At 46.9% G+C, this 72089-nt stretch overlaps 1 protein-coding gene across 3 annotated transcripts; it reads right to left on the reverse strand.

The window, feature by feature from the left end:
* Window positions 1-22272: 22272 nt before the first annotated feature.
* On the reverse strand, window positions 22273-55034 carry EPCIP (exosomal polycystin 1 interacting protein). 3 transcript variants are annotated; one of them, XM_063956453.1, is made up of 3 exons: window positions 54663-55034; window positions 53236-53290; window positions 22273-24634 (listed from the first exon to the last, which is right to left on the reverse strand). In XM_063956453.1, exon 3 carries the CDS (start codon window positions 24563-24565, stop codon window positions 23903-23905), a length of 663 nt encoding a protein of 220 aa, XP_063812523.1. In that variant the 5' UTR covers window positions 24566-24634; window positions 53236-53290; window positions 54663-55034; the 3' UTR covers window positions 22273-23902. The 3 variants fall into 3 exon arrangements, with proteins under 3 accessions (XP_063812523.1, XP_063812524.1, XP_063812525.1); XM_063956454.1 differs by lacking the exon at window positions 53236-53290; XM_063956455.1 differs by lacking the exons at window positions 53236-53290; window positions 54663-55034 and adding an exon at window positions 38385-38540.
* Window positions 55035-72089: the final 17055 nt, after the last annotated feature.

Below are 72089 nucleotides of genomic sequence, written 5' to 3' on the forward strand. Positions count from 1 at the left end.
TCCCTGTCACAATTACATGTGTTATATGCAGGGTGTAGCTACCATAGGTGCAGCTGCTTTGGGACCCACAGATGAGAGGGGCCATGGTGAGGGGCTGGTGCTGTGACTGCCTACCAGTGTAATGCCTCACTTACTGGTGTGATCTCCACCTCCTGTGACACGATCCTACTGCTGGTGCTGTGACTGCCTACCAGTACAATGCCTCACCTACTGGTATGATCTCCACCTCCTGTGACACGGTCCTCCTGTTGGTGCTATGACTGCCTACCAGTACAATGCCTCACCTACTGGTGTGATCTCCACCTCCTGTGACAGGATCCTCCTGCTGGTGCTGTGACTGCCTACCAGTACAATGCCTCACCTACTGTTGTGATCTCCACCTCCTGTGACAAGATCCTCCTGCTGGTGCTGTGACTGCCTACCAGTACAATGCCTCACCTACTGTTGTGATCTCCACCTCCTGTGACACGATCCTCCTGCTGGTGCTGTGACTGCCTACCAGTGCAATACCTCACCTACTGGTGTGATCTCCACCTCCTGTGACACGATCCTACTGCTGGTGCTGTGACTGCCTACCATGCTGCATTAGTCTTGCTTACTACCACTGTGGGTAATGCTAACAGTTTGCTTTAGCCCAATTTGTGTTGGGCCCCGCTTATTGCTGACTTACTCCAACCTACATGAGGCCACTTTTCATATATTTCCAGGGCCACTTTACTTTCCCAATCCACCCCTGTCTGGCATGGAAGAAATGTGAATGATAAATCAATGTAAATGTACCAGGAGGTATTGACAAGCCTTTATAACATTATCTTATACTGTGAATTTCTTACCCTGTTTCCAAGACAATTAATTAATTTAACTTGTTAATTAAGTGAAAGGAAGATATTATATTTTCCGGGAGATGTATCAAGGCGTGGAGAGAGATAAAGTTGAGTATTTGCCCAAATCAAATGAAGCTTCTAACTACAGGTATCATTTCATGTACTGTACTAGATAAGTGAGAGAACGTGATTGGGTGCTTTGGACATCTATACTTTATCTCTCTCCAAGGCTTGAAACATCTCCCCAAGACTGCTGTATATAAAATATATGTCTGGCTGCTATACAGCAGGGCAGGAGCACCGGCAGGACAGTACAGTAACAGTCATATCAGTAATAATTTGCTGACCCTGTGAAATTAGCATGCAATAAAGAATGGAGCCTCAGTCAATAAATACATAAAACAGTTTTTAGTTTATGTTAAAATATAAAAAGTTTATTAAGTGGAATATTTAATAAATAATATTTGCAAGACATCTCCAAAAACAGTCGGTTTTGGGGGCTGCCCACAAATATTAACCAGCCCCTGAATGTATGTATTGGGGACTGCAATGGATATTTGAGATATCTATTGCGTTCCTCCTATTTTGAACACAAAAGCAGCCACCAAAAGTTTCTACGGCAGATGGTAAACTGTGACACACACCAAACTCCAGAATGCAAAGCATTTCTGAGCTTGGCCCGGCAGCTAATGCCATTTCTAAATGGCTTCCCCCTGCATTACTGTCTGCTCTCACATACGCAGTCTGACGATTGCACATGTGAACTAGCGCAGCCGGGGTCTAAACCCAGAAGTAAAGTGATCGCATTAGCAATTATTTTACTTCTTATACATTGCAGGGACGGGCATGAGATTGGTACTCATTATGGCATAAAAGCTACACCTCTGGACTCACAAAGAGTCATCCTTCAGCACTCAGGAGAGGAAAACCCCCTTGGGGGGAAACCTCTGGGGAACCATGGCCTCAGGATCGCCCTTCCCTCTGGGCATTAAGAGGTGTACTAATAGAGGGGTCAGTATGCTATCCCAGCGCATGGGATCCCGGTGGTTGTCATACCGATGCCGGGATCCCAGTACAGAAAAGATCGACAGGGGTGAGTAAGGGGTGTTCTCCCCTCTCCCCACCCACCTAACCCTGCCTGTCCGCAGTCTAACCCTAATCTCCCCCTTTGTGCCTAACCCTCCCGCGGAGGTGCCTAATCCTAAACTCCATCCCTGCTGCCTAAACTTAACCCTCCCTTCCCCGCAGCCTAACCACTACCAGGGGTGCCTTACCCACCCTACCCACAGCCTAACCCTAACTTCCCCCACCCACAGCCTAACCCTATCCTCCCCCCACCCGCAGCCTAATCCTAACCCCCCTGCCTGATACCTAAACCTAACCCCCACCTGATGCCTAAACCTAACTCTCCCTTCCCAGCAGTCTAACCACCCCCGGGGGTGCCTAACCCTAACCAACCCTACCCGCTGCCTAACCCTAACCTCCCCCCACCCACAGCCTAAACCTAACCCCCCCACCTGACGTCTAAACCTAATCTCCCCACCTGATGCCTAAACCTAACCCTATCCTCGCCCACAGCCTAACCACCCCCAGGGGTCCCTAACCCACCCTACCCACAGCCTAACCCTATCCTCCCCCCACCCACAGCCTAACCCTAACCCCTCCGCCTGATGCCTAACCCTCTCCCCACCCCCCTAACCCTGCCTGTCTGCAGTCTATCCCTAACCTCCCCCCTTTGTGCCTAACCCTCCCATGGAGATGCCTAATCCTAACCTCCGTCCCTGCTGCCTAAACCTAACCCTCCCTTCCCCGCAGCATAACCACTCCCAGGGGTGCCTAACCCACCCTACCCACAGCCTAACCCTAACTCCCCCCCGCAGCCTAACCCTATCCTCCCCCACCCGCAGCCTAATCCTAACCCCCACCTGATGCCTAAACCTAACCCCCAACTGATGCCTAAACCTAACCCTCCCTTCCCCGCAGCCTAACCACCCCCGGGGGTGCCTAACCCTAACCAACCCTACCCGCTGCCTAACCCTAACCTCCCCACACCCACAGCCTAAACCTAACCCCCCCGCCTCACGCCTAAACCTAATCTCCCCACCTGATGCCTAAACCTAACCCTATCCTCCCCCACAGCCTAACCACCCCCAGGGGTCCCTAACCCACCCTACCCACAGCCTAACCCTATCCTCCCCCCACCCACAGCCTAACCCTAACCCCTCCGCCTGATGCCTAACCCTCTCCCCACCCCCCTAACCCTGCCTGTCTGCAGTCTATCCCTAACCTCCCCCCTTTGTGCCTAACCCTCCCATGGAGATGCCTAATCCTAACCTCCGTCCCTGCTGCCTAAACCTAACCCTCCCTTCCCCGCAGCCTAACCACTCCCAGGGGTGCCTAACCCACCCTACCCACAGCCTAACCCTAACTCCCCCACCCCCCGCAGCCTAACCCTATCCTCCCCCACCCGCAGCCTAATCCTAACCCCCACCTGATGCCTAAACCTAACCCCCACCTGATGCCTAAACCTAACCCTTCCTTCCCTGCAGACTAACCATCCCCGGGGGTGCCTAACCCTAACCAACCCTACCCGCTGCCTAACCCTAACCTCCCCCCACCCACAGCCTAACCCTAACCTCCCCCCTTTGTGCCTAACCCTCCCACGGAGATGCCTAATCCTAACCTCCGTCCCTGCTGCCTAAACCTAACCCTCCCTCTCCCGCAGCCTAACCACTCCCCCTCTGTCCCTGCTGCCTAAACCTAACCCTCCCTCCCTCACAGCCTAACCACTTGCAGGGGTGCCTAACCCTAACCCACCCTACCTGCAGCCTAACGCTAACCTCCCCCCACACGCAGCCTAAACCTAAACCAGCGCCTGACACCTAAACCTAACCCCCGCCTGATGCCTAAACCTAACCATCCCTCCCCCACAGCCCAACCACCCCCAGGGGTGCCTAACCCTAACCCACCCTACCCGTGGCCTAACCCTAACCTCCCCCCAGCCACAGCCTAAATTTAACCCCCCGCCTGACGCCTAAACCTAATCCTGCCACCTAAACCTAACCCTCCATCCCCCGCAGCCTAACCACCCCCGGGGGTGCCTAACACTAAGCTCCCCCCACCCGCAGCCTAAACTTAACCCCTCGCCTAATGTCTAAACCTAACCCTCCCACCTGATGCCTAAACCTAACCCTCCCTCCCACGCAGCCTAACCTCCCCCATGGGTGCCTAACCCACCCTATCCATAGCCTGACCCTAATCTCCCCCCACCTGCGGCCTAACCCTAACCCCTGCCTGACGCCTAAACCTAACCCCCCCCGCCTGACGCACACACCTAACCCTCCCTCCCACGCAGCCTAACCCCCTGCCTGACGCCTAAACCTAACCCCCCCCGCCTGACGCACAAACCTAACCCTCCCTCCCACGCAGCCTAACCTCCCCCATGGGTGCCTAACCCACCCTATCCTCAGCCTACCCTCAACCTCCCCCCACCTGCAGCCTAACCCTAACCCCCCCGCCTGACACGCAAACCTAACCCTCCCTCCTACGCAGACTAACCCCCCCTTCCCCCCATGCCTGATGCCTAAACCTAGCCCCCGTTGACCAGCCATAAACCTATGATCGTGGGGATATGGGCGTCGGTATCCTTGCCCATTCGCAGTTCCAACGTCGGGATTCTGAAGACTGTCGGGATCCCAGTGTCAGTATTCTGACTGCCGTAAACCCGACAGCTGGCATCTTTACCGCATCTCCTAATAGGTAATCCATATATCCCAACATTTGGAGCATGTGTCCGCAGCTCTCCTCCCAGGGCAGCTATTCAGGGATCACCCACTGCATGTAGACGAAGAGGAAGAGATGAAAAATCATTGTTAGTGGAAGAACAAGCAGAGAGATGAACTGCAGACAGTGGTGTGGTTGTGTAGAGAGAAGAATCTCTCTATGTAACTAATGAGGACATGGAAAATGCCTAAAATAAGGACAATTATCCCAAAGGGCCCATTGTTATTATACAATACACACATTGGGGGATAAGTTCTCTCTTATAGTAATTAGTGAGGACCTTCAGAAAAGAAATTTGACCAGTAAATAATAAAAGCTAGAAATTGCTAACATTTAGGGGTCAATCCAATTAGGTACGAGTTACCATTGCTGCAACGTTTCAACAGCATCCAAACTCACACCCTTCGTGGCCAGATTCAGCCTATGGGGCTACCGGAAAGTGCGGCTGTTGTAAGACAAACTCGCACCTAATTAAACTGACCCCATAGTTGTTAAATGTGATAAAATAGTAAAATATAATGGTGTAATTGTGGCCTGATTCAGTTGTGGTTGTTGAAGCAATCGCTGCTGCAATCTTCCTGTTCACAATTGCATCGTGAGTCTGGGCAGTCGTAGGCTGAGCAAGTCTCCTAGACACAGGGGGCTCTCCAGCAGCAGCACAGGTCCCAATGGGTAATTTATGCACGCACATGGAATGGGGTTTGAACGGACCTGACACGTCTGTATACAGTTATCCACCCCCGTTACCACCTCAAACGCTGACTTCCTGTCAATCATTTTGCGATGGGATCCTCTATGTGAGCTTGATTTCATTTCATGCGCAGGGCAGCTTACACGCAGGCACAGTGATAAAGCATTGAGCCACTTGGTGCAACAGCAGCTCTGCATCCGCATCTGAATCAGGTCCCCTGAGCGGTTAGGAGAAGGACTCTAGGGAAAGGACTATGTCACCTTTATTATATGTAAAGATAGAGAAACAGTCACTTGTTACAGCTCCAATTCACATCATTTATACCATTCTGTACCATTTCATCATTTGGTTATTCTATGGGGGAGATGTATTAAGCCCCACAGAGTGATAAAGTGGAGAGAGGTAAAGTACCAGCCAATCAGCTCCTAACTGCCATGTTACAGGCTGTGTTTGAGAAATGACAACTAGGAGCTGATTGGTTGTTAGTTTATCTCTCTCCACTTTATCACTCTCCCAGGCTTTGTACACCTGCCCCCAGTTCATTGATATACTGTAAATATCAGCCATTTCACTATCTCCCCCGATCTGTATTGTTCTGCCCCCGATCTGTATGTTCTGTATCATGCTCTCCCCACCCTTCCTGTTTTTCTGTATGTCCTTCCTCTATATGTCCTATAGAGTACGCCCCAATTTCTGTGTTTTTGTATTGTGCCCCCACACCATCTGTATGTGCTATACCAAGTTGCCCCTTCTGCATGTTTTGTATTGTCCGCTCTCCCCCACCATAGACCCTATGTTTTGTACTGTGCTCTCAATACCCCCACCACATAATTATACAAGTATAGTAACTTACCTCCTGTATGCTATTCTCCAGTCACTAATTCCTCTGTGACCCCTCCCGTCGTCTTCAACTGACACTTTGCAGATCTCTTTGCCGGTCACCCGACACTCTGCAAATCTCTTTGCCAGAACTTTGCCAAATGATGATCTAAATAACCAGAATTTCATGGTCAGACATACTATGGGGTATATTTACTAAGGTCCCGATTTTGACCGAGATGCTGTTTTTTCTTCAAAGTGTCATCTCGGTAATTTACTAAGCAAAAATCACGGCAGTGATGAGGGCATTCGTAATATTTTGGAAGTCCTAGGAAAAAATCACGAATCAATACACCATCGGTCAAATACGCCTGCAATTTGGTAGAAATCGGGAATTTACTAAAAAGTGCAAAACACAAACACTGCCGACAATAGCCAAACACTGCCGTGCTAAAATACAAATCGTGAAAAAGTGCTAAAAAAAAACAGACCTGCTTTTTTATCCCGTGTTTGTATAGGCATGCACGGATCCATGAGATCCGTGCATGTTTTTCAGTGGGAAGGGGGGGGAAATGTTATAAATTTTCCAAAAAAAAAAAATTGCGTGGGGTCCCCCCTCCTAAGGCAAAACAGCCTCGGGCTCTTTGAGCCGATCCTGGTTGCAGAAATATGGGGAAAAAATGGACAGGGGTTCCCCCATATTTAAGCAACCAGCATCGGGCTCTGCGCCTGGTCCTGGTTCCAAAAATACGGGGGACAAAAAGAGTAGGGGTCCCCCGTATTTTTTAAACCAGCATCGGGCTCCACTAGCTGGACAGATAATGCCACAGCCGGGGGTCACTTTTATACAGTGCCTTGCGGCCGTGGCATCAAATATCCAACTAGTCACCCCTGGCCGGGGTACCCTGGGGGAGTGGGGACCCCTTCAATCAAGGGGTCCCCCCCCAGCCACCCAAGGGCCAGGGGTGAAGCCCGAGGCTGTCCCCCCCATCCAATGGGCTGCGGATGGGGGGCTGATAGCCTTTGTTCAAAGTGAATGATATTGTTTTTAGTAGCAGTACTACAAGGCCCAGCAAGCCTCCCCCGCAAGCTGGTACTTGGAGAACCACAAGTACCAGCATGCGGCGGAAAAATGGGCCCGCTGGTACCTGTAGTACTACTACTAAAAAAATACCCCAATAAAGACAACACACACACACCTTGAAAGTATAACTTTAATACATCCATCCACACCTCCATATACACATACTTACCTTATGTTCCCACGCAGGTCGGTCCTCTTCTCCAGTAGAATCCATGGTGTACCTGTAGAAAAAATTATACTCACATAATCCAGTGTTTTAGGCTCCTCGGTAAATCCTTTTGTAATCCACGTACTTGTAAAAATAAAAAAACGGATACCCGACCTCGCACTGAAAGGGGACCCATGTTTTCACATCGGTCCCCTTTCCCCGAATGCCTGGAACCCCCTCTGACTTAAGTCCAAGAAGGTTCCATCAGCCAATCAGGGAGCGCCACGTTGTGGCACCCTCCTGATCGGCTGTGTGCTCCTGTACTGTATGACAGGCGGCACACGGCAGTGTTACAATGTAGCGCCTATGCGCTCCATTGTAACCAATGGTGGGAACTTTCAGGTCAGCGGTTGACAGAAAGTGACCTCACCGCTGACCTGACAGTTCCCACCATTGGTTACAATGGAGCGCATAGGCGCTACATTGTAACACTGCCGTGTGCCGCCTGTCAGACAGTACAGGAGCACACAGCCGATCAGGAGGGTGCCACAACGTGGCGCTCCCTGATTGGCTGATGGAACCTTCTTGGACTTAAGTCAGAGGGGGTTCCAGGCATTCGGGGAAAGGGGACCCATGTGAAAACATGGGTCCCCTTTCAGTTCGTGGTCGGGTATCCGTTTTTTTATTTTTACAAGTACCTGGATTACAAAAGGATTTACAGAGGAGCCTAAAACACTGGATTATGTGAGTATAATTTTTTCTACAGGTACACCATGGATTCTACTGGAGAAGAGGACCGACCTGCGTGGGAACATAAGGTAAGTATGTGTATATGGAGGTGTGGATGGATGTATTAAAGTTATACTTTCAAGGTGTGTGTGTGTTGTCTTTATTGGGGTATTTTTTTAGTAGTAGTACTACAGGTACCAGCGGGCCCATTTTTCCGCCGCATGCTGGTACTTGTGGTTCTCCAAGTACCAGCTTGCGGGGGAGGCTTGCTGGGCCTTGTAGTACTGCTACTAAAAACAATATCATTCACTTTGAACAAAGGCTATCAGCCCCCCATCCGCAGCCCATTGGATGGGGGGGACAGCCTCGGGCTTCACCCCTGGCCCTTGGGTGGCTGGGGGGGGGACCCCTTGATTGAAGGGGTCCCCACTCCCCCAGGGTACCCCGGCCAGGGGTGACTAGTTGGATATTTGATGCCACGGCCGCAAGGCACTGTATAAAAGTGACCCCCGGCTGTGGCATTATCTGTCCAGCTAGTGGAGCCCGGTGCTGGTTTCAAAAATACGGGGGACCCCTACTCTTTTTGTCCCCTGTATTTTTGGAACCAGGACCAGGCGCAGAGCCCGATGCTGGTTGCTTAAATATGGGGGAACCCCTGTCCATTTTCCCCCCATATTTCTGCAACCAGGATCGGCTCAAAGAGCCCGAGGCTGGTTTGCCTTAGGAGGGGGGACCCCACGCAATTTTTTTTTTACATTTAAACTTTTTTTTTTACAAGGTGCACAATGAAGCCCAGCACGGATCTCTCAGATCCGGCCGAGATTCATTGTATTAAAGTCGGCAGTGTTTTACAAGTCACTCACGTAAAACACTGCCAAAAAAAAAAACGAATGACATCGACATTGGAAAACCCGAAAATGCAGAATACGGCAGCTTAGTAAATTAGTCGTAATCAATTTAAAAAGTTGCATATTTACACTTTCGATGTCATTCGTGATTGAACTTTGACCTCAAACGGGAAAATACGATTCTTAGTAAATTTACCCCTATGTGTATAATTATATACTACTATATTTTGTTACGTACTTTCATTTTTATTCATTTGCAATTTATCTATTTTATTGACTTTTTATCCAAACCCAAGATCCTTTCTCATAGAGACCCAAGTTATCTGCTCCAGGTTTTATTTTCCCTAGTGCTAGGATCATGTTAGTATCATACACTGGGCCTAATTCTGACCTGATCGCAGCAGCAAATTTGTTCTCTAATGGACAAAACCATGGGGGTCATTCCGAGTTGTTCGCTCGGTAAAAATCTTCGCATCGCAGCGATTTTCCGCTTAATGCGCATGCGCAATGTCCGCACTGCGACTGCGCCAAGTAAATTTGCTATGCAGTTAGGATTTTTACTCACGGCTTTTTCATCGTTCTAGCGATCGTAATGTGATTGACAGGAAATGGGTGTTACTGGGCGGAAACAGGCCGTTTTATGGGCGTGTGGGAAAAAACGCTACCGTTTCCGGAAAAAACGCAGGAGTGGCCGGAGAAACGGGGGAGTGTCTGGGCGAATGCTGGGTGTGTTTGTGACGTCAAACCAGGAACGACAAGCACTGAAATGATCGCAGATGCCGAGTAAGTCTGGAGCTACTCAGAAACTGCTACGAGGTGTGTAATCGCAATATTGCGAATACATCGTTCGCAATTTTAAGATGCTAAGATTCACTCCCAGTAGGCGGTGGCTTAGCATGAGCAAATCTGCTAAAATCCGCTTGCGAGCGAACAACTCGGAATGACCCCCCATGTGCACTGCAGGTGGGGCAGATGTAACATGTGCAGAGAGAGTATGGTAACTTACCTCCTGCATGTTATACTCCAGTCGTTGCTACCTCTGCGACCCCTCCCGTCATCTTCAACTGACACTTTGCAGATCTCTTTGCCGGTCACCCGACACTCTGCAAATCTCTTTGCCAGATGATCTAAAAAACACAAAAGACTATCATTAAGCATAGTACTAGTTTAAGTACAATAGAATGTCCATGAGTCAACCAGTTTCTCAATTTTCCTTAGACCAAACAAGATACTTTCAAAGTTATCAATATCCCATTTATCTATTTTATTAACTTCTTCATCTCAAAGCCACGATCCTGCCTCATAGAGACCCAGGTTATCTGCATCCCCTGTATGTGTGCTTATCCTCCATACTGCCCTCTTTATTCCTGTAACGCTACATTTTTATTCCTAATTATGTCGTTCCTTCCTGCGCTTCTCCTATTTATGTGTCCTTGCACCTGTATTCCCTGTTCTGTCTATCTTGTCTTGCCTTTCAGCTGACTATACTGCTCTCTGTCTTCCTTACCCCCCTCCATTATACCCTGCTATGTAGGACTCACCTCCTACCTGTCTTCCTGCATGGTAACTGGAAACGTCAGCAGCTGTAGATAGAATGTTACAGGAAGAAGCATTGTGATGTCACGGGCTAGTGATGTCACAAGCTAGGTGTGATGTCACAGTAACCAGCAGCAAAGCTACAGAGTTACAGCTATCTTACATATGCATTTTCTACATCAATTACAACTGGATATACATGAGATTCTAGTTGAAAAAAATGAGACTAGTGTAGAAAATGAAGTATAAGGCAATGTTGTACAGAGTGCCTCAATATATAGGTAAAGGGAAAACATAAGTGACAGGAATTTCTAGACTAAACCACCGCGTATATTTTATAAGGAAATAAAGCTGTTTATCTAAGAGGCAGAATTAATCATTTTCCATTATGTATGTGTGTGTGCGTGTGTGTGTGTGTGTGTGTGTGTGTGTGTGTGTGTGTGTGTGTGTTTGTGTGTGTGTATATATATATATATATATATATATATATTTACATATACGTATATACAGTATATACGTATATATATTATATATATAGAGAGAGAGAGAGAGAGAGAGAGAGAGAGAGAGAGCTATACTAACTATACTATCCCATTAAACCAGAAAACTTACGAATTATACAGTTTCTGTGGCTGGCTGACCTCAAGTCTGCATTTCACCTGGTTTAATCAGCCACAGAACCTGTGTAACCCATGAGCGTATAAAGAGGAGAAGAAATAAGAGTTGTCTTTTTTGTGGCGCACTAGAAATGTATTATTCAATACCAGCGTATATAAAACTGTAAGGCAGGCCCGCAAGGTGACATTCACAGGGAATAGGTAATGACATCCACTCGACTTGTTCACACCCGCTGGACGTGTTGAAAAGAGGTTGAGTGGACAGTGAGCAATGAGCATGGCTGTGCCCTGTGGCACCACGTGGCACCATTGTACCGACAGCCAGACTGCTGAGAACGGAACCTGGAGGGTACATAACTTTTTTGTTTTCATTTCATCTCATCTCATGACACTCCACCCAAAGCTTTTCTTCTGGTTATCCTATCAGCTAGGACAACAATGAAGGTGACTCCATAACATTTCTTCCATTGTATTTCCATGTCACAGAATGTTACAGGTCACCATCCTAATCATCTCTCCTTCACTTCACAGTAATGTCATTGTTACTGATACATTATTTGGATCAAGCATCAAAAGGGAACTTAGGTATAAAGCCCAGTACTCACGGGCCGATCAAGGAGAGATGCGTGCTGAGCGAACCGCTCAGCACACATCTCTCCTGCCGCTCAGCACAGCGCGATCTGTGCTGAGCGTGCGGGGGGAGACGGGGGGGCGCTCATTTCACCCAGCAGGTGAAGTGAGCGACCCGCTAGATTGGCCTGCATGCAGGCCAATCTAGCAGCGGCGATAGCGATGTGCGGGGCCGCGCATCGCTATCGCCGAGGGGGCTACACACGGAGCGATCCTGCCGATATTCTAAGCAATCTAGTCAGATTGCTTAGAATATCGCTCCGTGAGTACCCCCCTTAAGAGTCTGGCCGGCATATCACTTATTGCATGACGACCTTGTGCCTGCGCTGTACTGTATGTAGACGGAGCATTTGGTTTTGCTAATGACTTACATAGACTCCATAAGAGGGCATGCCGACATAGCATATTGTTGAATGTTAACATGTATGATCTTAAACTCCATCTATAAATGTTCTGTTGTGAGACTTCCAATATGCTCAGAATATTGCTACTGTCACAGATGATTTAGTATATACTAGCTGGAGTACCCGCGTTGCCCCGGATTTTAAGAATGTCTGTTTACAAAAATAAATGTAAATATTAAACACACAGTATAAATAACATTGTAGATAGCTGAATACCCGTGCTTTGGTACGGGATGAGGATGGTAAATTAGAATGATAGTTGTTTGTTAATTTACGTTGATTGGAGATCTAGTATAGGCATATCTTGTTCCCTTGATGCACTTTGTGTAGTGGCCGCACCCCTTTTTGGTCCCCCAATGGACCCTGCTCTCCCACTATACAACTCTCAGTCTGTGGCTTCCTGCTGCCTCCATTCCCCTCCTCACCTCATGTCACTGGCCCTATCACATGCAGCCCTGTCATCACTGAGATATCATGCATGTCCTGATATACTCTGTGCTGCTGTCCCACCCCTAGGGGTGCTAGTGGTGTGTTACCCTCACAGTGTTTGTTCCCAGAGTGTAAGTCATGTGTGTAGAAAGTTTGGTGTAAATTGCTCCAGGCATTCCAGAGTTATGCTGACTGCTGAAAAACTCTGTGCTGCTGCCTCACCCCTGGGGGTGCTAGGGGTGTCTTACGCCCACAGTGTTTGTTCCCAGCATGCAAGTCATATGTGAACCAAGTTTGTTGTAAATTGGTCCAGGCATTCGGGGGTAATGCTGTCTCCTGACATACTCTGTGCTGCTGTCCCACACCTAGGGGTGCTAGGGGTGTCTAACCCCCACAGAGTTTGTTTGCAGATTGTAAGTCAGATGTGTACCAAGTTTGGTGTAAATTGCTCCAGGTCTTCCACAGTTATACCCCTTTTCCACTATCTAGCACGGGTCGCAGCCGGGGGCCTGACACGGCTGCAACCCGTGCTAGAGCATTCTTCTACACTGCGCTCACCAACCTGGCATAGCGCCGCCCTTCCATAGACTGTGAACGGGAGCCGTGTCGCATCGACACGGCTTCCGTTTACACTACACAGCTTACCGGGTTGAACACGTTTCCACTAGAAAAAAACACGTGTAAATGCACGCCCCAGCGCATTTACCCATGTTTTTAGAGCTAGTGGAAAAGGGGTATCTTGCTGTCTGCTGACATACTCTGTGCTGCTGTCCCACCCCTAGGGGTGATAGGGGTGTCTGACCCCCACAGTGTTTGCATACCTCCCAACTTTTCATCTGTAATAAGAGGGACACACGCGCGGTGAAGCTCACGAAAAGGGGCGTGGCCTAAGAAAAGGGGTCGTGGCTTCGCGGAGGACCCGCGATCGCGAGCCACGCCCCCATTTTCGTCACTTCGGGGGCATGCCCAGCGCTCCATGAGCCGCTGGCTTGCCCCCTCTCCCTCTGACTCCATGCGCACAGCGTCTATTAACCGCTGCTCTGCTAAGCAGGGCAGCGAGAGACAGAGCCTCCCAACTGCCCCCCACCGCGGGACACTGCGGGCCACGGGTGGGACAGTGGGACAGTCCCCAAAAAACGTGAATGTCCCGCGAAAATCAGGACAGTTGGGAGGTATGGTGTTTGTTCCCACAGTGAAAGTCATATGTGTACCAAGTTTGGTGTAAATTGCTGCAGGCATTCCAGAGTTATGCTATCTGCTGAAATACTCAGTGCTGCTGCCTCACCCCTAGGGGTGTCTTCCTCCCACAGTGTTTATTCCCAGATTGTAAGGCATATGTGTACCAAGTTTTGAGTACATTGGTCCAGCAATTCCGGATTTATGCTGTCTCCTGATATACTCTGTGCTGCTGTCTGCCCCCCTAGGGGTGTTAGGGATTTCTAATTGTTTTAGTTGCCTCCACCGTGTTTTAATACGCTCGTATGTAAATTTTCACGATGGTCGCTTGTAAACTGTGGATTTGTATAGAAAGACAGAATGACGGATTTTCGCTTTTATATAGTAGATACACTTAGAGTTACTTTGATATGTGACTGTCATACTTGACAACATTTTATAACAAGTTCCAGGGATGCTTGGTGGCTGAGCCCAGTGCACGGTGGAATGTCATGTGCAGATCTGTCTAGGAGCACCTTGGTGCACTACAACTCCCATCGTGTCATGTTTACTGGACTTCATTATAATGTGATGATTTGTTTTTAATTCATGTTAATTACTCATGTTCCATACATTTTCATTTATACCACGTAATGTGCACATAACACAGTGTTTATAGGGCCTAATTCAGACCTGATCGATCGTTGGCGTTTTTTGCAGCGCTGCCATCAGGTCAGAACTGCGCATGCGTATGGGCGATCGCAAGGAGATTGACAGGAAGAAGGCATTTGTGGGTGGCAACTGACCGTTTTCTGGGGGTGGTTCGAAAAACGCAGGTGTTCCCAAGTGTTTGCAGGGCAGGTGTCTGACATGAATTCCGGTCCCGGACAGGTTGAAGTGATTGCAGCAGCTGAGTATGTCCTGGGCTACTCAGAAACTGCACAAAATCTTTTGTACCGCTCGGCTGCACATGCGATCACACACTTGCACATCTAAAATACACTCCCTGGTGGGCGGCGACTATCTGATCGCAGTGCTGCAAAAAACAGCTAGCGAGTGATCAGGTCTGAATTGGCCCCATAGATCCTCCAGAAACCCCATGGGGCTGTTTTACTGGTCCATGTCAGGTTTGGCCATCCAAGTGTGAGGTCAAATTGATGAATAATCCTGGCCGCAGCTCCAGAGGCGGGATGGGCCTGCGTGTGGCCAGCTGTACAGTGGAGACATCGGATAACAGCCCATGTCCTCTCATGCTTTACAGTGTTTAGTTGCAGAATTGGTGGTGGTGGGTGTTTGGTCGGCTAAAGCACTGGGGCTCCTTACAAATACTGGAGTCTATTTACTAAGCCTTGGAGAGAGATATAGTGGACGGAGATAAGTACCAGCCAATCAGCTGCTAACTGTCATATTATAGGCTGGGTTTGAAAAATGACAGGAGCTGATTGGCTGGTACTTTATCTCCATCCACTTTATCTCTCTCCAAGGCTTAGTACATAGACCCCATTGTATGCAGTGGATGTGGGGGTGATGAAATGGTTAAAAAATAGATACTTTTTTGCTGGTGAGCTACAGGGCCCAGATATCACACACTTACCAAGTTCTTGGCTGCCAGTTGGGAGGGGTATGACGCAACCATGTGGGCAGTGCAGGGGCATGACAGCAGAATCGCATCATCAAGGCACAGTATATAAAGCCACGATTACATCATTGTAATGCGGGGGAAGGGGCCATGATGATGGGATTCAGCAGGAAGAGCGTCATCAGCTCGCCTGGACTGGTCACTTCACATGGCAAGTGGGCATCAGCGTGCGGAACTGAGGCAGTACTGAAGATATGCCTACACCTTGGTGCCTGCTATCCTGGAGTCTCCAAGACATTGGAAAGTACCATATGCTCTATCATGCGTTGGGATCGTGTGAACCGATGGTTGGGATCCCAGCGGTCAGCATCCTGATGCCGGGATCCTGGCCGCCAGATTCCCGGTGGGGGTACGAGTGCAACAGTGCCCCATGCGGGCTCGCCAAGGGCGTAGCTACCATAGGTGCAGGCAGTGCAGCTGCTATGGGACCCAGAACTGAGAGGGCCACCTTCCCTGTCACAGTTACATGTGTTATATACAGGGTGTAGCTACCATAGGTGCAGGGAGTGCAGCTGCTATGGGCCCAGAGCTGAGAGGGGCCACCTTCCCTGTCACAGTTACATGTGCTATATATATACAAGGGTGTAGCTATCATAGGTGCAGGGAGTGCAGATGCTATGGGGCCCAGAGCTGAGAGGGGCCACCTTTCCTTTCACAGTTACGTGTGTTATATACAGGGTGTAGCTACCATAGGTGCAGGGAGTGCAGCTGCTATGGGCCCAGAGTTGAGAGGGGCCACCTTCCCTGTCACAGTTACATGTGCTATATATATACAAGGGTGTAGCTATCATAGGTGCAGGGAGTGCAGATGCTATGGGGCCCAGAGCTGAGAGGGGCCACCTTCCCTGTCACAGTTACATGTGTTATATACAGGGCGTAGCTACCATAGGTGCAGGGAGTGCAGATGCTATGGGGCCCAGAGCTGAGAGGAGCCACCTTCCCTGTCACAGTTACATGTGTTATATACAAGGGCGTAGCTACCATAGGTGCAGGGAGTGCAACTGCTATGGGGCCAGAGCTGAGAGGGGCCACCTTCCCTGTCACAGTTACATGTGTTATATACAAGGGTGTAGCTACAATAGGTGCAGGGAGTGCAACTGCTATGGGGCCAGAGCTGAGAGGAGCCACCTTCCCTGTCACAGTTACTTGTGTTATATACAAGGGCGTAGCTACCATAGGTGCAGGGAGTGCAACACTGCTATGTAGTGTGAATAAGATTATGCTACTGTGTGGTGTAAATTGAAATGTGGGTACTGTTGTGTGGTCACAACCCTTCCTTGTGAGTTCACACCCCTTTTTTGTGGTGTGCGCTATCCCTTTGCAAAGTATGGGAGGGCAAAAATGTATAGTTTGCAGGAGGACGCCGAACACCCTAGCACCGGCCCTGCATGCAGCCCACCAAGAACCTTTGCAATCTGGTGGACAACTATGCAATAGATAGCACCTATCCTTGTGTATACATGCCTATTTCCCCATAGATTGTAAGCTTGTGAGCAGGGCCTTCCTACCAGGGACATGCAGTCAGGGGAGGCAGGGGAGGCAGTGCCTCCCCTGTCATTAATGAGTAAAATAATACAAAGAAGATACTTATGACACATAAGTATCTTCTTTATTATTTTACTCATGATTAAATCAGTTTGGCAGTTTGGGAAGCACCGATCGTGGTGCCTCCCGTACCGATTGATAAAAGATATGGGAGCGGGGGGCGGGTGCGGGTGGGGCCTAACAATGGGCAGGAAAAGCCCATTGAAATTGTATGGGAAAGCGGCACCATTAGAGGTGCCGCTTTCCTACAGGGACGTGCTTTCAACCTATGAAAGCACGTCCCCTGTCAGTGAGGCCACAGTGATTGGCCAGCGGATCCGTCACTGGATCCGCTGTCAATCACTGTGTGGGCCTCGGTGGCGGCGGAGGTGCGGGCGGCGGAGGTGCGGGATGTGGCGGGCCGGGCGGCGGTGATGCGGGAGACGGTAGCGGCGGCGGGACGCGGCATTACCTACAGTTCAGCAGAGTTTGGCAGCGGAAGCGGTACCCATTTCAAAAATGGCGCCTCAGCGTCATTTTTGAAATTCAAGATGGCCGCCGCGAGCCAATCATGGCTCGCCGCGTCATCGCCCCGCCCCCTCCGCTGACTTATATAAGTCAGCGCGAGGCAGCGGCTGTCAGTTCGACGGCGGAGAAGGAGCTGAGAAGAGCTCCTGAAGACCGAATACGCCGGAAGTCCTGGATGGGCGGCGGCTATGCAAAAGAGCTTAGCAGCCGCCGCCCACCAGGTGAAGATGCTGGAAGTCCTGGGAAGGCGGCGGCCATGCAAAAGAGCTTACAGGCCGCCGCCTCCCAGGTGAAGACGCCGGAGGAAGACGCCAGAAGCCCTGGGAAGGCGGCGGCCACGCAAAAGAGCTTAAAGGCCGCCGCCCCCAGGTGAAGACCCTGTTTAATAAAGTTTTTTTTTAAAGTATGTGTTGTGTTTTTTTTAAAATATTTTCTTTACAGGTGGACTACGGGTGCCAGCGGGCCCTTTATGTCCGGGCATGCTGGCACTTGTGGTTCTCCAAGTGCAAGCATGCTGGGGCAGGCTTGCTGGGACCTGTAGGTCACCTGTAAAGAACAATATTACTATTCTTTACAGGTGGACTGCAGGTGCCAGCAGGCCATTTATGTCCGGGCATGCTGGCACTTGTGGTTCTCCAAGTGCCAGCATGCTGGGGCAGGCTTGCTGGGACCTGTAGGCCACCTGTAAAGAACAGAGCATACAATGAACCCCGCACCCACCGCCACCAGGGGTGCGGGGCATAGCACTGGGCTATCAGCCCAGTGCTGGTTATTGCTCGGGAGGGGGGACCCCATTTTCATTTTTTGGGGGCCCCACTTTCCGAGGAATGCCAACACTGGGCTGACTGGCTGGGGGGTGTATAATGGCATGACAGGGGGACCCCACACTGAGTGTCTCCCCTGCTATGGCATTACCCCCCCAGCTGGTTCTGCCTGGTGCTGGTTTTAGCGGTGGGGGGGGGGGGGGGGGACTGCATTTTTTTTTTGCGGGGGGGGGGGGGGGGGGGGTTAGTTGCAGTGCCTCCCCAGCCCCTGACCTCACCGCACGTCACTGCTTCCTACCTCTATGACTGTTTGTTATTACCCAGTTTTGTCTTATCATTGTGTCCACAACGCTGAGTCTGGGTGCCGGACGGGGCCGGATGACATCATTGCGGAAAGCCAACAGGTGGAGTTGGGTAATCAGTCACTCTGTCGACCTCACTATGTTGGCTCTGGGGTGAAGTGCTACTTGGAGCATTTGATAGGTGCGGGTGTTATAATGTTAAACATGTCGGTAAGCTGTAAGAAGCATTTCACTCGTGTTGGGATTCCAGCACCACATAGTGATGTCGGCATAGTGACTGGTGACATCACTGATGACCTCCTGACCACATACCATTAAAGTGTATGCCCCCTCATAGATGTGCCTCATACACTTGTCCTGTTTGTGCTATATGATGTGAGATACCCGGTGCGACTTGTATGCGTCACTACGGGTAGTGATTCACAAATGTTCCTTCTTTTGCCTGAGTTTAGCATCATATTTACATTGTAGGCGCGCACAAGTCGCTTACAGTGTTCCAGGCGCGCTACATTAGTATGTGTGTCATAAAGGAACTGGTATAATGTCGCAGATTAAGCGTAACACTGCACAGCGCAGAGCATGCCTTTTTACACATTGTGGGGGTTATTCAGAGATGAACGCAGATCTGGCTGCATATGGGCAAGGCGGCCCAGCATGTGTGAAGCCGCCCTCTGATGCATCCGCAATTAGATTGTGCAAGCATCAGACCTAAGGTTGACCTCTGGCTGCACTGTCAGCTGACATTTTATTTGTGTAACGTCACGCAGCCGCCCAGGAAATGGTCCAACTCCCCCCCCCCCCCCCCCCCGTTTTCCCGGTACCCCTGCAAGCCAATCACATTCCGGCAGCAATAAGGTAATGCACAATGGCCCTCATTCCGAGTTGTTCGCTCGCAAGCTGCTTTTAGCAGCATTGCACACGCTAAGCCGCCGCGCCCTGGGAGTGTATGTTAGCATAGTAGATTTGCGAACGAAAGATTAGCAGATTTGCGAATAGACAGTTCTTAGCAGTTTCTGAGTAGCTCGAGACTTACTCTGCCACTGCGATCAGTTCAGTCAGTTTCATTCCTGGTTTGACGTCACAAACACACCCAGCGTTCACCCAGACACTCCCCCATTTCTTCAGACACTCCCGCGTTTTTTCCCCAGAAACGGCAGCGTTTTTTCACGCACTCCCAGAAAACGGCCAGTTTCCGCCCAGAAACACCCACTTCCTGTCAATCACACTACGATCACCAGAACGAAGAAAAAACCTTGTAATGCCGTGAGTAAAATACCTAACTTAATAGCAAATTTACTTGGCGCAGTCGCACTGCGGACATTGCGCATGCGCATTAGCGACTAATCACTCCATTGCGAAAAAAAAATAACGAGCGATCAACTCGGAATGATCACCTATGGGGGTAATTCCAAGTTGATCGCAGCAGGAAATTTTTTAGCAGCTGGACAAAACCATGTGCACTGCAGGGGAGGCAGATATAACATGTGCAGAGAGAGATAGATCTGGGTGGGTTATTTTATTTCTGTGCAGGGTAAATACTGGCTGCTTTATTTTTACACTGCAAATTAGATTGCAGATTGAACACACCACACCCAAATCTAACTCTCTCTGCACATGTTAAATCTGCCTCCCCTGCAGTGCACATGGGCCCTCATTCCGAGTTGTTCCTCGCAAGCTGCTTTTAGCAGCTTTGCACACGCTAAGCCGCCGCCTACTGGGAGTGAATCTTAGCTTATCAAAATTGCGAACGAAAGATTAGCAAAATTGCGAATAGACACTTCTTAGCAGTTTCTCAGTAGCTCCACACTTACTCGGCATCTGCGATCAGTTCAGTGCTTGTCGTTCCTGATTTGACGTCACAAACACACCCAGCGTTCGCCCAGACACTCCTCCGTTTCTCCAGCCACTCCCGCCTTTTTCCCAGAAACGGTAGCGTTTTTTCGCACACACCCATAAAACGGCCTGTTTCCGCCCAGAAACACCCACTTCCTGTCAATCACATTACGATCACCAGAACGAAGAAAAAACCTCGTAATGCCGTAAGTAAAATACCTAACTGCATAGCAAATTTACTTGGCGCAGTCGCACTGCGGACATTGCGCATGCGCATTAGCGACTAATCGCTCCGTTGCGAGAGAAAAATAACGAGCGAACAACTCGGAATGACCCCCATGGTTTTGCCCAACTGCTAACAAAATTCCTGCTGCGATCAACTTGGAATTACCCCCAATGGCTGGTGTGCGTACACAGACCACCTGGATGCAGCCACTGCGTGCGAAAGTGCGGCTGCGTCCAGGTGTGAGTGACCACCTGTGTCTGTCGACATTGTCTTTATGTTGATATTGTGAATGTTGACGTTTTCATTGTCAACATTTTAGGCATATTCAATTAGCCACAAGGTTTACCCTAAAGCTAATTGTAGGGTAACTGTCGTGTGGCGCAGGAAAGGCTATTCAATAAAATAGCCTTTTTCCAGTGCCTAATATCGGGGATTACTGCACGGAAACTCACTGATTCCACATATGCTGCGGAATCAATGGTATGTAGTAAAGAATGCTCAAGATTTGGGGCCTAATTCAGATCTGTCTGCTCGCTAACGTTTTTCGCTGTGCATCGATCAGGTAACTACTGCGCATGCGTATGCACCGCAATGCGCAGGCGCGTTGTACTTGTACAAAGTGGATCGTTGCTGTGCACTGGTTCTAGCGAAAAATCCATTCGTACAGCCGAACGCAAGGTGATTGACAGGAAAAGGGCGTTTGTGGGTGGCAACTGACCGTTTTCTGGGAGCATTTGGAAAAACGCAGGCGTGTCCAGGCGTTTGCAGGGCGGGTGTCTGACGTCAATTCAGGGACCGGACAGGCTGAAGTGATCTCAGCGGCTGAGTAAGGTCAGAGCTACTCAGAAACTGCACAAACTGTTTTTGTACAGCTCGGTTGCACAGGCGTTCACACACTTGCAAAGCTAAAATACACTCCCCTATAGGCGGCGTCTATCTGTTCGCAGCGCTGCAAAAAATAGCTAGCGAGCGAACAGATCTGAATTAGGCCCTTGGAGCGCTACCTTTATACTGAATACTAAGAGCCCAACTACCTCCCCAATTGCGGAATCAATAGGTTTTCCCTGCGCTTGAACCCCCATTTGTGCCTTTTTCTCAGGGATGATGTGAATACCCGCTAATTGAATCACGCTGCCTCCGGTAATTGAAAATGCCCATTTGTCCCCTTCGACATTCTGAATGTTGCAATTAAGACGGGATACGGTCATTTGGTTGACAGCACTTAGGTCGACAGTGATTAGGTCGACCACTATTGGACGACATGTATTAGGTCGACATGGTCACTAGATCGATGTGGAAAAAAGGCTGACATGAGTTTTTCACTTTTTTTTACCATTTTTTGACTTTTTCATACTTTACGATCCACGTGGACTACGATTGGGAACGGTACCTTGCCCGAAGCATGGCGAGCGAAGCGAGCCATGCGAGGGGACACAGTGCACTAATTGGGGTTCCCCGTCACTTTACGAAAAAACAACACCAAAAAAGTTAAAAAAACTCATGTCGACCTTTTTCATGTTGACCTAATGACCATGTCGACCAAATGCATGTCGAATAATAGTGATCAACCTAATGACTGTCGACCTAAGTGTGGTCGACCTAATGAGCCATACCCATTAAGACCATGACAAGTTCTGGTGTTGACATGCTCTCAGCTTGCGCAATGCAAACACATGTAATACGCGTTCCTCAGATGTTCTAGTTTCACGTCTGGTGCACAGCCTAATCTCAGCTGCATAGTGTAAAAGCGAGACATTCATCCTTTTCAAGAACAGTGTTTTAATATTCCGTTGTGTCAGACATGTTCAGATTGCTGTATCGCTCAGTGAGATTGAGCCTAATGAACAACTCTTATGTATCCTGCACAGTAACTATGTAAATACATTTCTCATTTAGAGAAATCCAAATTTTGTTTTCCAACTTTCAATCTGCAGAATCATATTCAGAACGGCTAACTCAGTATTTTAGGATGTACCTATAACCGGTCCCAAATAGCTGTATGTATAAAGGGGTGTGTAGCCTGCCCCTGAGGGCCTGAATCAGAGGTGTACAGAAATGCATTTGCAGCTGCCAGTGCGTACGCAGCGGCTGTGCAAAAATATGCAAATGTCGCTGCTGTCTGGTTTTTCACTTACAGTAACTTTGTGTCTGTAAAGGGCCCCATACACGTATGCGACCACATGTCGCAGGCGATCACCCCAGCAGCATCCCGGGGCGCAGGATCGCCCAAGATACATCGGATGCTGTACTTTTGCATACGATGTATCCTGGGCAATCCCAGCCATGCCCCCTGGTCGGACGTGATTGAATGTGCAGCACATTCAATCTGGAGAATCCGATCCAATGCTCACGGGAACGCGCATCGGATTGGAAATACCTAACAAAAATGCCCGATTTTGGGGGTAATTCCAAGTTGATCGCAGCAGGAAATTTTTTAGCAGTTGGACAAAACCATGTGCACTGCAGGGGAGGCAGATATAACATGTGCAGAGAGAGTTAGATTTGGGTGCGGTGAGTTCAATCTGCAATCTAAATTGCAGTGTAAAAATAAAGCAGCCAGTATTTACCCTGCACAGAAACAAAATAACCCACCCAAATCTAACTCTCTCTGCACATGTTATATCTGCCTCCCCTGCACTGCACATGGTTTTGCCCAACTGCTAAAAAAATTCCTGCTGCGATCAACTTGGAATTACCCCCCATGTGCACTGCAGGGGAGGCAGATATAACATGTGCAGAGAGAATTAGATTTGGGTGTGGTGAGTTCAATCTACAATCTAAATTGCAGTGTAAAAATAAAGCAGCCAGTATTCACCCTGCACAGAAACAAAATAACCCACCCAAATCTAACTCTCTCTGCACATGTTATATCTGCCTCCCCTGCAGTGCACATGGTTTTGCCCAACTGCTAAAAAAAATTCCTGCTGTGATCAACTTGGAATTACCCCCTTCATCCAATATATCGGGCCGAATGCTCGAATTGGGCTGAAATCAGGCATTATCGCTCTAGTGTATGGGGCCCCTAACAAACCATGCTGCCATGCAAGGGGAGCAAATGCATTTACTGTATATTGTTTCTGTGCCGGGTAAATACTGGCTGCGTTAGCATGTAGCCCACAGATGTTAGGCAGCTTTATTTTTACTCTGCAATTTAGATTTCACTTTAAGCGCACCCCACCCAAATCTAAATTGTCTGAATCACGCCCTGAAAGCGGTAAAAGTACTAGAGGGCTCTGAATGGAAAGGAAGAGGGCCACATGCAGCCCACAAAACCGATTGCAGCCCCCGAATGTTATAGTTCTAGTCCATGTTATAGAGCTTTTAGCTGGGGTACAATGTTGCTAAGTGGCACTCTAAGCCAGTATTGCAGTTAAAGCTCTCTCTGGCCATCAGTAAATTAAAGTCACAATGTAACTCTTATTTGTGGCTGCAATGACGCCAGAGAAGGGCAGGTTTGGAAAGTGCTTCGTTATACTTGAAACATTCTCCACACTGTATGATTTTAACAAGGGAAGTCCATTAAACAAGGAGGTGTCTAGGTAAGAGAGGTGAAATGGGGATGTCTTGTCTGTGGACACTTGGCACAGCCTGTCCTTGTCCTCTTGCTCGCTACTATTGTTCTGTATCGTCAGGCTCTGTTCACGTGTAGCGTCAGCCTGCACACGCAGGTGACGGAGCCCCAGGATGGCCAGGTATTCCGCCGGCAGGGTAGCTGCTCCGCACAGAGAAAGTTTTAAATTATGTACGAACGTGAAGTTAACCAGCTTTCCCAGAGTGAGGATGTCGGAGAACCAGACGGTCAGCTCACCACTGTGGATCAGCCTGGAGCCGGTCTTGTTCTTCGGCAGGGCGATGGTCTTACAGCTACACTCCAGGTTGGCCAGGCTGTAGTCGCAGCTTTTGATGTCCGAGGAGCAGCTGCAGTTGCGGACGTTGTTGTCCTTGGAGAATATCAACGTATGGTTTTGACTGTTTGCAAGATTTTTTGTAGAGCAGAAACTCAGGAAGCCAAGTAAGAGGAGATGGTGTCTGTAGAAGGACATGGATCTCATAATACTGTATACGCCAGCCTTCAAATCGCTCAGCTCTATCCATCGGAGGCTGCAGTGGCCAGTCTTTATCTAGATAGAAGAGTGAACAGTTTTCATTATCTTAATGAATTATGGGTCAAAACACATCATTATATCTTCCCGGAGATATGAAGAATAAGAGCTTTGAGCATGCACAGATGCTGGGCAGGGACATAACTAGCCAAGCAGGGTGGTGGGAGATTAATGACTATAGTTATCTTCCCACCACTTCACGGAAGGCTTTGACAATCAAAGGATCAACCACAATATAATCATCAATGTTGCCTTCAACACCTGCCCAAGTGAAGTAACAGGGGAAATGTCCATCGGTCGGCCACAACAGGGCATACACTGGCCGATGCCGGCAACTTATAATTTAGTAAATATTGCATCAGATGGACATGTTGAATGATCCGGCATGGCCAAATGATCAGTCGAAAATTTTGGATTGATTGCGTACATACACTGAACAATTATTTTGGTGATCCACCATACAGGGTGGACTGGAAAGATAATAGTAGCGTTTATGCCCAGCATAAGGAAAGAACAGCCAGCAACCTATAAAATAAAAATGAAAAGGAACATTTATTTTAAAGGAGGGTATTGGGTTATAAAATACATTAAAAAGAAGGGTCCTGATAGACATAGAATATATACTGGGGGTGATGGGCATACAATATAGTAGGGGGATGATGGGCATAAAATATATAAGGGGCAGTGATGGACATAAACATATAATGAGGGTTATGGGCATCAGAACTTAATTCTCAGATGCCCCTCAGACCGCCCCACAAGCCACTATTATGCCATCAAACCCCTGCAAATGTACCTTATGTGCACTCAGACCCCTCCAGAAGCCCCTTATGCATCATCAGGACCCTCCAGAGGCCCCTTATGTGCCAATAGACCTCTCCTCATGCTCTTTATATGCCATCAGTCCCCTACACATTCCCCTTTAGAAGCAGCTTCTCTTAAATAATAATATTCCCTGGCATGTATTTAGGCATCATGAGGCAGGTGCGGGGGGGTGCGGCCCGCACCCGGGTGTCACCTTTCAATCGGGTGACATCAAACAAGAGCCGCACACCTCGCACCTGCTGCATTTCCTTCATGACACTGTCACTGACACTGTCAATGTGTCAGACAGAATGGGCCCGGCCACGGCGCACTCGCACCTGCTGGTCGGGGAAGGGGGTTTGGGTTGGGTGTGATTGTAACTGTGCCGCGGCGGATGGAATCTTGTTGTAGGCAGGGGGTGTATGATTTTGAGTCGGCGAGGGTGCGATCGTAACTGCAGTGCTGTATTTGCCGTCCTGCACCAAGCACTATACAGATGGGTCCATGGTTATCTTGGCTAGTTTGCTGCACCTAGGCACAACATGGTTTATTAACATAAACCCTTCATCTATTGTTCTCAGCTGCAATACAATACAGAGAACAATACAGCAGGGGATTAAGTCATTACAGCAGGAGATTAAGTCCGACTGCCCAGCCTCAGTTAATCCTATTAAAGGTCAAGTTAAACATGGACCCATCTGTAGTTACGATCGCACCCCCGCCAATTCAAAATCATACACCCCCGCCTGCAACAAGAAGACTCCGCCGCAACACAGTTATGATCGCATCCCTCCCCCCTGCTGACACAAACTTGCCATTCTCCTCACCGCTGCCGCCGCCGGCCACGTCCTGCACACCGCCGCCTCCCACGTCCTCCTCACTGCCGCCGCCCCCTCCTCCGCTGCCCAGGGCCATCAACTCCACACCGCTGCCGACTACACTACCCTTCGCTGCTCAGGTACTCTTACCCTGCTTCGCTATGTCCCTGTCACTCTATCTGTCACTGTCCCTGCTATCACTCTCACTGTCCCTGCTGTCACTCTCTCTGTCACTGTCCCTGCTGTCACTCTCTCTGTCCCTGCTGTCACTCTCTCTGTCACTGTCCCTGCTGTCACTCTCTCTGTCCCTGCTGTCACTCTCACTGTCCCTGCTGTCACTCTCTGTCACTGTCCCTGCTGTCACTCTCTCTGTCACTGTCCCTGCTATCACTCTTCCTGTCACTCTCTGTCAGTGTCCCTGCTGTCACTGTCTCTCTGTCACTCTCCCTGTCCCTATGCAGCTGCTGTCACTCTCCCTGCCCCTGAATTGTAGATCATACCATGTGGCATATGTGAATTTCTGCTCATTCTGTGTGCTATAATGTGAATTTTGTCTCATTCTGTGTGCTATAATGTGAATTTTGGCTCATTCTATGTGCTATAATGTGAATTTCTGCTCATTCTGTGTGCTACAATGTGAATTTCGGCTCATACCATGTGCTATAATGTGAATTTTGGCTCATACTGTATGGTATAATGTGAACGGCTCACACCATGTGGTATAATGTGAATTTCGGCTCATACCGTGTGGTATAATGTGAAGTTCTGCTCATACCATGTGGTATAATGTGAATTTCAGCTCATTCTGTTTGCTATAATGTGAATTTCGTCTCATTCCGTGTGCTATAATGTGAATTTCGTCTTATTCTGTGTGCTATAATGTGAATTTCGGCTCATTCTATGTGCTATAATGTGAATTTCGGCTCATTCTGTGTGCTATAATGTGAATTTCGGCTCATACCGTGTGCTATAATGTGAATTTGGCTCATACTATATGGTATAATGTGAACGGCTCACACCATGTGGTATAATGTGAATTTCGGCTCATACCGTGTGGTATAATGTGAATTTCGGCTCATTCTGTGTGCTATAATGTGAATTTCGGCTCATTCTGTGTGGTTTTTGCAAAAATGCGCCACAGTGACAGTGTGCATGCAATCAAAGTGCGCGTGCAATCACAGCGCGGTCACAGCAGCGGGCATTTTGGGCAGGAGTAGCGGGCGTGGTTGCGAAAGGGGGTCAGAGCTTTTTTGGGGCGGCTACGTGACATCACACGTGCTCACTGCAACCCGAAAAATGGCGGTGCATCGCCTGCATACGCAGCCTAGCTACGTCTCCAGGGGGTCATCCTTAGTTTCTTTTTCAGCGATGGGATCTCAATTATTTGGCGATCACATCGCTGGATGGGCTCTTTTCGGAGTTCCTGTGCCTGTCCATTCATACATCTGCGCGATGTACTCGCATACTGCGATGAGATTCTAGGCGCTAATATTGTGTCCAGATCGCATTGATAATAAATAGACCTACAAGTGGGACTGTTATAACAACTTTTATCACTGACCCTTGGGGAACAGGGAGCTGTTCATTTCTAGTACCATTGGTGCAGCAGGTGCATTGAGGACTAAGGGGCCCACTGCTGCCCAGACCAGCAATGCGTTATCCCCTGGCTTCCCCTGCAGACCATTTTGAGCAATGTTGGATTAATGGACCAGTGCAGAGAGCAGGGTGGGCCCCACTGCCTGAGGGACCTGCCCAGAGCCGGCCCTAGGCATAGGCAAACTAGGCAAATGCCTAGGGCATTTGATATGCCTAGGGGCACCAGCAGCTTCTGCTGATTCAAATGATATGCGGCATGCCTATATTCTGTGTGTGACTGTGGCTGAATATGCATACAAAATGCTACGTTACAGTGTATTCCTGGAAATCACTGTAATGTAGCATGTCGTATGCAGATACAGCCACAGTGTGGTGTGGTTTTATGTGAATAAAGAGCAATTCAGTGTGATGTAATGTGAATAAGGAGCACTACTGTGTGGAGTAACGTATATAAGGTAGAGATGAGCGGGTTCGGTTCCTCGGAATCCGAACCTGCCCGAACTTCAGTTTTTTTTACACGGGTCCGAGCGACTCGGATCTTCCCGCCTTGCTCGGTTAACCCGAGCGCGCCCGAACGTCATCATCACGCTGTCGGATTCTCGCGAGGCTCGGATTCTATCGCGAGACTCGGATTCTATATAAGGAGCCGCGCGTCGCCGCCATTTTCACACGTGCATTGAGATTCATAGGGAGAGGATGTGGCTGGCGTCCTCTCCGTTTATAGAGATTCGAGAAGAGAGTGAGACAGAGAGAGACACAGTAGTAATTTTGGGGAGCATTAGGAGGAGTACTACTACTACTAGTACTTGCTGAAGTGATAGAGATAGTGTGACTGTATTATCTGACTTGTGGGGGAGACACTGACAGTGGGGAGCAGTTAGAGTCTGAGAGCAGGACTCAGGACTCAGGAGTACATATAACGTACAGTGCACACTTTTGCTGCCAGAGTGCCACACTGCCATTGTTTGTGACCACACTGACCACCAGTATAATATATATTGTGATTGTCTGCTTAGGACTCAGGAGTACTACTTGCAAGTTGCTGATAGTGTGACCAGTGACCTGACCACCAGTTTAATAATCACCACCAGTTTATGAGTTTAATATATATATATATATATATATATATATAATTGTATATAATATATATATAATATTGTATACCACCTAGCACCTACCCGTGTTTTTTTTTTTTTTCTTTCTTCTTTATACATACTACTATAGTAGCTTACTGTAGCAGTCTGCGGTGCTGCTGAGCTGACAGTGTCCAGCAGGTCCGTCATCAGTCATTACATAATAAATATATATACCTGTCCGGCTGCAGTACTAGTGATATTATATATACATATATATTGATTTCATCTCATTATCATCCAGTCTATATTATCAGCAGACACAGTACGTTAGTCCACGGCTGTAGCTACCTCTGTGTCGGCACTCGGCAGTCCATCCATAATTGTATACCACCTACCCGTGGTTTTTTTTTTTCTTTCTTCTTTATACATACTACTATAGTAGCTTACTGTAGCAGTCTGCGGTGCTGCTGAGCTGACAGTGTCCAGCAGCTCCGTCATCAGTCATTACATAATAAATATATATACCTGTCCGGCTGCAGTACTAGTGATATTATATATACATATATATTGATTTCATCTCATTATCATCCAGTCTATATTATCAGCAGACACAGTACGGTAGTCCACGGCTGTAGCTACCTCTGTGTCGGCACTCGGCAGTCCATCCATAATTGTATACCACCTACCCGTGGTTTTTTTCTTTTCTTTCTTCTTTATACATACTACTATAGTAGCTTACTGTAGCAGTCTGCGGTGCTGCTGAGTTGACAGTGTCCAGCAGGTCCGTCATCAGTCATTACATAATAAATATATCTACCTGTCCGGCTGCAGTACTAGTGTGATATTATATATATATATATTGATTTCATCTAATTATCATCCAGTCTATATTAGCAGCAGACACAGTACGGTAGTCCACGGCTGTAGCTACCTCTGTGTCGGCAGTCGCTCGTCCATCCATAATTGTATACCACCTACCCGTGGTTTTTTTTTTCTTTCTTCTTTATACATACTACTATAGTAGCTTACTGTAGCAGTCTGCGGTGCTGCTGAGCTGACAGTGTCCAGCAGGTCCGTCATCAGTCATTACATAATAAATATATATACCTGTCCGGCTGCAGTACTAGTGATATTATATATACATATATATTGATTTCATCTCATTATCATCCAGTCTATATTATCAGCAGACACAGTACGGTAGTCCACGGCTGTAGCTACCTCTGTGTCGGCACTCGGCAGTCCATCCATAATTGTATACCACCTACCCGTGGTTTTTTTTTTTTTCTTTCTTCTTTATACATACTACTATAGTAGCTTACTGTAGCAGTCTGCGGTGCTGCTGAGCTGACAGTGTCCAGCAGGTCCGTCATCAGTCATTACATAATAAATATATCTACCTTTCCGGCTGCAGTACTGGTGTGATATTATATATATATATATATTGATTTCATCTAATTATCATCCAGTCTATATTAGCAGCAGACACAGTACAATAGTCCACGGCTGTAGCTACCTCTGTGTCGGCAGTCGCTCGTCCATCCATAATTGTATACCACCTACCCGTGTTTTTTTTTTTTTCTTTCTTCTTTATACATACTACTATAGTAGCTTACTGTAGCAGTCTGCGGTGCTGCTGAGCTGACAGTGTCCAGCAGGTCCGTCATCAGTCATTACATAATAAATATATCTACCTGTCCGGCTGCAGTACTAGTGTGATATTATATATATATATATATATATATATTGATTTCATCTCATTATCATCCAGTCTATATTAGCAGCAGACACAGTACGGTAGTCCACGGCTGTAGCTACCTCTGTGTCGGCAGTCGCTCGTCCATCCATAATTGTATACCACCTACCCGTGGTTTTTTTTTTCTTTCTTCTTTATACATACTACTATAGTAGCTTACTGTAGCAGTCTGCGGTGCTGCTGAGCTGACAGTGTCCAGCAGGTCCGTCATCAGTCATTACATAATAAATATATCTACCTGTCCGGCTGCAGTACTAGTGTGATATTATATATATATATATATTGATTTCATCTCATTATCATCCAGTCTATATTAGCAGCAGACACAGTACGGTAGTCCACGGCTGTAGCTACCTCTGTGTCGGCAGTCGCTCGTCCATCCATAAGTATACTAGTATCCATCCATCTCCATTGTTTACCTGAGGTGCCTTTTAGTTGTGCCTATTAAAATATGGAGAACAAAAATGTTGAGGTTCCAAAATTAGGGAAAGATCAAGATCCACTTCCACCTCGTGCTGAAGCTGCTGCCACTAGTCATGGCCGAGACGATGAAATGCCAGCAACGTCGTCTGCCAAGGCCGATGCCCAATGTCATAGTACAGAGCATGTAAAATCCAAAACACCAAATATCAGTAAAAAAAGGACTCCAAAATCTAAAATAAAATTGTCGGAGGAGAAGCGTAAACTTGCCAATATGCCATTTACCACACGGAGTGGCAAGGAACGGCTGAGGCCCTGGCCTATGTTCATGGCTAGTGGTTCAGCTTCACATGAGGATGGAAGCACTCAGCCTCTCGCTAGAAAAATGAAAAGACTCAAGCTGGCAAAAGCACCGCAAAGAACTGTGCGTTCTTCGAAATCCCAAATCCACAAGGAGAGTCCAATTGTGTCGGTTGCGATGCCTGACCTTCCCAACACTGGACGTGAAGAGCATGCGCCTTCCACCATTTGCACGCCCCCTGCAAGTGCTGGAAGGAGCACCCGCAGTCCAGTTCCTGATAGTCAGATTGAAGATGTCAGTGTTGAAGTACACCAGGATGAGGAGGATATGGGTGTTGCTGGCGCTGGGGAGGAAATTGACAAGGAGGATTCTGATGGTGAGGTGGTTTGTTTAAGTCAGGCACCCGGGGAGACACCTGTTGTCCGTGGGAGGAATATGGCCGTTGACATGCCTGGTGAAAATACCAAAAAAATCAGCTCTTCGGTGTGGAAGTATTTCAACAGAAATGCGGACAACATTTGTCAAGCCGTGTGTTGCCTTTGTCAAGCTGTAATAAGTAGGGGTAAGGACGTTAACCACCTCGGAACATCCTCCCTTATACGTCACCTGCAGCGCATTCATAATAAGTCAGTGACAAGTTCAAAAACTTTGGGCGACAGCGGAAGCAGTCCACTGACCAGTAAATCCCTTCCTCTTGTAACCAAGCTCACGCAAACCACCCCACCAACTCCCTCAGTGTCAATTTCCTCCTTCCCCAGGAATGCCAATAGTCCTGCAGGCCATGTCACTGGCAATTCTGACGATTCCTCTCCTGCCTGGGATTCCTCCGATGCATCCTTGCGTGTAACGCCTACTGCTGCTGGCGCTGCTGTTGTTGCTGCTGGGAGTCGATGGTCATCCCAGAGGGGAAATCGTAAGACCACTTTCACTACTTCCACCAAGCAATTGACTGTCCAACAGTCCTTTGCGAGGAAGATGAAATATCACAGCAGTCATCCTGCTGCAAAGCGGATAACTGAGGCCTTGGCATCCTGGGTGGTGAGAAACGTGGTTCCGGTATCCATCATTACTGCAGAGCCAACTAGAGACTTGTTGGAGGTACTGTGTCCCCGGTACCAAATACCATCTAGGTTCCATTTCTCTAGGCAGGCGATACCGAAAATGTACACAGACCTCAGAAAAAGAGTCACCAGTGTCCTAAAAAATGCAGCTGTACCCAATGTCCACTTAACCACGGACATGTGGACAAGTGGAGCAGGGCAGGGTCAGGACTATATGACTGTGACAGCCCACTGGGTAGATGTATGGACTCCCGCCGCAAGAACAGCAGCGGCGGCACCAGTAGCAGCATCTCGCAAACGCCAACTCTTTCCTAGGCAGGCTACGCTTTGTATCACCGGTTTCCAGAATACGCACACAGCTGAAAACCTCTTACGGCAACTGAGGAAGATCATCGCGGAATGGCTTACCCCAATTGGACTCTCCTGTGGATTTGTGGCATCGGACAACGCCAGCAATATTGTGTGTGCATTAAATATGGGCAAATTCCAGCACGTCCCATGTTTTGCACATACCTTGAATTTGGTGGTGCAGAATTTTTTAAAAAACGACAGGGGCGTGCAAGAGATGCTGTCGGTGGCCAGAAGAATTGCGGGACACTTTCGGCGTACAGGCACCACGTACAGAAGACTGGAGCAACACCAAAAATGCCTGAACCTGCCCAGCCATCATCTGAAGCAAGAAGTGGTAACGAGGTGGAATTCAACCCTATATATGCTTCAGAGGTTGGAGGAGCAGCAAAAGGCCATTCAAGCCTATACAATTCAGCACGATATAGGAGGTGGAATGCACCTGACTCAAGCGCAGTGGAGAATGATTTCAACGTTGTGCAAGGTTCTGCTGCCCTTTGAACTTGCCACACGTGAAGTCAGTTCAGACACTGCCAGCCTGAGTCAGGTCATTCCCCTCATCAGGCTTTTGCAGAAGAAGCTGGAGACATTGAAGGAGGAGCTAACACGGAGCGATTCCGCTAGGCATGTGGGACTTGTGGATGGAGCCCTTAATTCGCTTAACAAGGATTCACGGGTGGTCAATCTGTTGAAATCAGAGCACTACATTTTGGCCACCGTGCTCGATCCTAGATTTAAAACCTACCTTGGATCTCTCTTTCCGGCAGACACAAGTCTGCTGGGGTTCAAAGACCTGCTGGTGAGAAAATTGTCAAGTCAAGCGGAACGCGACCTGTCAACATTTCCTCCTTCACATTCTCCCGCAACTGGGGGTGCGAGGAAAAGGCTCAGAATTCCGAGCCCACCCGCTGGCGGTGATGCAGGGCAGTCTGGAGCGACTGCTGATGCTGACATCTGGTCCGGACTGAAGGACCTGTCAACGATTACGGACATGTCGTCTACTGTCACTGCATATGATTCTCTCCCCATTGAAAGAATGGTGGAGGATTATATGAGTGACCGCATCCAAGTAGGCACGTCACACAGTCCGTACTTATACTGGCAGGAAAAAGAGGCAATTTGGAGGCCCTTGCACAAACTGGCTTTATTCTACCTAAGTTGCCCTCCCACAAGTGTGTACTCCGAAAGAGTGTTTAGTGCCGCCGCTCACCTTGTCAGCAATCGGCGTACGAGGTTACTTCCAGAAAATGTGGAGAAGATGATGTTCATTAAAATGAATTATAATCAATTCCTCCGTGGAGACATTGACCAGCAGCAATTGCCTCCACAAAGTACACAGGGAGCTGAGATGGTAGATTCCAGTGGGGACGAATTGATAATCTGTGAGGAGGGGGATGTACACGGTGATATATCGGAGGATGATGATGAGGTGGACATCTTGCCTCTGTAGAGCCAGTTTGTGCAAGGAGAGATTAATTGCTTCTTTTTTGGTGGGGGTCCAAACCAACCCGTCATTTCAGTCACAGTCGTGTGGCAGACCCTGTCACTGAAATGATGGGTTGGTTAAAGTGTGCATGTCCTGTTTATACAACATAAGGGTGGGTGGGAGGGCCCAAGGACAATTCCATCTTGCACCTCTTTTTTCTTTAATTTTTCTTTGCGTCATGTGCAGTTTGGGGAGTGTTTTTTGGAAGGGCCATCCTGCGTGACACTGCAGTGCCACTCCTAGATGGGCCCGGTGTTTGTGTCGGCCACTAGGGTCGCTTATCTTACTCACACAGCTACCTCATTGCGCCTCTTTTTTTCTTTGCGTCATGTGCTGTTTGGGGAGTGTTTTTTGGAAGGGCCATCCTGCGTGACACTGCAGTGCCACTCCTAGATGGGCCCGGTGTTTGTGTCGGCCACTAGGGTCGCTTATCTTACTCACACAGCTACCTCATTGCGCCTCTTTTTTTCTTTGCGTCATGTGCTGTTTGGGGAGGGTTTTTTGGAAGGGACATCCTGCGTGACACTGCAGTGCCACTCCTAGATGGGCCAGGTGTTTGTGTCGGCCACTAGGGTCGCTTATCTTACTCACACAGCTACCTCATTGCGCCTCTTTTTTTCTTTGCGTCATGTGCTGTTTGGGGAGGGTTTTTTGGAAGGGCCATCCTGCGTGACACTGCAGTGCCACTCCTAGATGGGCCCGGTGTTTGTGTCGGCCACTAGGGTCGCTTATCTTACTCACACAGCTACCTCATTGCGCCTCTTTTTTTCTTTGCGTCATGTGCTGTTTGGGGAGGGTTTTTTGGAAGGGACATCCTGCGTGACACTGCAGTGCCACTCCTAGATGGGCCCGGTGTTTGTGTCGGCCACTAGGGTCGCTTATCTTACTCACACAGCTACCTCATTGCGCCTCTTTTTTTCTTTGCGTCATGTGCTGTTTGGGGAGGGTTTTTTGGAAGGGACATCCTGCGTGACACTGCAGTGCCACTCCTAGATGGGCCCGGTGTTTGTGTCGGCCACTAGGGTCGCTTATCTTACTCACACAGCTACCTCATTGCGCCTCTTTTTTTCTTTGCCTCATGTGCTGTTTGGGGAGGGTTTTTTGGAAGGGACATCCTGCGTGACACTGCAGTGCCACTCCTAGATGGGCCCGGTGTTTGTGTCGGCCACTAGGGTCGCTTATCTTACTCACACAGCTACCTCATTGCGCCTCTTTTTTTCTTTGCGTCATGTGCTGTTTGGGGAGGGTTTTTTGGAAGGGACATCCTGCGTGACACTGCAGTGCCACTCCTAGATGGGCCAGGTGTTTGTGTCGGCCACTAGGGTCGCTTATCTTACTCACACAGCTACCTCATTGCGCCTCTTTTTTTCTTTGCGTCATGTGCTGTTTGGGGAGGGTTTTTTGGAAGGGCCATCCTGCGTGACACTGCAGTGCCACTCCTAGATGGGCCAGGTGTTTGTGTCGGCCACTAGGGTCGCTTATCTTACTCACACAGCTACCTCATTGCGCCTCTTTTTTTCTTTGCGTCATGTGCTGTTTGGGGAGGGTTTTTTGGAAGGGCCATCCTGCGTGACACTGCAGTGCCACTCCTAGATGGGCCAGGTGTTTGTGTCGGCCACTAGGGTCGCTTAGCTTAGTCATCCAGCGACCTCGGTGCAAATTTTAGGACTAAAAATAATATTGTGAGGTGTGAGGTATTCAGAATAGACTGAAAATGAGTGGAAATTATGGTTATTGAGGTTAATAATACTATGGGATCAAAATGACCCCCAAATTCTATGATTTAAGCTGTTTTTTAGTGTTTTTTGAAAAAAACACCCGAATCCAAAACACACCCGAATCCGACAAAAAAAATTCGGTGAGGTTTTGCCAAAACGCGGTCGAACCCAAAACACGGCCGCGGAACCGAACCCAAAACCAAAACACAAAACCCGAAAAATTTCAAGTGCACATCTCTAATATAAGGTAAAGTGGCACTACTGTGTGATGTAACGTGAATTAGGAATACTATCGCATGATAAAATATGAATAAAGTTGCACTACTGTGTGGTGTAATTTGAATTGGGGGTATTATTGCATGTCCATGCCCCTTTCCAGCAAGAACACGCCCCTTTTTGGGCTGTATGCTGAATGTGTGCACTGTACCTATTTAAAATATAGGGGGTAGGAGCACCAAAATTAGCACTGCTATGGGTGAGGGGTGATGGTGCTGGGAAAGGGGTGCAGGGTCAGAGGAGGAACTAGCGGCGGTGCTAGGAGGCACCAGCCAAAAGCTTGCCTAGGGCATCATATTGCTTAGGGCCGGCTCCGGACCTGCCCTTACCTTAGGTAGGCATGGCTGACCTTGTATGTGCCGGACGGATAGAGGAATTCTGCCACCTATCAGCGCTGATGATCACAGCCACTTACTGCCTCTTAGTAACACACAGCTGTACATTATTTCTGAATCATTGCTGTCTGTGAATTACAGGCAGCTCACACCCGCTGTAACTGTCAGAGTCTGCCTGACCGAGTGCCAAACTGAGGAAAGCACAAGAGGTAATAAACAGCAGAGACCGCTGTGTTCCTGCTCCCATAAGGGTACATATCCCAGGTCTGCTGTTGTTTACAACACTGGATACTGGATATACTCTGTATCAGGGCGATTCATGGTATGCTATTGTGGCAATCAGCTGACTAGTATTAAATGAATCACTTGTTTTCTCCAATTGAGAGCTCGGTCCGGACACTTTTCTTATATTGTTGTAGATTTGTTTACTCGGCTTATTTACACATGTGCGCAATTCTGCACAGCCTGCAGTTCCGGTGACACGCACTCACAGAACTTTGAATATGTGAGAACATCCAATTACGACCCCAATCCCAAAAACCGCATGGCAAAGTAACCTGCGCCCACCTCTGCATCAGGTGTTGGGGGAAATCAGGATATGTTACCCAAAGAGTGTGGATCCCAGCTGAGTTTTGCCACTTAGGGGAATCTCTGACAAAATAAATTGTCAAATACTCATCAGTGTATGAGGATCAAAATAAAAACTAATTGTGTGAAAATATGGTACAGTATCATAACGGACGGTGTAATGGTTAGCATTACTGCCTCACAGCACTGAGGTCCTGCGTTCGAGTCCCACCATGGCCTCAACTGTGCGGAGCTTGTATATTCTCCCCGTACTTGCGTGGGTTTCCTCCTGGTACTCCAGTTTCCTCCCACAATTTAAAAATATACTCGTAGGTCTGGCTGTATGTTTTTATTTTACCTTCTGTATTGTGATTGCTCTATGTTCTTTGATAATGCTTGTTCCCTTTTAGCAAAACGAATAAACAGATTTGTAAAAATGTTTTTTATATATATATATACTGGTAGGTCAATTGGCTCCCAACTAAAATGGGTGTAAAATGGGTGTATATATGATAGGGAATATAGTTTGTAAGCTCCACTGGGCAGGGACTGATGTAAACGGCCAAATATTCTCTGTAAAGTGCTGCGGAATATGTGTGCGCTATATAAATAACTGGTAATAAATAAATTGCTAGCAACAATAGGTTTTCATAAACTCTTGATAATGTAACACAAATGGAGTGTCACCCCTTGGGCCAATACCCCTGCTTTATAATATAATACCCACATTCCCTCATATTTGTTTTCACCTTTTTAGGTACTGGTTCACAGGTTATGCTGTGACTTGTAGTTCAGAACAACTGCCTTGCTTTACACTGCGGACACTTTCGATGGAGGGCTTTGTCTAAATCCCACGCGCTAGGGGACATGACCTAAGTTACAGAGATGTGGGATAGTTATATGAGGATGGATAATACAACAAGCATATAAATTCCCTTCCTAGCAATACATACAGTACATCACCTCTACATCACCACTGTGTAATGCTACAGTATGCATTCCTTACATACAACCTGCTGACATCCCTATATTTATAGCTCTGCGATAAGACATGTCTTCTGTAAAGGAAATGTTTCCTACATGTAGCTAGTGGTATTTCAGGCCTATAGAGCATAGCAAGTTAACATCTTCCGTGCAATCCTGGAAGGTAAGGAGTTACAGAGAGAGCCTGCCGCAGTGTTAGACAATTACAGTCCATATACGTACCAGCCGTGGTCATCTCTCTCCAGTTCAGGTTACTCGGTGGATGTATGGTTAGGACACCATGAAACTGCACTCCACTTTGGAACGATTTGGCATTTTAATCTGTTTTTTTTTTTTTTTAACTCTCTCTCTCTTTCTTTCTGCTATACTGTTTTTTTCTTCTTCCCAGATCTATATTTGGTTCCCTCTGCCACGCAACAACACCAGTAGCAGGAAATGAGTCTCAGAAGTTTCTGGCTAACTATCTCAAGTTAGTTAAAGGAGCAATTGTATTATTGTACAAGATGTAACTTATATTATACAGTTACTAGGTGCGTCTGGCTTTCATGTTTGGGCTTCCAGTAAAACGGGCAGATTTTGTATATTCTTAGTAAATGTGCACTTGCGGCTATATAAGTGTAAAATATGTAGTGACATTTATCAAGGATATGAAACATATTTAGCAACTTTTATCCACTATTCTCTGTGTGGTGGGAGAGGTGTCAGGTCAGTGTAGAACGTGCGGAGACAAGGGCGTTTTAAATTGCATCATTGTAGGGCCTCCTCCTACGATACAGTGCTATGATATTGGAAGTGAGTGGAGAACATACAACCCATTAAGAACCTAGCAATCTGGTGGACCATTATGCAATAGGTAGCATCTATCCTTGTGTATCTATGCCTATTTCACTATAGATTGTAAGCTTGCGAGCAGGGCCTTCCTACCTCTGTCTGTTTCTACCCAGTTTTGTTCTATTACTGTTGTTCTAATTTTAAAGCGCAACGGAATATGCTGCTCTATATAAGAAACTGTTAATAAATAAAATAAATAAAATATCTGGAGAAATCACCCACACTGCTAAATGTGCTGGTTGGGGCCATACCCCAAATCCAATATCTGCTGCAAGTGGTTCTTACCACTATTTACCGTACACCTTCATTTTAATGATGATCATTATCGAGGTGGGACCGTTAAAACATTGTGACGCTATTGCAGTGGGTTGCGCTAATCTCAACTTTTTTTTGTATATATATATATATATATATATATATATATATACACACTGCTCAAAAAAATGAAGAGAACACTTAAACAACGCAATGTAACTCCAAGTCAATCACACTTCTGTGAAATTAAACTGTCCACTTAGGAAGCAGCACTGATTGACAATCAATTTCAGATGCTGTTGTGCAAATGGAATAGACAGCAGGTGGGAATTATAGGCAATTAGCAAGATACCCCCAATAAAGGAGTTGTTCTGCAGGTGGTGACTACAGACCACTTCTCAGCTCCTATGCTTTCTGGCTGATGTTTGGGTCACTTTTGAAAGCTGGCGGTGCTTTCACTCTAGTGGTAGCATGAGACGGAGTCTACAACCCACACAAGTGGCTCAGGTAGTGCAGCTCATCCAGGATGGCACATCAATGCGAGCTGTGGCAAGAAGGTTTGCTGTGTCTGTCAGCGTAGTGTCCAGAGCATGGAGGCGCTACCAGGAGACAGGCCAGTACATCAGGAGACATGGAGGAGGCCGTAGGAGGGCAACAACCCAGCAGCAGGACCGCTACCTCCGCCTTTGTGCAAGGAGGAACAGGAGGAGCACTGCCAGAGCCCTGCAAAATGACCTCCAGCAAGCCACAAATGTGCATGTGTCTACTCAAACGATCAGAAACAGACTCCATGAGTGTGGTATGGGGGCCCGACGTCCATAGGTGGGGGTTGTGCTTACAGCCCAACACCGTGCAGGACGTTTGGCATTTGCCAGAGAACACCAAGATTGGCAAATTCGCCACTGGCGCCCTGTGCTCTTCACAGATGAAAGCAGGTTCTCACTGAGCACATGTGACAGACGTGACAGAGTCTGGAGACGCCAAGGAGAACGTTCTGCTGCCTGCAACATCCTCCAGCATGACCGGAAAAAGTAAAAAAGTAAAGTTGACCTTTTTCCATGTCGACCTAGTGACCGTGTGGACCTATAGACCAAGTCGACCTAATGCATGTCGACCAATAGTGGTTGACCTAATGAGTGTCGACCTAAGTGCTGTCGACCTAAAGACCGGATCTCGTATAGAATATATCAATTCAGACTCGAACATATTCAAAGCCTTTCAGCGCATCGAGTCCACATTGGTCAAACCAGTTTGAATACGGTTGAAAATTGACTTTCTCAAAACAATCTAAAATACCAGCAATTTTTTTAAGTTTTGTATAGTTTTCAACCAACACACAAAAAACATTTGTTGGTGGTTTGTACACCCCTAGACATGGCAATATGTGTTTATTGACTGGTCTCACCACCATGCATCCTAACATTGATCATAAGTAAACATGCGTGTTCCTGTGACTGAGTAGCGTCTATGGGCCTTCTACATGTTTGTACGCAACTGCGTTTTCCTAGGGTACAGAACTGCTTATCATCACAAGTGAAGCTGCCAAAAAGAAGATAGATGCGCACTACAGCCATTGCAGAGTACTCCACAATTGCGCACTCATACGCAGTACCGTCGCAAGAATGAGAAACATAGGGTTGACCTATGGCTACGCAGACTATCTGCGGCATTAACTACTCTGGCGTCATGTTTCTCTATGTGCATGATCGCAGCTGAAGGCAGATACACGCCCATTGACGCCACTACCTGTTACCTGCCCTAAACGGTCCCTTCCTGTCAATCACTCTGCGTATAACATGTCGGTGCGAGTGTTTGTACGGTGCAATCACGGCACATGCACAGTCTGTTGATAATTGCTCCGTTGCAGAAACATCGGCATTGGGTACAGACATGAATTCAGCCCTATGTTGCAGAGTACGGGCTGTCTTGCTTCCCAGTCTATTTTTGGCAGACAGTGACGGATAGAGGCTGTCTGGAGTTTTATTGCCCAAACATAAGAAGGATTTAAGGATTAATTGCCTTAGTTACTAAGAAAGAAATCTCAGTGGGGAATCAAAACATGAAGGTAATTAACAACTTCATTCGTCTTCTGGAGACCAGGGGGTAAATTTACTAAGGTGGGAGATTTTTAGAACTGGTGATGTTGCCCATAGCAACCAATCAGATGATATCTATTATCTGCTAGTAGCAGCTAGATAAATGGTAAGTAGAATCTGATTGGTTGCCATGGGCAACATCACCAGTTCTAAAAATCTCCCACCTTAGTAAATTTACCCCCAGATCTGAGCTGAGGGTGTCCATTGTGGGAAGTGTGGGGCTTTCTTTGTCGGCTTCCAGATTTTACTTCTGGCATAAATATATTGCAAAGTAAACCTATATAAAATAAAGTTAATAATGAGTAGTGTGAATAGGATTAACTCAAGGTCGGAATAAAAGTAAAAAATAAAAATCCCTTTTTGTTTATACTAGTTTTTTGCATTAATATTTTAATGGAAAAAAAAATGGAATCCTGCTTATTATATTAATACTGTGAAACATTGCTGTGTATTAGAAACCTTGATCAACCATGTTTTAATATAACATTATCATTCCAAAGTTATTAGACTTTGATATGATTTATTTTACTTTTTATTTTCTTTCAAATAAAACCAATTTTTCTACTGCTTATTATTCATATTACATCTGAATATATGTAGAATGCCTAAACATATTAAAACATCCAAAGTACATTCAGAGAAATCTGAATAGGACTGAAGGTTTTGCATTGAAATAAACATAAAGGAGATTAAATTATGAGGTGTGCCTCTTTAATGTGTTGGAGTTGTTTAACATTTAAGATTAAGAATGTTAGTTGTGGTTTTCTCCTATCCTATAGGATTGTTAGGGGAGGAATTTGTGGAGTCTTAGCTGATGCTAGGAAGATTTAGTACCCCTATGATTTGGTTATCATACCTCCCTATATCTCTGTTTTGTTGTGTGTGCGAATTTACTGCATTGATTCAGATCACTCAAATAAAGACCACAAGCCAATAAAAATGTGAATAATACCAGGGAGTCCCCTTCTAATAGGCTTCTTTAAAAAAAAAAAGTCATGGCATCATGCCTGTAGTCACAGCATAATAAAAAAAGAGTGTTTAAAAACAAAAAAAAAAACAAAAAAAATTTGGTTTAAACTAAAGCCGCTGAATCTCTCACATAGGAGGCCATACTCATATGGACAATCTGCACCTGCCATAGGGCTAGTGCAAGTGTCAATGGTGCAACCGATAGTGGCATCTAAAGAAGCACCAAGTGACAGTATACAAACCTTCAATCCCAAATAACCAGACTGACTTTTAAAGCCAGTTCAAGAAATAGGGAAATCCTGAGGAGGTTATGAAATGGGTTAGAGAGATATCCCAAGGTTCGTTGGTTCACCTCTGAAGAATGCTGTGTCAATCTGTGAGTAACTCATCATTTAACTTTGGCACTGAGTTAAACCAAAGTGGGGGACCAAAGAGCAACCTGCTGTAAAGATAAAATGACTGGTGCATGTATGAGAAGTGTTCACTATCATAGGAGAAGCACATATGCTGAAGTGTCCCGTCAATTTCTAAGTGGTCTCCTTCACATCAGTTCATACTTCATATTTCATTGTGAGTTGTTCTGATTTCTTCCATTTTTATTTCTGAAGCTATTCTGCTTATTTTAGAATTTTTTTTGTAATATTTTTGTTTTTGTAAGCCTCGGAAATATTTTTAGAATTAAAAACAGTTAATTTAGTGTATTCTTCTTGTGTTCTTTGATGTACCTAGAAGCCTGTGTGCTCATGCTACTTGCTTAGTTGAAATTAAGGTACTAATGCCTTGGAGAAAGTGGACGGAGATTAAGCAACAACAAACCAGCCCCTTACTGTCATTTTTGAAACACAGCCTGTTACATGGCAGTCAGGAGCTAATTGGTTGGTACTTTGTCTCCGTTCACTTTATTTCTCTCCAAGGCTGTGCATTTATCCTTGTAATATTAATTGTTTATGTATAGGTACAAGCGACGGGCTACCTGGTGACAGACCACTAAATGAATCCTTGCTGGTGGCAGTGTCATTGTGCTATTAACCGTGAGTGCTGATGTAACCATAAGCATGACCAGCGGTTTCAGACTGATATATCTGGGGACCGGCTGGGTCCATGACAAATTGTGTTTACAGCATTTACAGATGCTGACAGTGGGAGTATCAGTCCTTGCACATTGAGATGCACAACTGTACATCAGGGAAGGTCTTTGTAGTGGCATTAGCATAAACAGATGTGACCGCATCTGCATTTGACTAGTTGTGAACCCCTTTGTGGGTTCTTCACTACTAATTAATGTTACTGAACACAATCTTTATACACTGCCTTTCATTCCATAAATTCTTATTTAATTTGCAGGTATTTATAATATTATATTTGAAATACTCTCCTCACTTGACTGAACTGCTGGTTCGAGTAAACAAATGGAATTGCCATTAGAAATGTTTCTCGCTGTATCAAGCCCACAGTCAGCCAGGCAATTATTAATGATTCTTGTAAATTGGAAATCCAGCTAGGAACACATTATGCCCTGTGATAGGGACACTACTATTCTTTATGTGCAGTACTTATGGCAGGTTCTACATAACTTACTGGGATCTGTTTTCCGCATTGCAATGTCTCCTCTGGGTTGGACGAAGATGTGCCCATGGTTCCGTCTATTTAAAGCTGTTCCCTGGTGTACATAAGTGTGTCCAGATGTGTAAGGACTGGGACACCCAACGTCAGCGTCCGTAGGCACTGAATTAATGAGACGCACCAAGAGTTCCACTACCAAATCTTGCACCTGCTCTATTGCTTTCCATGTGTGCGCACAATGATAAGGTGACGTAGTCACTTGGCACAGAAGCGTGGTCTCGCGGCACGCCACATCTAAGCATGCCAGCCAAGCAGATTGCCGGGAGGCGGAGCAGCTCGGCCAGTCCTTCAGATGACCGAACTGGATCATCATGCCATTGCCCTTTCTGGCATTTGTCAGAATTGTCATACGGCCAGCTTGCCCAAGCTCCTCCTGGGTCTTTTGTAGGGATGGGACATTGAAAGAAAACATTGGTAGTAACGATTTGTTTAACATTGGTCATAAAACATTGTTTAGCCCTAAACATTGGTTCGGTAACACCAATGGTTTCCGATGTTTCTACTTATTTGTAGCAAACTATTTAACAACATCCCAAGCATATATTACAACATCAAACCTCCTGTACTCTATTCATATTGTACACTTACTTGTGAGCTATCTGTGATAGCGTGATTTACAGTGTGTGCTCATTAATAACCATTAAGTTAAAACATGCTTACATTCTTTTACTGGAGATTATAAGCGCCATTGAAAAATCTGCTTTTTAACCTCAGTGTGCCCCTGGCCTCGCTGAAGGGGTAATATAACTTTTGCCACGATCTTAATAAATGTATTAGCGGTTTAACAAATTATTGTTTCATTGGTATTTGCTACTGGAACTCCAGTCTACAAGCCACGTAGTAGTGAAGAAGATTAAGAAAAGGGCGTATTCCCAAAGCGTATTTGCCAAGATATTTAATCTGTCCTATAAATTCCAAAGCACCCCGAGCGCCAGCCATATTTTGATTAGTAGAAATCTTTGACAGTATTTGATGAGGACGGGTTTCTTTTAAACGTACTATTTTGCATATAAGGTGGGTGTAGATTACCATTTCTCCCATCTGTTGCTCTGCGACCATAGCCAGCAAGAGCAAACTTATTTTGGGTTTCACACATAACTACGGGTCCCCCAATGATCCCCAGGGAAACTGGGCTCCCACTTATCAGAGATTTCTGGTGGGAAGTGCTCACTGACATTTGAGTGGCATGCTGCCTTTTCCATCCCTGATAGTGCCATGTGGCTTCAGTGCGTGCTGAAGATAAATTAACCCTTTCTGATCTGTTTGTCATGTGTAAATATAAAGAGATGAAAGTAAAACTTGATTTATTGCACCACTCTACTTACTACAAGCTAACCACTGCACGCAGAGAGCCATTATTTTTCCCTTCTCCCATAATCCCCTTATCTCCTCCCAGAGTCTGCCTTCCAGTCCTATTCATCTGCACTGACAATATAGCAGCCTGCTGTTCTAATGACAGATGTAATGTCCTTTGGGGCACGCTGCGGCATCACTGTGAATGTGGGCAGGATCTGGCCACGACGCCAGGTGCAGAAGTATCTGGAGATGCCAAGAGACCAGTCCAAAGGAGAAAGTCATAAAAGTGGCTTGTTCACAACGTTGTCTCAGGTGTTGCAGCAACAAGCAGCAAACACGTCCTGTGCACATCCCAACTGCACCACTTGTACTGATGGTTCTGGAAGAGCTTCCTTCTAACTTGCACACTGGACAGAGAAGCATTTTTAGTAAACCCATTTTGCGGGGAATTCTCCTGAAATGGATGGGGATATCCGCAAAATGTAAGAATCCCAGGAATGAATGTATTACAGGGGTTCCTCAGAAGATACCTGTTGCGGTTTCCCTGTATCCGAGCGCAGTAGCATTAGTGCTATAGCTTGGGGGCTTGGCTTACTGGCAAGTGCTATGTGACAGCTCAAGGTACGGAGAGGAAAGACAATTTATGAACTTTGGGTCCCTTTAAAGTCTATGGGCCCGATTCAGACCTGATCGCTGTTGTGCGAAATCACAAAGCAGCCGATTATCGAATGGCTGTGCATGCGTATGCACCGCAATGCGTCGACATGATGCCGAACAGCGACAGGATGGTGCGAAAATTTCAATCGCTAGGTGTTCGCAAAGGTGATTGACAGGAAGGGGACGTTTGTGGGTGGTAGCTGGACGTTTTCTGGGAGTGTCAGGAAAAACGCAGGCGTTCCCAAGCGTTTTCAGGGAGGGTGTCTGACGTCAGCTCCGGGCCTGATTCTATCGCACTGTAGGAGTAAGTCCTGGGCTGCGCACAGACTAGAAAAATAATTTGATGGTGAGTGAGTTGCGAACGGATTTGCAGATGTCCGCTGCGTGACGAAGTTTTTGCACAGCATACGCGTGCAATTGCACACTTGTACGGGGCGGGTTTTCACTCTCTATGGGCGGCGGCTATCTGATCTCAGACCTCTGCAAAAACACACAGCAGCGATCAGGTCTGAATCAGACCATAGGGGGTCATTCCGAGTTGTTCGCTCGTTGCCGATTTTCGCTATGCTGCGATTTGTTGCTAACTGCGCATGCGCATGGTACGCAGCGCGCATGCGCTAAGTTATTTAACACAAAACTTAGTAGATTTGCTGGTGCTCGTACAACGCTTTTCAGTCACACTGCTGTTCGGTAAATGATTGACAGGAAAGGGGCGTGTTTGGGCGGCAACTCAGCGTTTTCACGGCGTTGGCTAAAAAACGCAGGCGTGTCAGGGAAAAACGCGGGAGTGTCTGGAGAAACGGGGGAGTGGCTGGCCGAATGCTGGGCGTGTTTGTGACATCAAACCAGGAAGTAAACGGACTGAGCTGATCGCAATCTGTGAGTAGGTTCGGAGCTACTCAGAATGTGTGGAAAAAAGGAATAACCCAAGATTTCTCGGGCGCTTAGGTATGGGGTGCTATGGCAAGCAGCAGCCGTAAAGAGACGGGAAGTCACTCCCACAATAGGTGAACAAAAAAGCTAAATGAGGCTGTGCTAAATTATTACATAAAACAACAATGATATCTGATAATTCAATATTTAATATTAAAAATGAATATATTAAGTATAGAAATATAAACCATTAATGGTAGTTCCAAAAAATAAACATTAAAAGGTATACATAATAGAATAAATAAAACCAGGGTTACCCATAGGCCAGGAGTGTAAACAATATTGGATTAAGGAAGTCCGTTCCAGATTTTTTCCCCAATGATCAATATGTCCAGCAATTGCAATTTTAGGAGGTGTGTATATATCCAAAATTGTGGCTTTACCGCTAGAGGGCATGTTACTAGGCTCGTAGCGAGGTCCCGTGGACACTGAGCTGGAGAACTCTACGGGGGTTTACTGGATTATCGCTACTCCTGAGCCCGGACACCGCGCCTGGAGAGTGACTTCCTGCTAAGTGATACATCTATTCGCTCCATCTTGGAGCAACATACCCTCTAGCGGTAAAGCCACAATTTTGGATATATACACACCTCCTAAAATTGCAATTGCTGGACATATTGATCATTGGGGAAAAAATCTGGAACGGACTTCCTTAATCCAATATTGTTTACACTCCTGGTTTATGGGTAACCCTGGTTTTATTTATTCTATTATGTATACCTTTTAATGTTTATTTTTTGGAACTACCATTAATGGTTTATATTTCTATACTTAATATATTCATTTTTAATATTAAATATTGAATTATCAGATATCATTGTTGTTTTATGTAATAATTTAGCGCAGCCTCATTTTGCTTTTTCGGAGCTACTCAGAAACTGCAAAGAATTATTTAGTAGCAGTTCTGCTAATCTTTCATTCGCAATTCTGCAAAGCTAAGATACACTCCCAGAGGGCGGCGGCCTAGCGTGTGCACTGCTGCTAAAAGCAGCTAGCGAGCGAACAACTCGGAATGAGGGCCATAGTCAGCTGTAACAGGTGTGTGACTGATAATGCATTATTTTAGCCGCATGCTAGTTGCTACATGACAATGTAGGAGCACACAATGCACCTGGCTGGAGGTCCAGCATAAATATACCAAATCCCCCAAACATGACACACTGGGGTCTGCTTGTTAAGGCAAAAGCTATACAGAAACAGCCATTTCCTCATGGTTTCATTATTATCCCTTTTTTTAAGGCGATGTAGTTAATATCCTGACGGTGGGGATCCTGGCGGTCAGAATACTGACGTCAGGATCCCGGCCGCCAAGAATGCTGATAGCTGCGCCAGAGCTATTCCCACTTTTTGGTGTCCACGACACCCATAGAGTGGGAATAGAACTTGTAGCGAGCGCAGCGAGCCACCAAGCCTGCAGCGTGGCGAGCGCAGTGAGCCCGCAAGGGGCTTTCTAGCGCTCATCCCGCTGCTGGCATTCTGACGGCCAGGATCCCGGCGTTGGTATTCTGACCGCTGGGGTCCCGGCCGTCGGGATTCCATCTCCAACCCATTTTAAGAAATGTCAAACAGAACGTTCTTAACTGCTGCCAAATTCTCTAAATCTATATTTCAAACGTAACAGATGTATCTCCTGCATTAGGCAAAACTAACGCTACACCTCCCATTATTCTATGGGGCAGTTTATAGAACTCTGGAAAACTTGTCCCCAATAGCTAATGCCATCTTCTGGGAGAGCATCACCAAAGAGGGATCTTCTGACGCCTCCCAGGCAGCCTCCATGCTTACTCCTTTCCTCCCGGGTACCATGATTTTATTCTGTGCAATAGCTCCATATGCACAGGATCAGGGCTGGCAGTAACACATACCTCCCATCATTCCGAAATCTTGAGCCACTCGTGTGCATGCGTCGAGGGGAGTGGCCTCATGGTCCACTAGGCCACTCCCCCTGGTGTGCAATTCTAGGACCAGGACTGCGTCTCAAGCCCCATTTTTCATCTAGTTGGGGGCAAGTCCAGCACTCTGGCAGCTGCTACGCTGCCCCCAGGCTCCTCCTGCCACTAAATGGATGCCACGTGCACCCAGAGCGGCAGGTGCCGAGTACCCCGCCAACCGCTCGTGAGACACTGTGGTCCATGGGTGGGACGCCGATGATCTGGGCTTTGACAAACAACAGTTAGCATTGCTAATACAGCCCTTAAAATAGGCATCTGCCCAGGGCATTGCTGCTCAGGGAATTATTTTATGTTCATTTTATTTCTCCTTTTCCATTTAGTTTTGTTTGGTGCCTGCAGTATGTCTAATAAGCCTGCGCCAATGTTGCAATAAAAGTAATGTAGGAGGCGGTGTTGTATAGAGGGTGATTGTGGGGAACAAATGACCTATTTGGGGTAAACTCACTTCCCATAATAAGCGCAGGTGACGGGTTTATACTGTAGATGTCGCCTGCACGGGCTGAGAAGAAGAAATTTCCATCAGAATTGCCTGTAAGAGCCTCCGGTGCACACCAATATAAAATGACTTATATTTCAGTCACCAGGCCACGGGGAGTGTATCAGTTTTATTTAATGTTCTGTGGACCTTTACACACAACTCTCCCTCCTTCCCACTCTTCATAACCTTAGGTCACCTCCAGCCACTGGCACATTCCCATCTTACTTTACACATGGCCAAGCAACCCGTTCCAGACCACCCAAAGGGAGGATAAATGGACTCTCAAACAATATTAATTCAAGTCAACAAAAGACTTAATAATGATTATAAGCAAATATATAACTACTCCATACTGGGCAGTGACCTGGTAAGGTTTGACAGCTGTACCAGGAAGCATAAAACTTCTGTTAAACCTCTAGTATGGTGGTGAAAAGGATTTTTGAAGTACATTTCCCATTCATCACTTGCGGTTTAATGTCAACAGAGTAAGACATTAATGGGAATTGCAGGGCCGTAGATAGTGTAAATGTCAGTTGTGCTAGGTTTTCTCGGTAATCTGTGTTTATTTTGTGATTCCTGTTCACACTCCAGCTGCGGAGATTTTCTAATAACACGGCAAAATTCCTACTCTGGTTACACACCGACGGAGATTTTATCAGACAACAAAATATGACGGTTTATTCCAGAGTCACTAAGGAGCACACACAGGTAAAGCTTGGGCAACAGGGGTTCTAAATTGATATTTAAAATTCTATTTTACTTTTCAAATGTAGGCCCCGATTTATCAAGCCTTGGAGAGTGATAAATTGCACGGTGACAAAGTAACAGCCAACATGTCAGCAAAGGCGTCACTTACCGCTGTGACACTCGGTGCGGCAATGCGAGAAGGGGGTGTGGCTTCTGGTGAGGGTGTGAGGCTTCCCAGTAGAGGCGGGGCTTCACGTTCTGACTCCTGGGGGTTCGGGAGATGCGAGCTGCCCCCCAGGGAGTGCTGTGCCGGCTCCTACACAGTGACAGGAGCTGAGTGCTGAACATAATGTTACAGTGCAGCACACGGGTGTGGGCCGCACATCCCGCCCCGCCTTGTGATGCCACTGCATGGCAGTTAGGAGCTGATTGCAATGTGTCACTCTCCAAGACTTGCTAAATCTGGGCCTTAGTTGTAAATTATTTAATGACTTCGCTAAAGCCATAAACCACAACAGTAAAGTCAAATAAATCTAGACTGTCTTTGAGGATCTATCAATAAACTCTGTGTAAGAATATGGCATAAACCACTATCTGGGTCCCATGTGGTTCATGAGATACTCCCAGGTAATAAATAACAGGGCTTAATTTATTGCCTAAGGAACCACTAATTAGTATTTTTTATTTGTTTATTTTACTTCTACATGATTGCTGCTAGTATATATACAGTAGGGGGAGATTGATTAAATCTTGGAGAAAAATAAAGTGGAGAAGATGCCTATAACCAATCAGCTTTTACCTGTCATGTTACAGGCTGTGCTAGAATAATGACAGTTAAAAGCTGATTGGTTGGTATGGGGAACTCCACTTTATGGGGGGTATTCAATTGTTTGAAAAGTCAGTTGGGAGTCTGTTTTTCCTATCTAACAGACAGGAAAAAACAGACACCCAACCGACTTTTCAAACAATTGAATTCCACCCCATGTCTCTCCCCGTTTTCAAAAATCTTTCCTGTAGTTATCTATATCACCAGGAATGGGCTGCCCTGTCTCCACCATGCACTGCTGGAGTTGTAACTGCTACAGCAAATGTTCAGGACACCAGAACATACAGAAGATGACAACGTCTGTGGACAAGGGCGAAAGCAGCTGTTGATGAGTGGCAGCAGGGCTGCAGCACCGTCCAAAGTGTGCACGGGGGAGATGGACAGGACATATGAACAAACATGTGAAGTTGTATGTAACATATGTCCTGGCTTCCTTCCCCAGAAACCAGCAGCCACCGCAGCATTGAACTCATTGCTCAGCCTATCAATCGTCATTTAGCCCACCCCTGGACTCCCATTGGCTGGTTTCACAGGAGTTCAGGGACGGGATAAAGTGTGCAGCTCCCCCCTGCACACTTTGGATGGTGCTGCAGCCCAGGGGCAGCAGCTGTCACTTGTGAATGGGGAGACTTAGTAGTGTCACTGTGGGGGCGACACCAAATTGTCAGCTCCTCTGCAGTGACAAGAGCCGGGTACTGCACTGTGATACTCTCCTGCAGCACCCTCCTGTCACAGAGGACGAGCCGACAGTGCAAGAACCAATCACTGGGGGCAACCTAATATCTCTGGGGATGCCCCTGGAGTAATTGGGATCCCCCATGATGTCCGTCCCCTTAATGTTAGGCCACATCCCCTTTTTGGACGCACGCACCTCCGGCTCGTGGGGGGGTATAGAGTGCGCAATGGAATGTAACCAGACCAACTCTGGGGGGACCCGATGAATAAAGATGATAATAATATACATTTATTACATTCACATTTTTTTCTTAAATGCATTGCGCTGTTGCTCTCTGAGAAGCTATGTTTTTTTTGTTTTTTTTACTGTTTATTAAAGAGAAGTTGGATACAATTTAGGGAAATTATAAATGTAGAAGTGAATCACACACATTAATCACTAATATTTTTACTAAAATAATGTGAAAACGTATATTTTCTCACCCTTTTCCCATTATTTTAGTATCATTAAATGTACTTACAGTATGAGCAATTGGTGAAGAATTCACAAAATTCTCCTCCAAGCCCTTATTATCACACTTTTTTTAGTAAGCAGACCGCATTTACCATACTTGAAATGGGATGTGTGATCTGATTCAGATTTACTAAAATCTAATTGTAAAAAAAATACTGGAGGGAGCCCTGTGTTAATAATGTCATTTTCAGATGGCATTATTAGGGCTTCCTCCCAACAAACCTATGAGGGTGTTGGCATGGGGAGGATATTTCTCTGGGAGAGCACCAAGGGGTTCAGGCCCAATAAAAAGATGTATGGTTATCATGAAGTTGATATGTGATCAGGCTCGGACTGGCCCACAAGGGTACAGGGGGAACCACCGTTAGGCCCCACTGCCTGGGGGGCCCTCCTTCTCTAGGGATCAGGTTCTAGACTGTGCACTTGAATTATATATTATACATATGTTACCTTATACTGCACAGGATTATGATGTATTCTCTACAGTACATTGCTGTCATTAATCTGGCACATTATCATGCATGCACTAGCATTAATTACTATATAAATTATCAAGGATTCCAGACCAGGTACTCTCTAATGGTTAGCCAATCCTCTGCGGTGGTTGGCCACACCCCCTTTGTAGGCTGGCCACACCTCTAATCATGGGCCCCTACCACTGCATACCTCCGGTGGGCCCTTCTTGCTCCAGTCCGACACTGTATGTGATTTGTTCCATGTGGGCGATGAACCAGATATAAGCCCTGACATGTTTAAGTGATGCAAAATAAATAAATAAAAATAAACTGTGCTAAATTCAAAATGGGGAAAAACTATTAATTTTGTATCTTGTTTGACTTTCTTTTTTTTAAACAATTGAAATATCCACATTTGTCTCCCTGCATTACAAAAATGTATAAATTATATCGCAAGCTCTGTATAACTTTTCTTGAACCAAATGTTTAAACTGGCATTACTGAGAGGGTGTCGCTATACAGTGGGTGATAATATAAATAACATATTTGAACATTTGTTATTGCTGACCCAGACTCAATGCATTATCTCTCCACTGATTTGCAGCTGACTGATTACATGTAATGAAAGTATGATATAAAACACCTCAGTTTCTAAACACTTCCTTGTGCCACACTGGCTAATGGAAATTTACTGACTGATGATGTTTCATTAAGTTTGATGATTACGAAAAAATGTGATTGCACCTTGGTGGCAATTTGTGCAACAGCCAGTAAATGGAGTGGATAATTTCACAGGTCATCTGAAATATCAGTAATATAAACCTACCTCATCAAAGCCATAATGATGGTGGATCCTGCCCTGACCTTCACTTTATGGCAGGCTAAAATAAATTGATACAGTACAAAATGTCATTTGTTATAGTAATCACTGCAATACATATGCATGTTCCAGTGAAAGGCAGTCCAGCGCTACTATTCTGGTGCATTATTATGGAATAGTTACGTGGTCATATTGTATTATCATCCAGGAAATAATAAAAAATTAAATGGCAAGATCACCTGTGCGATATTAAACAATTTAAAAAATGACCAGTATTTATAACATATACATTTATAGATCATCAATTTCTTATAGCAAGTACTCGGCAGTTAGCCAGTTATATTGATGATATACAAATTGGAACATCAAATAAATTTTAGATTAGGAACATCATCAGTGTCGGATTTGTACACACAGGGCCCCCAGTGAATGGTTACAGGGTCCCAGTATACAGTTGACATAAACACATAATTAATACCATAATACGAAATAATCGATAGTCCATAATTTTGTGGGTGAAAAAATAGGGTATTCTGTCACTTTTGTGTCTATAGACGGTGCAAGCAAACTGTCAGGGCATTCTGGGATTTGTAGTTCGTCAGATGGATGGCCACCTCTGATGTACTGGTTGGATCAGCGTCTATTTAGAACAGGATGCCTTAACTAATTTGAAAGCTTTCTAATTACAAATGTGTCAGTCACCATCATCTGTTAGTACTGTATGCATTATATTACTGTATATCTGTATTGACCAGATTAAATTATGGATGATTCAGTCCATCCAGGTTTTAGCTCCAAATGTACTAGACATAGTAACATATTAACTCAATTAATGATGTTGAAAAATGATGTCTTGTCCAACCTTTATTATATATCTTACACTATTCTGTATGTAACTACTATAGTTTAACTATAATGACTCAGGTTAAATTACGCTTTTAGTCTAGTTGACAACTATAATACATACTTTTAAAATACATTCATTTTAAATGCTATATCCTTGGACATCTTTTCCAGTTAGAAATGTATCTAATCCATTTTTAACCACATTGACTGATTCCACCATTACTACCTTCTCTGGCAGAGAATTCCAAATCCTTACTGCCCTTACTGTGAAGAACCCCCATCCTTCATTGGATATGACATTTTCTCTGGTTGTCCGCGTGTCCTGTGTAGAGATCTCTCAGTAAACAAATCACCTGAGAGCTCCATGTATTGTCCCTTTATATATTTGTAAATATTAATGTCTCCTCTTAGACTCCTCTTTTCTAATTACAAATGTGTCAGTCGGCATCATCTGTTCGTATGCATTATATTATATCTGTATTGACCAGGTTAAATTGTGGATGATTCAGTCCATCCAGGTTTTAGCTCCAAATGTACTGGACATCTAGATCTATAGTATATACACATTACGACATAGGCACACATACCCTTGTTTGAGGCGTCTCAGAGTAGTCCTCAGATAATGTTCTGTTACAGGGTACCAGCCTGAGACTGCAGTCACCTCCCAGTCTTTCTGAGCGCACACTGCAGTCACATCCCAGAATGAAGCACTCAGTGCATGGAGAATGGGCGAGCTGGTTATCCGGGCGGGCGTACCTTCCAATGTTTTCTTTGATAAATGACTGTGTTTAGATTTGATTTCTACTTTGCATTCCAGGGAAACACTCCCTTTAAGAGCTGGGAAAGTTTACCAATCTCTGACATGCCTGTCTGACAAATTACTGAGGAGTTTAATTATTACTAGGGGCTGCCTTTTACACAGAGCGTTGCATGCAGAGCCGTCTCATCCACAGGTTCTCTGCTAAATGACATCCATTGAGCGGTTGTGTTATTCTGAAATGAATTATGTTATAAATTAAAACAACATTCATTTGTGATCCAAAATAATCCTCATTTAATTCCTAGATTTTATTTTATTTATTTTAAACTAACTAGTACACCAGGTGTGAGCTGCCTGTAATACAGACAGCAGTGAGTCAGAAATAATGTACAGCTGTGTGTTAATCAGAGCCGTAAGTAGACTTTTAGGTGCCCTGTGCCAGAGAGAGAATTGGCGCCTCCCCTTCCCCCATTAATTTCAATAGGGACAGAAGGTTCATGCCTCGTGGGTAAGTTGCATGACAAGATTGATCCCAGAGAAAGCCCATGCTATGATGCCCCTTCCCACATGATAGATAGATAGATAGATAGATAGATAGATAGATAGACAGACAGACAGACACAAATCCGCTTTATACCACATTCATGCACTTAACTTGAGAGCTTGTTGTTATTCAGTTACAATACCCTTCATTAAATAACACATTTCGATATACTGCCATACCCAGGATTCATACCTATAACCTGTTGAATTCTAACCAAACACCCTACTCATTGAGCTAATTATCCTGCGTAAAAACCATGGCCCTCATTCCGAGTTGCTCGCTAGCTAGCTGCTTTTAGCAGCATTAGAAACGCTAGGCCGCCGCCCTCTGGGAGTGTATCTTAGCTTAGCAGAATTGCGAACGAAAGATTAGCAGAACTGCTACTAAATAATTCCTTGCAATTTCTGAGTAGCTCCAGACCTACTCCTAGATTGCGATCAGCTCAGTCCGTTTAGTTCCTGGTTTGACGTCACAAACATGCCCTGCGTTCGGCCAGCCACTCCCCCGTTTCTCCAGCCACTCCTGCGTTTTTACCTGGCACGCCTGCGTTTTTTAGCACACTCCACGAAAACGGACAGTTTCCGCCCAGAAACACCCACTTCCTGTCAATCACTCACCGATCAGCAGAGCGACTGAAAAGCGCAGCACGAACACCAGCAAATCTACTAAGTTTTGTGTAAAATAACTTAGCGCATGCGCGCTGCGTACCATGCGCATGCACATTTTCCACCTAATCACTGCATTGCGAAAAACGGCAACGAGCGAACAACTCGGAATGACCACCTATGAGAACTAAATGAAACTACTAGTACTTTGTAAAAAAATAATCATCATTGCAATTGAGCAGATCTATGTAGTGTGCAGCCACACATCCAATCCCTTGCAGCCACACACTACATAGATCTGCTCAGCCGCAACGCTGATCATTTTTCACAAAGTATAAGGTAAGCTTCAAATAGTTAAAATGCTCAAGCTTTGAATTCTCTAACTTTCTATGCAAGGGCAGATAGCTCAATGAATAGATCGCCTGACTGCAATGCCACAGGCAATGGGTTAGAATCCCGGGTATGTCAGCATCTTGAAATGTAATAAAGGACAATGTGACTGAATAACAAATAAATATCAAGTTGCGTTCATGAATGTTGCATAGGTATTAGCGACAGAAAGGGTCAGGGAAGGAGACAGCGGTGGTCAGGAGATGCTGGTCTTCAAAAAGGGAGGAAGCTGCAAGTGAAACTAATTAAAACAGATAATTCATAAGTGCTGCCAACAGCGCCCCCTACCCTGCAGCGCTATGTGCGGTGCACACTCCACACACACCTAGTTACGGCCCTGGTGTTAATTATAGGCAGTATGTCGCTGTGATCATCAGCGCTTTTGCATAGCGTACACATGCAATCGCACACTTGCACAGGCAAATTTTCACTTCCCCTGGGCGGCGACTATCGGGTCTGATTCCGGCCCCTAGTGCTTATCAGTGTTCTGCCCGTGTGTTCCGCCCCTGGTTCCTGCCTACCCTGCACTCTGTTCCTGGTTCCTGCCATCCTAGTATTTGCTTCCTGACTCAGTACCTGTTCCTGACCTACCAATCCAGCTCCGACCTAGTCTGTTCTCAGTTGTCTCCGCATCCATACTCCTCACCGTGAATTACCCATACCAGCCCCATCATAAACCAGCCCTATACTAGGAAACCCAGACAGGAGGGCTGTGATCTGAGTGTCGGACGCAGCGAAACCCAAAACCCTTTGCGGGGATCCCTGGTGAACCCCCGGGCACACGTTAGACTCTGCGCATCTGTACTGGGTCTCAGCCAATTCCGTAGTACAGGTTACCATCCATCTATTTCATCCGAGAGCCATCCAACAGCCATCCATCTGCAATGCTAGTAACATCACATGCAGTGGTAACCAATGCTTGCACTCGTGGCTGGGGGAGAGAAATACTTCATACACATTTACATGCTTTTACTAGTGTTCAAATTGCTAGTAAAAGTATAATCTTCAGTGTGAATGAGCAAGGGACGTAGCACTCGTGTCATTTATAAACTCGGTGGAAAAGTGTCACAGTTTGGGTAACTGGTCGTCATTTCTTACCCGTCAAGTGTCTTCTGAGGTTGGCTCTGCGTTCCAGACTCGGGTCCCAGCTGTGTTGCTGATGTATGTATTCTGCATCGCTTCACTGTTAACCCGTAGCACTGGTACAGTGTCCTCTCCCAGTATACTTGTCAGGTCCCAGAATGGCGTTCTCATCCGGCCGCGACTGCTGCAGCCGTGCCTGTGCCTTCAGTATGCAGAGAGCTGGGTATGACGTCTCATGCTCACTGCGGTCTCTGTCACTGTCCCTGTGGCCTTGCTGCGCGGAAGAGCAGGTGTGGCGTCTCCTGCCCGCCGCGATCTCCGTTGCCGCCGGTCCTGTGTCCTCAGCGTGCAGAGAGCTGGGTATGACGTCTTCTGCCCACTGCGGTCTCTGTCGCTGTCCCTGTGGTCTGGCTGTGCAAATGGATCAGCGTGGCGTCTCCTGCCTGCCGCGGCCTCCGCCGCCATTACTGTTGTTCTCCACATGTTTCTCTCCAAGCTGACTTTCCCTCCAAATAGTAACATGGGCGCAGCCATGTTGCTTGTGGTCACATGCTGCTGTTTCCTCCAATCCACTGCGCTACAGAACACTGCTGAATTGCTTAGCCAATGCCTGCATTCCAGCAGGTATAAATATCCTGTTCCTGTACTGGAGGATTGTCAGTGCTTCAGTTGTCATCCCAGTGATACCAGTCTCTCCTCGTTGTGCTTGTTCCTGCCTGCAAACTCCACTAGAGACTCGCACCAGTTCTACCCCTCATGGTGCAGCCTGACTCCGCAGTGTCTCAACATTGCATCCAGTGTTTGCCAGATTATCCAACACCGGCTTCCAGCACTCCAGCTCCCAGCGGTGTCCTGTCTCTGTTCACTGGTAATCTGCGCTCCCAAGCATCTCCTGTATATGCTCCGAAGCATCTCCTGTATATGCTCCCAAGCATTATTTGTTTGTACCTCCGCTCTCTAGCTACATTAGTGCTCACTAGCACTATCCACACAGCTCATCCATTGGACCAGTCCCATCTGGTAAAACCCGGCAGTTACACAGTCACCAGCTTCTATTCCCAAAGTCACCACTCAGTGCATCGGTGTTGGTAAGGACATTCCACGTCCAGGTCCTTTAAGACTTTCTCCTGTTAAAACCACACCTAGAGACTTCCATTGCACTCTAAGAAACTGTGACTTATTGTCTGTGACTTCCACATTGCAACTGCCAATATACCTGTGAGCTGTGTACTTAATAAAGCCTTTAAAACTTATCCTCTGGTTGTCGTGGTCACGCCTTCGGGCACTGGTACTGCAAGTGTACACGCATGTTCAGGCATCCTATCTTGCCTCCTAAGTTTAAGTATTCCTCAGCCCCTACAACTGAGGCTTCCCGCAGTCAGCACCAGCCCTCAGTTGTGACGAAAAGTTCATCAAAAGCCTCAGTGATCTTGCACAACTGGTTTAGCGCACGTCGCGTCTGTGTTACGTTGCAGCACAGTATGGTAATTTGGCAGCTTTTGCAGAGGAGAAAATGGGGCCGATGTAGTAATCCTGGAGAAGGGATAAAGAAGTGATAAAGCAGTGATAAGTGCAAGGTGATAAGATAACGCACCAGCCAGTCAGCGACTAACTGTCATTTTTCAAACCCGTAATGATTGGCTGGTGCGTTATCACATTGTACTTATCACTGCTTTATCCCTTCTTTATCCCTTCTCCAGGTTAATACATCTGCCCCAATGTGTGCTGATGCTGATTCCCAAATGCGGCCAGGTTTTGTAGCTTCTTATGGCTTGTGAGGCACGGGATTACATTGTGCACATGCTAATGCAGCAAAGAGTTGCGGTCATTTCATAAAAGTGTTCTTAGGTGTTAAAACGATTAAAAAGTTGTTTTTAATAGTCTCAATACAGGACATACTGTATAAAGCAGAATATCCCAAAGAAGCCTTACATGATGTGCAGATACACAAAAGCATGGCAAATCTGTTTTATCAGGTAACCGTTACATTCAGGAACATGAAGAGAAGATCACCTTTTACCTGTCATAAAGCTGCAACCTTTCTGTGTACACGGTGTAAATGTCCAGCTATGTTCTTGCAGCCTTTGACGTCAGAATATCAGCTCTTGTTTCAAGGGGGCGGATCAGAACTTGGCAATGCTGGAGGACAGTTGATAAATATAGTGGAACATAAACAAAGAGAACACTTTCAAACACACTTTTATAAATGTACCAAAGTGTAAATTTAAGAGCATCCCCAAATATTTAAGACAGTTTATATCTCTTTATGTGTACAAAACCCAACTTGGGAGGTGACGCTTGTCCAATTCTCGTCCAGTCATTTCACTTTCTTTTGATCCACATGGTAGCATTGTATAAAGCAAACACATAGTCTGCCTCCATAGCGCCCTCTACCCTGATGTGTGCTCCCACCTTGCCCATCTCTTCAACCTGTTTCTTCTTACCGGCTCTGTCCAGTCCTTCATGTATGAGCTTATGTCACCCAACCGTAAGAAATCCTTTGTTGACGCTGACTCTATCTCTAGCTATGTCTCTGCCACCTAGTTCCTTGCGAGTATTGTCTACCACCGCCTCACCACATTAATTTCCTTGCAGTCTCGTGTCGACACTCTCCAATATGGATTTCACTCAACTCCACTGAAACTGCCCTCACCAAGGTCACCAATAACATTCTTACTGCCAAGAGTCACTTCACGCTTCTCGTCCTCATTGATCTGTTTGCCGCTTTTGACACTATCAACCATCCTGTCCTCGTTCAAATCTTCCGCTCCATTGGCACCCATGACTCTGTCCTCTCATGGTTCTCCTACCTCCTTTAAAGTCTCTATCTTTGACCACACTTAACCCTTATTTACTCTTCCTGTAGGCGTTAGCTAAGGGTACATTCTTGGCCCCTCTTTCAGGGTCATCCCTCCCTCCTCTCTCTGTGTTGATACCATCACTCTCTCTTCTATCCAACAAGTCTGCTGCCTTGGTGTCATCCTTGACTTGGTGCCGTACTCTCTTTCACTTCTCATATTCAGGCCATCTCTCAATCGTGCCACGTCCACCTCTGGAACTTTTCCAGAATGTGGCTCTACATCATCCTTGATGCCACTAAACCTCTCAGCCAAGCACTGATCATTCCCTACCAGAGCCGTAAGTAGACTTTCAGATGCCTTGTGCTAGAGAGAGAAACTAAGTGGCCTAATGAAGTTCCGGACATGGGAGGTGTACGTGGATAGCAGTAATCTTGCAGATGGTAGGCACCATAGAGGAACGTAGGAACAGAAGACTATAGACTCTGAAGAACTAGGAGCTAGTACAAGGAAATAAAGAGCCAGACTGGGACCAACGAGTAGCTCTGAAACCATGCTGTGACCAGTAATATGTATCTCTGGAACCAGGCTGGGATTTGTAGTGCATATCCCTGGAACCGGGCTGGGATTGGTAATGCATATCTCCTGAACTGGGCTGGGGCCAGTAATTTGTATCTTTTTTTCAGACAGTTTAAACCAGGTTTTTATTTTTGCATTAATGTTTTAATGGAAAAAAAGTGAATCCTACTTATTATAATAATAATACTGTGAAACATAGCTCTATATTCGAGACCTTGATCAACCATGTTTTGATGCTTTCTAGCATTAACAATCCTAAGTTATTAGGCTTTGATATGGTTTATTTAATATCTTTCAATAATTTTTTTACTGCTTATTATTCCGATTACATCTGAATATATGTAGATACACTAAAACATAATAAAACATACAAAGTTCACTCAGAGACATCTCAACAGGATTGAAGATTTTGGACTGAAATAAACATGAAGAAGATGAAACCATGAGGTGTTTCTCTGTGTATTGCATCTTTAATGTGTTAGAGTTGTGTTAGGTGTGGTATTCTCCTGTCCTATAGGATTGTTAAGATTGAGAATGTTAGGTGTGGTATTCTCCTGTCCTATAGGATTGTTAAGATTGAGAATGTTAGGTGTGGTATTCTCCTGTCCTATAGGATTGTTAGGGTAGGAGTTTGTGGAGTCATAGCTGATGCTAGGCAGATTGAATACCTCTTTGATCTGAATCACCCTCCCTATTTTTCTGCTGTGTGTGTGTATTTACTGCATTGGTTCAGCTCACTCTAATGAAGACCATAAGCAGCAAGAATGTGGGATAATACCAGAGGGATTCCCTTGAATAGACTTTTTGAAAGAAGTCACGGCACCGTGCCTGTAGTAACAGTATAATTAAAAAAAGAGTGTTTAAAAAAATAATAAAAATAATTAGGTCTAAACCATTTTCTAAACCGTGGTTTAAACAAGCCAATCCTGATTGAAACTAATGATTGAATGAATACCAAGTCAGATTTTGTTTTCTGTCATCTATGGTGGTTGCTAGCAAGTACCAAACCTCAAATCATTTCCATTATCAATTTTGGCTACATTGTCGCACAAAAATTACCATTCATATGGTCACTTTTGGTATGATACTTTGAGTAACCCCATAGTGTTATGTGGTCACAATTGGAAATTTCCACTCAAGTTTGGAGTATCAACAAGTGATTATTACAAAGTTGTTGGGAAATTCCATGTACACTGGGTATTTACTAGAACTATTTGTTATTCAAGAAATAATTTTACAACACGAAAGCTAAACCCAGAGTAAGTGAATATTGATTGTCTTGAGTTATGCAGATTTATTTCACAGTGATATCATTATTTTATGATGCTTGCAAGAATTATTTTTCCTCCCCTCGCTAATCCTCCTGTTAATGCTGCTTTTCAGTTCCATCTATATATTCGGATGAGAACGTCCCCCAGTCAGGCTGGCGGTGCAGGGGATGTTTCTGCTGTAGAAACTTCCAGTGAATACCAGTCGGTGGGAAAATTCTGCAAGACAAAGAACTAATCCTGTCTAGTGGATTTCAAGGTTTCTAAACAAAGCAAAAGCTAATTACAAACTTTCGTAGCCCATTGAAGGATTCATGGCAAAGGGTGGTCTGTATCTGTGACTACCTTATTTTACACTTATGTGAGAGCAACAGTTATTGGCAAGTACAAAAATAAGATGTAGTTTAGATCAACTACTCAAGACAACCTATACCTTTGCAATTTGAAAACAAAGTGAAATAACAAGTATAATATAACATAAATATAACAGTAACACCCATAAATATAATTATTTTTTTTTACACTATAGTAACATAGGCCCTCATTCCGAGTCGTTCGCTCGGAAATAATCTTCGCATCGCAGCGTTTTTCTGCTTAGTACGCATGCGCAATGTTCGCACTGCGATTGCGCCAAGTAATTTTGCTATGAAGATAGTATTTTTACTCACGGCTTTTTCTTCGCTCCGGCGATCGTAGTGTGATTGACAGGAAATGGGTGTTACTGGGCGTAAACACGGCGTTTTATAGGCGTGTGGATAAAAACGCTACCGTTTCCGGAAAAAACGCGGGAGTGGCTGGAGAAACGGGGGAGTGTCTGGGCGAACGCTGGGTGTGTTTGTGACGTCAAACCAGGAACGACAAGCACTGAACTGATCGCAGATGCCGAGTAAGTCTGAAGCTACTCTGAAACTGCTAAGAAGTTTGTAATCGCAATATTGCGAATACATCGTTCGCAATTTTAAGAAGCTAAGATTCACTCCCAGTAGGCGGCGGCTTAGCGTGTGTAACTCTGCTAAAATCGCCTTGCGAGCGAACAACTCGGAATGAGGGCCATAGTAACATAGTCAGTGAGGTTGAAAAAAGAGCAGTAGTCCATCGAGTTCAACCTGAATTATATTGCAATCACCATTCTATACAGATAAAAGGCTGTATCCTCGTATATCTTTTTCCGTTACAAATTTGTCTTAGCCATTTTTAAACGCATTGACTGAGTCCGCCATTACAACCTTTCTATGGCAGTGTATTCCATATTTGTATTGCCTTTACAATGAAGAATCCCTTCCTGCGCTGAGTACGAAATTTCCTCTCCTCAAGCCTTAGCTGGTGTCTGCATGTTATGTGTAGAGGTCTCTTAGTAAACAACTCACATGATTGCTCCGCATATTGGCCCTCATTCCGAGTTGGTCGCTCGGTTGCTGCTTTTAGCAGCAGTGCACACGCTAGGCCGCCGCCCTCTGGGAGTGTATCTTAGCTTAGCAGAAGTGCGAACGAAAAGTTAGCAGAACAGTGCTGAATTTTTTTCAAGCAGTTTCTGAGTAGCTGCAGACCTACTCCTTCCTTGCGATCACTTCAGTCTGTTTAGTTCCTGCTTTGACATCACAAACACGCCCTGCGTTCGGCCAGCCACTCCCCCGTTTCCCCAGGCATGCCTGCGTTTTTACCTGACACGCCTACGTTTTTTAGCACACTCCCGGAAAACGGCAAGTTACCACCCAGAAACACCCACTTCCTGTCAATCACTCACCGATCAACAGAGCGACAGAAAAGAGTCGCTCAACCTTGTGTAAAACTGCATAGTTTTTTGTGAAAGTGCGTCGCGCGTGCGCACTGCGGCCCGTACGCATGCGCAGAAATGCCGCTTTTTAGACTGATCGCTATGATGCGAACAATGGCAGCTAGCGATCAACTCGGAATGACCCCCAATGCCCCTTTATATATTTGTAAATATTAATCAAATCTCCTCTTAGTCGTCTCATTTCTAGTGTAAACATATCTAATCTAGAAAGCCTCTCCTCATATTCCAGTGACTCCAACCCCTTGATCAATTTGGTAGCTTGCCTCTGAACCTTTTCAAAGGACTCGTTTATAGTGTGGTTCCCAGAACTGTACACAGTACTCAAGATGCGGCTGTGCCAATGATTTGTACAGTGGCAGGATTATGCTCTCATCCCTTGTCTTAATTCCCCTTTTAATGCATGCTAACACCTTATTTGCCTTTGTTGCTGCACTTTCACATTGGGGGTCATTCCGAGTTGATCGCTCGCTAGCAGTTTTCAGCAGCCGTGCAAACGCATAGTCGCCGCCCACCGGGGAGTGTATTTTTGCTTCGTAGGAGTGCGAACGCCTGTGCAGCTGAGCGCTTGCAAACACGTTTTGTGCAAAACAAGACCAGCGCTGTAGTTACTTATCCTGTGTGATGATTGCTGCGACGAGTGACACGGTAATGCCGTCAGATACGGGCCCAGCAAACGCCCAGCCACGCCAGCGTTTTTCCAAACACTCCCAGAAAACGGTCAGTTGCCACCCATAAATGCCATCTTTCTGTCAATCTCCTTGCGTTCGTCTGTGCGATTGGAATCGTCGCTAGAACCAGTGCAAAACCACAATGGACTTCGTACCCGTACGACGCGCGTGCGCATTGCGGTACATACGCATGCACAGATTAGCCGTTTTTTTCACTGATCGCTACGCAGCGAACAACGGCAGCTAGCGATCAACTCGGAATGACCCCCATTGTGTGTTGCTGCTAAATCTACTATCAATGAACACCCCCAAATCCTTTTCTAATACAGTTTCTCCTATTTTGTCCCCATTTAATTGGTAAGTTGCATGTTTATTCTTAGTTCCAAAGTGCATAACTTTACATTTTTCCACATTAAACCTCATACACCATTTCATTGGCCAAACCTCCAGTTTAAATAAATCGCTCTGAAGAGACTTCACATCCACATCGGACTTGATTACCCTATATATTTTAGTATCGTCTGCAAAAATTGACACTGTGCTTTCTACTCCGTCTCCTAAATCATTAATAAATATATTAAACAATAGTAACCCCAGCACAGAACCCTGCAGTATTCCACTAATTACTATAGCCCAGGTGGAAAACATTCCATTAATCATCACTCGCTGTTCCCTGTTATCAAGCCAATTACTCACCCATCTCCTATATAATTGCCCAGATCTGTCACTCTGACTGTGTGGCTAACGCTGGGCGTGGCTAGGAGCTCTCATTGGGTTAGCAGCAGGTCTATCACACCCAGTCCACAGCTGATTGGGCAAGAGAAAACGCCCTACCACACAGGTTACATCCAATGGGAGGCTCTGTCTTTGACTCCTTTGGCTGTTGTGTGTTCCCAGAGCAGGATTAACAATGGGGCTGATGGAGCTGCAGCTCCAGGCCCACACCCCAAAATAGGCCCACTGCATCTGCAGCAACATACGCTCCAACAATTTAAACAGAAAAATCGCTGCAAATTTGAAAAGGGGGTGTGGCCATGGGTACCTTTTCCTATACTTTCAATGGAAGCTTGGAGAGCCAAAAATCGGTACAGATCACAAAAAAAGGTCCTGTACCTGCCAAAAAGGTGCAGCTGGAGGGTATGCCACTGCATCTGCAGCAAGTCTGTAAGAGGGCAACGTCAGGGCGTATAGGGTCTGCTGCCATGCAGATGTACCACTTACCGGACGCCGCACGCTCTCACTCGCAGGTGCCGGAACACTCGAGAGTCCTGGAAGCACTTCTGGACGACCCGGACCCCAAAAACCTAAGAGGAAGAAAATCGTTGAATATCGTCTCCCCAAACCGTGGATCGCAACACCCTATGTGGCTGAGGAAAATGCGCCTTCGGGCTAGGTGGGGGTCATCACCGGCGTCCGCCTCAGAGCCCGAATTTCACCTATCGGCACTTTCGCACCAGGTGGAAATTCCGCCTTGCACAGCCGTGCAAGGCTCACCGTTGCCCTGAAGGAAGGGAGATAGAAAGAACACAACCAAACACTCAGACTGTGGTTACTCACCGTCTCACCCTCCGGTACTCCGATCTTCTCCAGTACAGGTCCCTGTAAGGAGGCAAGAGAGAGAAAACCGCCGTGCAGGGCCTAACTAGACCTAGTGTCACACCTTATCCTAACTACAACGGCAGAGCCCTCAAACTAACTCTGTGGGTGTGGTGCAACCAAACTATGCACAAACTTCATAACAATAACTTGCCCTGCACGGTAACACACATCGGAATACACATAACACAGCACTGTCCCTTGAAATACCTACCAGCCGAATAGAGGTAGGCATCCGCTCTGCCTTCCTAAATACCTCGGGGTGGCCTGGGCCTAGCGCCCCGGGCCACCTGTACTCACCTCGGGAAAATACTGATTTGCCGGGCCTAGCGCCCCCTGCCTACACACAGGCCGGAGGCCTGACTTCGCCCACGGGCCTAGCGCCCGCCTAACGTGCTGCCCGTTGGGTGACCTGGGCCTTGTGCCCAGGGTCACCTTATATGTACCTACTCGGCCACAATACGCTAGGGCCTAATGCCCTCTAACGCTGCACAGGCCTATCGCCTGATATGCCCCCGGGCCTAGTGCCCGCCTAACTGGTGCCCGTTGAACGAGGGTGGCTTGGGCCTAATGCCCGAACCCCCGGAGGATAGTGGTCTGGGCCTGCGGGCCACGGGCCGAGGGGAACCCCGACTGCGCGTGGCCTCGGCCCAGACACACTGACCTACTTGCCCCACGGGCCGGGAGGGCCCAACTGAATACCCACAGGCCGGGAGGGCCTGAACGTGCCCACGGGCCTAGTGCCTGAACACCTGGTGGTCTAGGGAGGGAGTTACAGGAAGGTTGTGTAGGCCCAGGGCCACTTACCAGGACCGGTGGGAGAGGCTGTGGAGGGGAGCTTCGTTAGCTCTTTTGCTTCCCGCTCCAAACAGCACTCTCCGCCGATCTCCCGTCTCTGCTGCGCCGCCGCCTCCGTCCCGTCTTCTGTCGCCGTCTTCTGCCTCTTCCGGCGCCGCTGTCGTCGTCCGCGCTGGCCTCCTGGCGTCTTCTTCGGGAGCTCCGCTCCGTCTCCGGCTCACTAATGAACCCCGCCGCCGCCTAGCGCCTGATATAAGGCGCCGGGAGGAGGCGGGGCCATGACGCGGCGGACTCCCATTGGTCCACCGCGGCGACTCCTCATTGGGCGCCGGGCCGCGAGCAGCGATTGGCTCGCGTCCGGCGCCCTTTTCAAATCCCGGGCCGCCGATTGGAGGAACTTGGATCCTTTCGGATCCTCGTTCCTCCGGACTCCGCCGCGCGGCCGCCCGCCGCCTGACAAGTCTCTGCGCTGTAGATAGGGAAAAAAAAACCTTTTACTGCAGCGTCCTATGCGGTTCATTCTGACCTGATCGCTCGCTGCAGTTCATCGCAGTGCAGCGATCAGGTCAGAACTGCACATGCACCGGCGCCGCAGTGCGCCGGCACATGGATGACAGCCAACGGCTGTCGTTGCCTAGCGATCACCTCTGCCTGATTGACAGGCCGAGGCAGTCGCTGGGCGGGAGGGGACGGCACGGTGGAGTTTTCTCGCCGTTTTGTGGCCGCGGGCATCACACACAGCCGCTGCGACCCGGGCAGCGATGACTAACTCCCGGCCAGCCGCAGGAGCTGCGCTGGCTGGGAGTTACTCTTCAAGTACAAAAGCATCGCCGCCTGACATGAGGGGCGGACTAGCCCTGTGCTGGGTGTCCTCCCACATGTCAGTGTAAGTGATCGTAGCTGTGCTAAATCAGGTCGGAATGACCCCCTATGTCCTGCTGCCAGTCCGCCTGCCCCTCCGGCATCAACAAACCCCACTCCCTAGCCGCGGTGCATGTGGAACAAAAGCTGCTGCGGCCACCGGCTGAGATGAGTATGAAAGCGGCGCAGCGGAAGGCTTTCATAGCCCTCCCAGCGCCGCATACTCCCTGAGCCCCGGAGCCTGCTCTGCGCGTGATGTCACAGAAGTGCCTTCCCGACACAGCCGCACCCAGATCCCCAGAGGCCCTGACTCCTCAACACAGCACCTGGCCGGCCAGCCTGGAAGCCCCGAGATGGCTAATGTAACGGATAGAGTGGGTGATATCGCAGAATGTAATGTCTGGAAGCTGACACTGACACTGCACAGCACTCTCACCTTTTACATTGATTCGGCAAGTCAGTCAGTTCTGCCAACCAGTCACTATTGTTAGCGCCGGTGTCCCAACGCGCCGCATTACAGGGAAGTATACACACTAAATAAACTACAGCTCCCAGGAACCCTTAGCACCGAAGCATTCAGGCGCTAAGGGCTGCTGGGAGCTGCAGTTTATTGAGTGCATCTTTTTCCCTGTAATACGATGCATTGGGACACCGGTGCTAACAATAGTGATTGGCTGCTGTACGAGTCTCCGGGAGAGCCACTGAAAAGGGAGGACGGCAGCCTAGCTGCTTCCAGGAGGAGAAGCAGGAGAAGTATTCCCCGGCCCTCCCCCACTCGCAGTACCTCCAGGCCCCATCCACGGCACCCGCACACACACCCTCCCCACCCACGGTGGCTTCGGACCCCTCCCCCACCTGCAGCACCCTTGCACTCACCCCTCCCCCACCCACAGCACCCCCGCACCCTGGTGGCTCCCAACCCCTACCCGCTGCACTCCCCCCTCCCCCACCACCGCACCAGCCCCTCCCCCACCCACACCACCCCCGCAACCACCCCTCCCCCACCCACGGCACCCCTGGCCCCCCTCCCCCATCTGTGTCTCCCCCGCACCCGCCACTCCCAACTCTCCAACCACAGCACCTACTAGGTGATTCATCAGGCCCTGCATGCGCTATTCACGCCGTTGCAAGGGGCTACGACCCCATAACCATCGCACGCCCTTTGTCCGTGCAATATTTAACCACTCACACAATTATGATTGGGGGTAATACTCCATATAATACAACTATAGCACGCCACAAGAGCGTGCAAGGGTTAAGGGGGCATAGCCCCTCACGACGATGTGAAGAGCGCCCGTAGGGCATGATGAATCACCTAGTGTACAAATAATGTCTCCTATACTGAGCTCTCTTAATTTAAAAATCAGCCTCCTGTGAGGTACTGTGTCGAAAGCTTTTGCAAAATCCAGATAAACCACATCTATTGCGTTACCCTGGTCAAGACTGTTGCTTATTATCTCATAGAAGCTAATCAAATTAGTTTGGCATGACCTATTTCTCACAAGACCATGCTGGTTCTTATTAATAGCATGGTAGCTCGCCAAGTAGTCCTGTATGCTGTTCCTTAGTATACTTTCCAATAGTTTCCCCACTATTGATGTCAGACTAACCGGTCTATAGTAACCAGGATGAAACTGTCACTATAAAACAGGGGTGAGGTACCTCCGACCCGGGGCCTGCCAAGGCATCTGCAGGGTGCAAAGCCATCCGCCACGCATGGCATCATGGGAGATGTAGTCTCCCATGATGCAGTGCGTGGCAGGCAGCTGCAGGCAGTGAAGTGAGACAGCTCTGGAGAGCAATCTCAATGGAGGTCTGCTCTGCTGGCTGCGGGAGGAAGGAATGGCTGTGCTGCCGTGTGGTGCAGAGCAGACGCAGGACCTGGACCAGTGGTGTGCATGGGTATAGATAGGACCTGTCCTGCAGTGGTTGTGAGTGCCCTGCTGGCACTATATTTGGGGCATTATGTGTAACTGACATTATACCGAGGAATTATGTGTAACTGCCACTATACTGGGGCATTATGTGTCACTGGTACTACTGTGAGCATTACTTGGGGCAGTATGTGTAAGCAGCTATTACTGTGGCCATTATGTGTAAGGAACACTAATGTGGGCATTATGTGTAAGGCCAGCCTACTTTCCTAGGAGAGTGTGCTCATTGGGGTGGGGGTGGGAGGGGGACTTCAAAAATAGCTTGCAAGTGATATTGAAAAAATCCAAATGGCCCTTGGAACAAAAAAGGTTCCCCACCCCTGCAATAATAGATTGAAAACCTTGTTTTGCATTATGGTAAATAGGTATATAAGTGCTAACTTCTGTTCAGCGGGGTTGAAATACATATAACTAGGGGGGTCATTCTGAGTTGTTCGCTCGTTATTTTTTTCTCGCAACGGAGCGATTAGTCGCTAATGCACATGCACAATGTCCGCAGTGCGACTGCGCCAAGTAAATTTGCTATGCAGTTAGGTATTTTACTTACGGCATTACTAGGTTTTTTCTTCGTTCTGGTGATCGTAATGTGATTGACAGGAAGTGGGTGTTTCTGGGCGGAAACTGGCCGTTTTATGGGTGTGTGCGAAAAAACGCTACCGTTTCTGGGGAAAACGCGGGAGTGGCTGGAGAAACGGAGGAGTGTCTGGGCGAACGCTGGGTGTGTTTGTGACGTCAAACCAGTAACGAAACTGACTGAACTGATCGCAGATGCCGAGTAAGTGTGGAGCTACTCAGAAACTGCTAAGAAGTGTCTATTCGCAATTCTGCTAATATTTTGTTCGCAATTTTGATAAGCTAAGATTCACTCCCAGTAGGCGGCGGCTTAGCGTGTGCAAAGCTGCTAAAAGCAGCTTGCGAGCGAACAACTCGGAATGACCCCCTAGGTCTGTACATTATTGTCTATTTCATTTATACCACCAGAATATGCACATATACAGGGATTTCCATTATGCACAAATCTGCCTATTCGTAGGTGCTAGCGTGCTCCGCAGGGGGAAACATTTTTTTTAAAAAAATCTCTGTTAAGTGTAGCAGTGAATTACCGTGGCTAATTGAATTCTTCCCAAAGCTTCTTAGTAATGGTGTTGCCCATAGCAACCTATCAAATTCTAGCTACCATTTCTCTGTTTCATTCTGGAAAATGATAGACAGAATCTGATTAGATGCTATGGGCAACACATCCACTTGTCTGTTTTAGAAGCTTTAGTAAATCTACCCCTTGGAATTATTATACTATACCCAATTTTCCAAACAGTACAAAGTGGGGCAGAAAATGGCATAATCCCCATTTTGGGCAGCCACACTTCCATTAAGTCATCCCCCGAAACAGACATTTTCGGGAGGAATACCTGCAAATATTATGCATCCCCCAGATGTACTATGGAGGGACCGCAGCACATATCTCACACCCTCCAACATCTCTGAGGTAAAATCCTACAGGTAAAAATACAGACAAGGAAAGGTGGTGTGGCCACGGGATAAGTGGGCGTGTCCCTGCACCACTGCCATAGAAACCAATAGTGGGCTGTGAATGGTACAGTACACATAACGAATGGGGGCATGGTCATGAGAAAAGTGGGCATGTCCCCGCAGCACTGCCATAGAAAACTATAGTGGGCTGTGAATGATTGAGGTCAGGACAGATTCTAAACCTATTGGCCAGACATGGTGATTGGTGAGCAGACACTGCAGACAGCCACGGAGTGGGGAGGAGCCACCTGTCACTAACTGCAGCGCTGTGGTAGTCCGTGTCCCCGAAGCACTTCTAAGTACTCCGGAAGTACAGCTCCGAGTCCCGGTAGAAAATGCCAGAAATCGGTACAATCGGTACTTGGGTTTTTAGCAGGTACCTTTAAAAAATGGTACTGTACCGGCTAAATCGGTACAGTTGGAGGCTCTGATATCTCCAGTATCTGCTGTGGTCCCTCCATTTCCGACAGCAGCCAAAGCCCCCATAGGTTTTCTATGGGGGCCTAGAAGCTGTCAGTGTTACCAAGCTCCGGTGTCACGATCCGGGTATCTGGACGCCATTACCTGCCTTGATGTCTCCTGAGGCTCGCTCAGCGTTCCAAGGCCGGATCTCATCTGTGTCCACATACTGCACATCCCTCCTGTCACGCTGAGATGCTGTCACAGCGGCGCCATGTTTGAATCCTGCATGGCATCTCCCGTTCCCCGCGGCCTCCGCCGCCGCTCCTGTTTTATAGTTGCAGGTTGTCAGAGTGGTGCTTCATGTCTGCCGCGGCCTCCGCTGTCATCCACGAGTCTCAGCATA

The sequence above is a fragment of the Pseudophryne corroboree genome, chromosome 2 (assembly GCF_028390025.1).
Source record: "Pseudophryne corroboree isolate aPseCor3 chromosome 2, aPseCor3.hap2, whole genome shotgun sequence".
NCBI classification, from domain to species: domain Eukaryota; kingdom Metazoa; phylum Chordata; class Amphibia; order Anura; family Myobatrachidae; genus Pseudophryne; species Pseudophryne corroboree.

What these genes read in the sequence shown, in the direction of transcription:
- EPCIP (XM_063956454.1), bottom strand. Translation starts at nt 24,565, where the DNA reads ATGAGATCCATGTCCTTCTACAGACACCATCTCCTCTTACTTGGCTTC.